The sequence below is a fragment of the Arachis ipaensis genome, chromosome B5 (assembly GCF_059453495.1).
Source record: "Arachis ipaensis isolate K30076 ecotype BB chromosome B5, ASM5945349v1, whole genome shotgun sequence".
Lineage (NCBI taxonomy): Eukaryota > Viridiplantae > Streptophyta > Magnoliopsida > Fabales > Fabaceae > Arachis > Arachis ipaensis.
Window position 1 is genome coordinate 136,637,170 of NC_142440.1, and position 51,312 is coordinate 136,688,481.

The 51,312-nt window shown below is 35.1% G+C and overlaps 1 protein-coding gene and 1 pseudogene across 1 annotated transcript; one reads left to right on the top strand and one right to left on the bottom strand.

Annotated features, from left to right (window-relative positions):
* Positions 1 to 11,794: 11,794 nt before the first annotated feature.
* Positions 11,795 to 12,610, bottom strand: LOC110272110 (hydroxyproline O-galactosyltransferase GALT2 pseudogene; annotated as a pseudogene).
* A 20,138-nt stretch (positions 12,611 to 32,748) lies between these two features.
* On the top strand, positions 32,749 to 33,360 carry LOC148565899 (uncharacterized). Its single transcript, XM_088487287.1, has one exon. It carries the CDS (start codon positions 32,749 to 32,751, stop codon positions 33,358 to 33,360), a length of 612 nt encoding a protein of 203 aa, XP_088343413.1.
* Positions 33,361 to 51,312: the final 17,952 nt, after the last annotated feature.

Here is a 51,312-nt window from a genome sequence, read left to right on the forward strand (position 1 = left end):
TATTGTAGCGGGGAGGGGAGCCTTAATAAACTAGGAGAAATCTATGAAATAAGCTTATGTTGCTTCTGAGATTTATGTTAGCTCTAATATTTTTAGATTGAGTTTCGATTACTAATAAAATCAAAAATAATTTAATAATTTAATAATTTTATTATTGTGCTATTAATATTTGCTCAAGTATGTTAATAATTAAAGATTTTTTTTTTAAATAATACAAGCAAATTAGGTAACTCTTAAATTTAAAAAAGTCTAGACATCAATAATGCAATCTCAGAAATTGAATTGAGTGAACTGAGTACTCCGATCCATAAGACATGTAGCTAACTCAAAAAGAACATAGCACGGCTGAGAAGAACTTATTCCTTAGTAAACATGCATGATGAAGGCGTGAAGCTGCTTATCTCAAAAAGGCATTAATAAAACAATTCATTTTGACTATAACAATCTAAATTTAAGTATGTTCAACAAGTCAAATAATTTCAAAAAAGCTTTCGATGTCATCAGCAATAAAGTACAATGTGAAGCCTCTAAAAAGGTAAAAGCACATTGGTAAGAATCGGATCAAACAGGTCGATTCGACTGAAAAATCGGTTACTAATCGGTCCGGTTAGATATTTTGACCAATAAAAAATAGAATTAGAAAAAAGCAGGTTAAACTGTCTGATTTTGATAAAAATTAGAGAATTGGTGGTTTTTTGTAATCGGCAAGTTCAAAACTCTTTTTTTTTCTTTGCCAAAACGACGTCATTTTGGATTTTTAAGAAAAAAAAAAGAAAAAAAGAAAACACTCGAATTAGTCGAATACTCCAGTCCCCCATTCCCCCTAACCCTAATCCCCTAAACGGCAGTAACCCTCCTTCAAGTCTTCCTCACCTCGTCTGCTCATTACACCGTAGTCTCTCTTCACCCTCACCTGATCTCACCTCACCGCCGGTTCGTGTCGTCTTCTTCGTCTCGCCGCGCCTCCTACGATGTCTCAACCTCACCTCACCGTCGCGTTTTGGGTCGCAAGCCGTCCTCTTCATCGTGGCTCCTTGCTCTGCGGCGTCGTCGTCACCGTTGTCGCGTTCTCTTCGTCCTCTGCGTCCTCTCTCGGACAGGTTGGTGGTCTCCTACTTTCCTCAATCCTCACTTCTCTGCGTTCTACATTATCTCTAATTTTTTAATTATTTTGTTTATGATATATTTATTAATTCTTGATTATGAAATTCTGTTTATTTGTGTTATATTTATGTTATATTTTTAGTCATTCTGATTATGAATTTCTATTTATTTATATTTGTTAATTTTGTTTTAGTTATTTCTGTTTATGTTATATTTGTTGATTCTTGATTATGGATCTATTAAGGTTAATAGCAGATTGATCTCTTTTTTCTAATTATTAGTGTTTATAGTTGTTTTTGTTGATGTTGCTGTGAATTTAGGGTTGCTGAATAGGGAATAGGAAATAGGAAATAGGGAATAGGGAATAGGTGATGTAAATTTGTAATAGCTGTTGTTTTATACTTTTGCTATTCCATATTGTTTTAGAATGACTTCAGCGAACACCATCAGAAACACCATCCTCGCAATAACAAGGATTAACTCCTGATGCATCAATTGGAACCCAAAAAAATAACAATAGAGCAAAAATCGATCTTGTATGGGACCATTGTAAGTAAGTTGTGGAATCTGAAAAAACCATTCTGATGTGTATATATTATGAGAAGCTTATTAGGGGGTGGAGGAATTCATCGGTTTAAGATGTATTTGGCTGGAAAAGGAGGAGATGTTGAGTCATGTTGAAAGGTCCCAGCTGCAGTGAGACACCAATTCGATCAAAGCATTGAAGAACTTCGAAGCAAGAAAAGAAAAACTTAAGAACAATATATAGAAAGTTATAATGCTTGTGATGAAGTCGAAAGAGAATTTGATGAGATCGAACGCAATGAGATGTGACAACAAAAAAAATCAGAGCTCCAGCACCTAGCTCTAGAAAAGGAAAACAAGTCAAAGTATTACAATCTTTTTTTTCCATCAGCAACAATACCCAGAGCTCAATCAACTATAAAAAATGTGCTCCAAAGTTAAGAAATTATGGAGAAGTGTGATATTGCTATTGCGAAATAAATTATAGATGCCTCTGTGCCATTTAATGCGGTTAATTTAGCTTATTATCAGCCAATGATTGATGCTATTACAAGCATGGGTACAGGGTATAAAGGGTCAAATTATCCAAGAGTCCATGGGTATTTGTTGAGCAAATTGGTTGAGGATGTGAGAAAAATGATTGATGGTTTTTATGAGATTTGAAAACAAATTGGATTTACTATCATGACTGATAGATGGACTAATTGTTGTAGGCGTACTTTAATTAATTTTTTGGTTTATTGTCCTAAAAGAACTATTTTTCTAAAGTCAATTGATGCTTCTAATGTCTCGAAAGCTGCTGATGCTTTGTTTAAGTTGTTTAGGGATGTTGTATTGTTTATTGGTACTGATAATGTTGTGCATATTGTAACGGATAATGTTGGAAGGTTGTTGGAGTCTAAGTTTTCTAAATTGTATTGGTCCCTTTGTGCAGCTCATTGTGTTAATATAATATTTCAAGATATTGGGAAGTTACAAGAAGTGAGTGAAACTGTGTCATAAGCTTCATTGATCACCAAGTATATCTATAATCATTGCAATCTGCTGTTCTTGATGAGAAAATTTATAGGTGAGCGAAAAATACTTCGTCCTGCTCCAACTAGGTTTGCCACCAATTTATTGCTATGCAAAGTATTTTAACTCAAAGGGATCCTGAGAGCTATGGTGACCTCTAAAGAATGGACAAGTTCAGCTTACTCCAAAGAAGCCAAAGCTAAAAGATGTGTGGATCAAGTCTTGAATTCTAAATTTTGGAGTCAATGCACTGATATTGTTAAGCTTACTGAGCCACTTATTTGTGTTTTACGTATTGTGAATAGTAAAAACAGAGCTGCAATGAATTTTCTTTATCAAGCTATTTATAAGACTAGAGGATAAATAGTGAAGATGTTTCAAAAAAGAAAGAAGGTTACTGATCCTTATTTGAAGATTTTATATACACGTTGGATTCACAACTTCAAAAAAATCTTCATGCCGCTGATTATTGGTTAAATCCAGCTTTTCGATTTAATGCTGAAGAATTTGAAAAGCACAGGCAAACGACTTCTGACTTGCTAGATGTCATTGAGAAATATGCTTATGGTGATCCAGAATTGAATTCTAAGCTGACAAGTGAGATAAGGATCTTTAAGAATGTTGAACAAAATTTTAGAAGACCGTCTGCAATATGTGAACGCAACACTGTTATGCCAGGTGAATTTCTTCATAAAATTAATCTTTTGTAATGTATTTATGATTTGATATTTATGATTATGATATATTATTTTTTTTATGTTAAGATCAATGGTGAGAATGTTATGGTTGTGGAGCGCCAAACCTGAAAAAGTTGGCGATTCGTATTTTAGGCCAAATTTATAGTTCTTCAGGTTGTGAGCATAATTGGAGTATTTTTTAACACATTCACTCAAAGAAGAGGAATCGGTTAGAGCATAAAAAACTTAATGATCTTAATTATGTTAATTACAACTTAAGTTTACAACAAAAGTACTTTCTTAATTATTTTAAGTTGAAAGCATTATTTTAAAATTTTAATCATCATAAGAGTAACGAAGTATATTGATAACATAGAAATCAAATGAGAAAGCAAGTTTATGATCCAATTTATCTTGATGCATTTGAGAATAATTTAGAATGAATATTAAAAGATTCACCACCATTTTTAACTCCCGAAGAAGTTGATGCTTTACGAAATGATCTTGCAAATATGTCTCTTTAATTACCTTTTAGATGATTTAGTCATTTAGGTATGTTTTCTTTTATTTATTTATGAATTGTGATCAACTATGATTTCAATATACTTTATAAGATGTTTTATATTATTTTTTATTTGGATTTGTGAAACATTATTTATAATGCTAGATCAATTGGATTTGAAAGATAATCAGGATGATGGTAGAGCTAATAATTATGTGAAAAATATAAATCAAATGGAAACCAATCAAGATATAGCTCCACATTTCTCATATGAAGAACAATACCCTAATTTTGAAATCACTCATTAGATATACTTCATGGATTGTTATTCTTATTGTGTCTAATTAAGATATTATTGTAGTAGTACTAACTAATTTTATGTCTATCTTCGTATTAATTATCTTTAGAATTTGAGACTTGATTGTTCTTAAAATATTGGTAAAAATATGTATTTTAAATTTTTAAATTTTTTACTATTTTATATTTTTTTATATACGTAGAATCGATTTTATTAGTTCAACTAGTGATTTATCAGTTAAACCAATAAAGCAGTAACTAATAATCTGACTAATTTAATCACCAATTCAATTCTTACAACTATGAATAAAAGACACCCGTACAAAAAAAAAGTCGCATCACCCTTTACTCATGTATATTTATAGACATACAAGGGCAATGACTAAAAAAATATTTTTAAGAGCTCTTGCAATTTTTTTCATCTCAAGTTTATATAAGCAATTAAAGCTTTAGAACCTCTACAATACAAAAAAAATCCTTCAATTTAAAACCATTAATAATAAAAAGAAATAAAGTTAATTACTAATTCGATATCTAAAAGATTTTACTATTAACAAAAAAATTGCTAAAAAATATTATCAACAAAACAACATTTATATAATTTGAAAATATGACAAAAAAATCAATCAATAATATATTTTTTGTAAGTACCAGAAAAAATTCATATTTAGTAAGCAACTGATCCATTAGATCTACATTTTTGTGGCAAGATTTGAATAAATATTTAAAAGGGTACAAAAAATTCTAACAAAAATTTGATCTCTCTATATATATTTTTTTTAATTTTTAAAAAAATATAGTCATTCACAATAATTTTTTTTAAAATTTACTTGACAAAAGATCACTAAATTTCAAGAATGAAAAAAACTTATTTTTCTAATCATGATTGCAAAAATTTGCTTCAAAATTTGATCTCCAAAATTATTTTTTAAAAATATATATTTAATATGTACTTCCTTTTGTCGTATTTTTAAATCTTTTGGGGGGTTTGTTTGTCGTTAGCATCTTTCGGAGCTCGTTTTGTCAGTAATGCGAACTTTTTAAGTACCATCCTAATAGTTTACATAAAAAAAATATGTATTATTAGAATAAATAATTTTTATTAATCCAGATCATCTATATTGAATCACCAAAATTATATATCATAGTAAACGTACCTATATTCATAAAAGTGATAGAAGAATTGTCTCAGCTTCCTCACAAAAATTTTCTATATCCCTGATAGGGCTGAATTGTAACTCTTCTGATGGAAAAAGGGCGACAGAGATGACTTTGGTATATCGAAAATCGAAACCCTAAAGTCACTATTTATATTTGAGTATGGCACCTGTTGAACCCTAAAACCCAAATAAAAATAGTATCTAAAGACCAAATAAAGATAGTATCTAGTTTTATTCTCATTTAATTACAAATAAAAGTAATTATATATAACTTATTAATTTAACATTTATAACAATAAACAAAATCACCGTTATATAAATCATTTAATTTAAAATAATATAATTTATAATTATAATTAATATATATATTATTTACAAATAATTTAAAAAATTATATAATTTTTCAACATGTATCACTTCAACAATGACCCCTTTTTTTTATCCCTCCATCATTATTGTTCTAGTTTTGGCGACAAAGAATTATATTCTATCCAACCTTTAAAGGATCATCCAAGACATTGTACTTCAGGATGAAGATTTTAGCTATTTGGACATGTAGTTTTTACTATGAATAAATTATTAAAAAATTCACTACAATAATATCGATTATTTTTTAGAGTTATATGTGTAAAAAAAGAATTAAAATTCGTTAAAAAAACAAATGTTGATACTATTTTAACTATGAAAATATGTTAATAAAAATTTTGTCAAAAATAGTATATTTAACGTATAAGTAATTGTGAAAAAAGTTTAAATTTTATTTTGATAAATATTGGCTATCAAAAATAATTTATTAGAAAAATTTGAGAATATATTTTCTGTGATACTTATTAACCGTAAAAAATACTATTTATTTATTTTGATACTTATTGACCATAAAAAATTCTTAACAAAAATTTTTAATAAAAAAACATAAAAAAATTTTAGATATTTACGGTCAAATTATTCATAAAAAAAATATAGAGAATTTGATATTTGTAATATTTGTCAAAAATATATATTAACTTTTATATTTGATTATGACTGTTAAAAAAAATGTTAAAATAATCATCTTTTCTTGTAGTGATTGTTTATTAAAATATTATTATTTAATAAATGAATAAGTATAGCAATATTTATTATTTTCTGTATTTTAGAATTGTGTATGCACGCACTGTACGTGCTTGCGAGTATGACATATGTTGTTTGTCTTTTATATAATTTTTTTTGAAAAAAAAAATAAATCTCTAATTTTTATTGAAAATATAAAAACATTCCTAACTTTTTAAAATACGAGACGTTTAATAATCATTCCATTTAAAATATATAAGAACAAATTAATTTTCCAAAAAAACTGAGATGTCTCACATTTAAAAAAAAAGAGACATTTTTATATTTTTAATTGATCAAAAATTTATTTATCTTCGACATAAAAAATTAGAGACCTATTTATGACGACCTAGCTCTCCCTCACACCAACATTCCAGGTGGTTGGGTCTCTCTCTCTTAAGTAATTTGGTGAATCTGTTTGAACTTTGAGATACTTATGATTCTGTTTGAATTTTGGAGATGTCTGATTTACTATTTTTTTCTTAGTGATTACTGTTTATTCTCTATTATTTAGTTACTAATTATTGATTTTGATATCTATTATTTTGTTATTCTATTTTCTATTATTTAGTTATTGTTAGGGAGCCATTTAAATAAAGACGTTTAAAACGTCTTTTTTTAAAGATATTTTCTATTAGTTAAAATTTAACATATATAATCGATTAAATCGTGTTATTTTTGTCAAAATTAGGTCAGACAAATTAATTTAATAAAAAAATGGTGAATCAAATTTTGAATTAGTTTAAATTAATATTATTATTTATAAAAATAACTACAATACCCTTATTATAAAAAATGACTAAAATACTCTTATTATATATATATATATATTTTGAAAATTATAAATTCTAACCCTATGACGGCCAAAATTCTGAAAATCGGACCGGTCATCAAACCGCTCTAGTCACTGGTTTACTGGTTCAACCGGTCCAACCGGTGGTTTAACCGAAAAAACCGTTTTAGAATAAAATAATAAATAAATTATAAATAAACATCCTAAAATATCTTCCAAATTTAAAATACTACACAAAAAATCATCAACCAAATTCATATGATCTTATCAAAATACAAACTTAAAAGTTAAATAGTAAAAAGAAATATCTAAATATTAAATTTTGACTTTGAGGGTTAACAGGATCACTTAACACCTCAAATTCTAATTTAGAAATATCAGGAAACAAATGATTATCAATTTCAAAAGAATGTTGAGCTAGTTCAGTTAGAAAATGTTGATAATTCTGTGGTATTATGCTAACTGAACATGAACCTGAACCTTGCAAGATGAACTTTTCGGTTTAATCTTAGGCAGCGTTGCGTTCATCTGTTGTAAGAGAGCTCTCTTAGCAACATATTCTTCTTACTGAGCAAGCCATAAACGGGATCTAGTGTTGTTTCCAAGTTGAGGTATCAACATAACAAGTAGTCATTGAATAAGAAAGCATAACATATCACCAACTACCTATACACTTTGACTCTCCTTCCACTACCATCATCATCATTCATCAGTTTATTTATATACGGCATTGGCAGGTAGCTACCCTACTTATTCAGCAACAACCAGCATTTGATTTGATTTCCATTTTTAGAATTCAGCAACAATCATTACAAAACAGCAGCATAACAATAATAGCAGCTTAACAAGTCATTAATCACAAATTCCAAATTCAAAACACTGATCAATGATCACACAATTACAGTGCTATAACAAAACAGCAGCATAACAACAATATCAACTTAACAAGTCACTAATCAGAAATTCCAAATTCAAAACACTCATTAGTGATCGCAGAATCACAGTGCCATAACAAAACAACAGCATAACAACAACAGCAGCATAACAAGGGGAAAAGAACAATGAAAGTCACAAAAGATATCAGCAACCATATTCCTGTTTCATGCATTTAATTACTCATAAACAAAACTCAACTCCACCTGAATTGTTAATTTAACCTTGGTCTTATGGATTCATAAATAGGAATACATTACATTGCTCTTTCTTCTAAAATTCAAGCAAAAGCAAAAAGGAATGGTAAGCATATTAGAAAAAGAAACCCAACTTCTAGGAGCCAGTAACAAAATCATGAAATTTAAACAAGATCAAATTCAGACCAAAACCATAATCAGAAAAATCAATGTCTAATCTTATTATTTATAAACATTCAAAAAGGATGGACACTCACAAATTTAGCATGATTTTGAAGTAGAACAAGAAATAGAATGAGGGCATTTGAAATCAGTGGTAACATGATAGCAAGACATGACAGAGGTAGCAACAAAGGTAGCAGCACTAGCGGCCGTCTTCGAGCTCAAACACGACGGAAGAAGCAAAGGCTTCACCCTTTGCGCGCCTCCTCCCGCGACCTCCACCCCTTCTTTCCCCTTCGTAGCTCTCTCTCTCTCTCTCTCTCTCTCTCTCTCTCTCTCTCTCTCTCTCTCTCTCTCTCTCTCTCTCTCTCTCTCTCTCTCTCTCTCTCTCTCTCTCTCTGTGTGTATGTGTGTGTGTGTGTGTGTGTGTGTCTCGTCACTTAACGATGACTACGACGACGACGGACGGCGGCAGTAGCGCGATGAAGCAGACAAAGACGAGGACTGAGACCGAATTGAGGAATAAGCTGCGATTGTTCAAGCAGAGGAGGGTGGAGCATATGCGGCGCAACGCGATGGCAGAGATGAGCTGCGACGACGCTGAAACAGTAGGGACGACGACTGGACCAGATTCGACGGCGGCGGTAGGACGGCAGCGGTGACAAAGCTTTAAGAGGAAAGTGATAAGGCTAGGGTTTGAGAGAGGGAAGCAAATGCATGAGACCAAAAGGCTGGTTCCCTTTTCTTCTAATACCAAAACGGTGACGTTTTTGGCAAAAAAGTAAAAATCGGCCGGGTCTTGGTTCGGTTCGACCGACCGGTCAACAGTTTTAGAACGATTTTTAAATTGCCGGTTTTACCTATTAAACCGAATTAGAACTGTTGGCAGTTCTCGGTTCGATCGGCCGGTCCGGTTTTCAAAACCATGATGACGGCAGAGAAATAAAAGGGCTAAAATTTAATATTCTCAAAATTAATAATAATAATAATAATAATAATAATAATAATAATAATAATAATAATAATAAGAGTATTTTAGTCCATTTTTATAAAAAATAATATTAATTTAGACCAGTTCAAGATTTGATTCACTATTTTTTCGGTCAAATTAATTTATCTGGTCTAATTTTGACAAAAAAATAACACGGTTTAATCGATTATATGTGTTAAATTTTAATTATTAAAAAATATCTTTAAAAAAAGACGTTTTAGACGTCTTTATTTGAGTGACTTTCTTATTGTTATAGATTACTTAGTATTATTGTTATTTTATAATTGATTTAGTTATTTATCTAGTTATTGATTTAGATATTGTTATATTATTTAAGATCTGAGTTATGGATTCTGTAATAGTCTGTTTAATGGAGGTTGATGGTGAAAAAAAAAAAGTGAGTCGACCAGCTAACCTATCAAATGACAATTCACTTTTTAGCGGGATAGAGTAGCAAGTTCACCCCATACCACTTTGGCGAGGCAGACCGGCCTGTCCTGTTTTATAGTGAGTTTTAACAAGGTAAAACGGCCCACTTTGTTACCTTTACTTTTTTTTGTCTATTTTATTATATCACTTTTATGCCATACAGTTATTATTACTTTTAATTTTTAACTAAAAAAGAGAAGTATACATAAAGATGTATAAAAAAGAATTACGTATAAAACACATTTAAAAAAATCCGAATAGACAAAACAAAAAAAAAACACAAAAAGCATATATTAGCCATTGCAAAAAACCGTAAACACATCACTACTAACCCTAAATTATGAGTTATGATAATAACATTATTTCTCAATAACATCATCTATGAGTAGGGAAGAGTTAAAACAGTTCTATCATCTATCATCTATCATCTATCATCAGTTTGAACTTATATTCATTGATTGCCTTTCAATTTGATCATTAAATTCACATTTAGAGAGTTACTCCTAAGTCATACAAGTTAACTGTTTGTTGCTGTGTTGGATTAATGCACTAGCCCTAGTTATGCTACGTAGCTTATTTATTTATAACAAAAGGAGTTTAAAGAACCAGTAAATTTTATAATTTGTAGTCATCAATTAGTCATTATTAATATTTTTAATAATGTGTAATTATATCTAATGGTATAAAATTCACTTTTCTTTTAATAATTAAGTATTAATCAAATTTTAATAAAAATATTGCTCCTTAGTCTTTCTCTCATAACAATCTCACTCTAATTTGCATGTACAAATTTTTCCTTCACAAGGCTACAAAAAGATGCCATTGGTTTCCTAATTCCTAACCGCTTTACTATTATGGTAGCTAGAATTTTTGGCTTAAATTTGAAAAAGATTCATATACAAGCATTGGGCTAGGATACATAGAGACCAATTAAATCCTCGTAATTGCTATTACTATAGATTTTCATTATTTTATCATATAAAGTGTGCTCTTTTAATGAAACTTTCATATTCAAATTAAAATTTAGTGAACCTCCTGACATTTAATTATTTAGTTTCACTAATCATCATCATAATAAGTATGTATTTATTGTGTATACAGAAATTAAACATATTGATGTTCCACTGTACTGCATACTATGACAGGGTCGAAGCATTTAATTGGTTTCATGAGCCTTTTTAGTACTTATTAAGAGCACTATGATGATTTATTGATTTATATGCAAATGATGATTATGTGGATAATATTGGCGACTACTATCTTTTTAATAGGATGCTGGTGACGTTAATAAATTTTATTGATGATGTGAGAGTACAGCATGCATGACATGAGCATTTATCTTGAAAGTAACCAGGTGTTGCAGTCTTGCAGATGCTAATAAATTAAAAGTAAATTTATTTAGTGAAAAAAATTAACTAAATCCAGAAAAGATAAATGACTTTCAAAGAGATTTATTTTTATACTTATCTTTAGATCTTTGAGTTAATAGTCAAAATCGTTTTTGAAAGATATTTTGATCTCCATTTTCGTTTTTGACAGATAAATTTAATCAAAATTGTCCTTGAAAGATTTAAAATTAATCACGTTAGTCTCTCCGTCTATTCTGTCACTAACAACGTTAATTTTACTGACACAGCACGTTAGTTTTTTTTTTTTTTTGTCTTTTTGATCATAGGCTGTTAAGCCCAAAAAACAGAAACAGAACCCTAACTACCCAGAACCTGACCCATCCGTACCCGCCCCGAAAATCCCTCCTCAACGCATCTGTGTAGCTTCGAGCCTCCATTCCCGTCCCGCAGCAACACAACCCCCACAATGGTGGTTCTTCAAGCATTCCTTCATCATCCTCAGTTGGCAAGCCATCACATCTTTGAGCTGTTCTCCAGTGCATTCGATAGTAGGTATTATGCTCGATAACTGGTCATTTGCTCCAGTCCCCTCTTAACCGAGGATTCAGGTGAAGAATCTTCGGAGGATCTTCCCCTTCAACTGACTTTAGTCCTTGTAACTCAACCATGAACTGTGAAACTGCAACCAATCCATCACTTTTCCTCAACTTCCCAAGCTTAGGAACATATTCCTTATGAGCAAAATGGGGTGTCCCCATCACAGTGATTGAGTAACCTGCTACTAGCCCGCAAGGTAGAAACATCAAGCCATCTCTCTTCTGCAATTCATCCCCAATCATTGATATCCAAGAAGGACAGGACTCAGGCTTTCCTTCAATGATAGATTTCTCTCCAGACTCCACGTCATCAGCCGTGTCTAATTCTCCCCAAGCCTTCGGCCCCAATGTCCATGCCTCATCTGTCATTCTCTCAAGCACAGATAAATTGTTTGTCCTATTCATTTGTCGCATGATTCTTCCAGTAATTCGGCTATACTTCTGAGGAACACGCTCCACGGATTCACCACCATGTTCTTCCTCCTTCAGTGAAACCTTGTTGGGTCTCAAGGGAGCATCCTTGTCCGTGCTATCCTCTAGCCTCCGGTGAAGTGAATCTCGATAAATAGAACTAACAAAAGGCTTGCTCAACTCTGAACCTTCTGAGCCACCAACAACAGCGGCACCATCCAATCCATCATAAATCTCATCCCCAATTATCGTTGGCACAATCTTCAGAATTTGAGGAAACTTGCACGAAATGAAAACCAAATATAACACCCAAACAGCAAACAAAAATTGGGACAAGCTAAACCTCCTCGAATTGGAAGGTTCAGTTTTCTGCCTCTTCATAGTCTTCAAAATCAACAAACTAAAGAAAAAACGATACAATCTACACTGCAGCAAGTTATCAACTACAACAAAACCCTACACTGCAGATGTTTTATGCAAATAAAACCATAAAGAACTACATCAACGTGAGGAAGCACGCAAACGAAAACAAAGCTGTAATTTTGAAAGCAAACCCCAAGTCCATGACCAAAAAGACAAAAGAAAAATTAATATGTCATGTCAGCAAAATTAATGTTGTTAGTGACAGAATAGACGGAGGAACTAACGTGATTAATTTTAAATCTTTCGAGGATGATTTTGATTAAATTTATCTTTCGGGGACAAAAATAGAGATCGGGATATCTTTCAGGGATAATTTTGACTATTAACTCTTAGTTCTTTACTAACTTTATATTAATAAACTTTACTGTTAAAGACACTAATAATAACTACAAGGGAGAAAAAAAACTCATTAATAGTACTGAACAATTTAGCTGCAAATTAAAAAATCCGCCACTAATATCATATTTGCAATGAAGTTGGCCGCCACAAAAAATGACTTATTTATTGAATTTAATTTTAATGTATTTTTAGTCTAATTTTTTAAATATGCTTAGTATAGAAAGGTTAGGGGAGGAATTGATGTTGCAAAAAAGTTGGATAGAACTTTTTGTAATAGAGATTGGTGTCTGTCTTTTCCAGAGGTTTATACAGAAATTTTGGGAAGGTTGCACTTAGATCAATGTCCTTTGTTTATTAGGGGTATAAGGCTCAAAGTGACACAAAAGAAGAATAGACCTTTCAAGTTTCAGGTGGCTTGGACTACACACTCGAACTTAAAATCAATAGTACAGCAAGCATGAGAATCGGATTCTCCTGATGTTGTGAGAAGCCTTAAGCGGGTTCAGTAGGAAGCTCATAAATTTAACTAAAAAATCTTCGGTAATATTTTTGTCAAAAAGCGGGATCTGAAGAACCGGATTAACAAAATTCAGAATCTAAGAAAAATTGAAAAGGAGCTGCATGAGGAGTTAAACACTATCCTCCTCTAGGAAGAGCTTATGTGGTATCAAAAATCGAGAGAACAGTGGGTAAAATTTGGTGATCGCAACACTAGTTTCTTTCACTTGTAGACCATTATCAGAAGGAAAAGGAATAAAATTCATGGCCTGATTCTAGAGGATGGTTATGGGTCAATGGAGGAAGCCTCCCTTCAGATGGAAACAAATACATTTTTTCAAAGACTTTTCTGTTCTACAGAAGAAGTTATAATTGATAATTTGAAGGATATTCCTCTCCCTCAACTTAGTCAAAAAGCTTGTGAGAGACTTACATTTCGGTTTCCATGGAGGAGGTAAGGAAAGCGATCATGGAAATGAATTCTTTTAAGGTGCGTGGTCCCGATGGTTTCTAAGCCTTCTTCTTCAAAGAGTATCGGGAGATTATTGGGCTGGATGTTTGTAGAATTGTGAATAAAGCCTTTCTTGGAGATCCCTTACAAGCCACAATTTTTGAGACTTTGTTGGTTTTGATCCCTAAGATGGACAGTCCATTTTGTATGAAGGATTTTCGACGGATAAGACTCTGCAATATAATTTATAAGATCATCACAAAGGTTTTGGTTAATCGCTTCAGGCCAATTCTTTCTGAGATTGTGGGCCCTCTCCAGGATGGTTTCTTCCTGGTAGAAGGACCTTGAAGAATATAATCCATAGCCCAAGAGATTCTTCACTTCATGCGGAAGTCTAAATAAAAAAAAGGAGTGATAGCTTTCAAAATTGACTTGGAGAAAGCTTATGACTGGGTGGATTGGCATTTCCTTCGGCATACTTTACATAATTTTGGTTTTCTTAACAACATTGTCCAGCTGATTATGTCATGTGTGAGTTCTTCTTCTCTATCTATTATATGGAACGGTGACTGGCTGCAAAATTTTACCCCCTAAAGAGGGCTTAGATAGGAGGATCCTTTGTCTCTTTACTTATTTGTGCTCTGTATGGAAAGATTGACTTATCTTATCTCTCATATTATTTCGACTGGTGACTGGATGTCTGTAGCTATTTCTAAGAAAGCGCTAAAAATATCTCATTTGATATTTGCAGATGATCTTCTTTTGTTTTGTAAAGCAACAAAGACCCAAGTTGAGATTGTGATGCAGACACTAGATCTCTTTACTAAGGCTTCTAGTTTGAAAGTGAATATTTCTAATTCTAAGACTGAATGCTCGAAGAACATATCTCAGAAAAGGAGGGAGATGCTTTCGGAGGTTACTAGTATCCGATTTACTTAGGATTTGGCAAAGTATTTGGGAGTGAACATAGGGCATGACAAAGCAAACAGGAAGATGGCCCAGAAGGTGATTGAAAAAGTTAGAAGCCGCTTGGCTTCCTGGAAATGACGTTTGCTTAATAAAGTAGGGTAAAATTGGTTTAATTTAATCAGTTCTTTCATCAATCCCTGTCTATCAAATGTAAGTGTCACTTCTACCAGCTTATGCAAATGAGAAAATAAATTACATGATGAGATAATTTCTTTGAAAAGAGAGTGCGGAAGGGTAGTGACTCTCCTTGATAAACTGGAACCAAATTGCATCTCCCAAAAAGGTAGGTGGATTGGGTATTAGAGACTCCTTTTGTGTGAATTATGCTTTACTTGATATGCTCATGTGGCTGATTTTTTACTGCAAAGACAAGTTATGGGTCCAGCTTCTAATAGGTAAATACATGAAGAACTCGGTGGATCTTATTCCATATAACAATAAGAAAATTTCTAATGTTTGGCGTAGTATTTTAAAAGCTTACTCACAAATTAAGGAAGGGTTTATGTGGTGTTACGGAGATTTTCAACAGTCTTTGTGATATGACCACTGGAGCTCAATTGACAAGATTGGAGGTACTCTTCCTTATGTCCACATTTCAGAGTTACTCTTTACTATTGCGGATGCTTGTGATAATAATTCGTGGAGACTAGATCACTTGACATCACCTATACCAGAAGATGTTAGATATATGATCTAGAGTTTACCCCCACCCAAACATTAATGATGCTCCTGGTTGGTATTGGAATCCAAATAATCATAGGGAGTATAGCACTAATCTGGATATCTCTGACTTGCTCAAAGAAAGTTCCAGTGGAATGATGGAACTGATTGGTCTTGATTGTGAAAATTAAAGATTTCATAGAAGTTTAAGATACTTATTTGGTCGGTGGACAATGAGGTCCTTCCAACTGCTATTTTTGCTTTAGAAGAAGTCTTGTTGATTCTGATGTTTGTCCTAGATGTAACATGACCCAAGAATCAATACTTCATTGCCTTAGGGAGTGTGAGCCTGCCAAAGCAATTTGGAAGCTGTTGGATATGGAGTGTCTTATCCTTCGGAGAGAGGATAATTTTATGAGTGGTTCAGGAATAATATCAAGGGAAAAGAGTTTATCTTTACATCAACAATTTGGTGGATTTGGAGTGATAGATGCCAACATATTTTTGGTGTAGTTGCTAAGCGGTTTGATAGGAGGATGGTGAACCTAGCGAGATCTACGGAAAATGAGATCCAAGGGCAAAGGTTCTCCTCCTACTCGGCTATTCTCTAGAGCAAAGTCTGATTTGGCGACCACCTCCTCAAAAGGTGATAAAAATTAATTGTGATGCTAGTATATATTATGACGATGGGTTTGCAGGTTTTACGTGTCTGTTAAAGAATTATGCTGGTGCTTGGATTCTTAGTTGTTCTGGGACTCTTCCTGTCTGGTCCATAAAAAGGTGCGAGCTCTTCGTGGTTTGGCGTGGCCTTGTCCTGGCTTGGGAGTGTGACTTTCGACAAGTTATTTGTGAAATAAATAATTAGACATCTTCCTTCTTTTGGGTGGTATTTGAAATTCTGATAATGCTTGTGACATCAATTTTGTAAACAAAATTCAGGACCTGCTGACTCGACATTGGAATGTTCAGTTCGATCTTATCAAGCATGATGTTAACAACGTTGCTGATTGGATAGCCAAACCTGGTTCAAGGGATAGTAGAGAGCACTTGGTTTGGTTAGAGCCTGAGGAGACCCTAGACCTTCTCCTCCAAAGAGACGTTGCTAAAGCTTTTTAACTTTTTTTCTCTTTCTCTTGTTGTCTTTTAGTTCTTGTTTAATTTTCCATATATATATATATATATATATTATCACATCATTAAAAATAATTATTTTTTATTATCACTGCGTGAGTAATCATCCAAAAAATAAATATAATTAAATAATTTATTAAAAAATTTTACATTATTGATACACAAAATCAAACTCCTATTAATTAGCAATATATTTTCTCAAGATGCATTTTTTGCAGCAAAGTTATCCCCTTTAGTGACTTGGGATCAAATTAAGGAGAATTGGCAGTAAATTTTCACAATTTAATTTAAAAGTCACTAGAAAAATTTCCTCTATTTCTTTTTAAATAAAATAGATAGATATAACTTATGAGTCTTGAGAGACTAATACATGTAAATGAGTCTTACTTTAAGAGCTAACACTTAAAAAAGTCTCAAAAGGTTTTGAGCTCTATTACCTTAATAGTTAACTTTTGTAGTGATGGTTTACTTTTATTTAGAGTTGGCCAATTGAAAACGGCTACTTGTAAAGAACTTTGACTAATAGAGAATTCTTATCAATAGAAAACTAAGTGAAATAGCGTGAAATAAAGCGGTCGAGACGCTTGCTCTTAAGTGAGATGGTATATGTCATAAATTTTGATAGAGCAAACTTGAAAAAAAAATTCCGTACTGGAGAGGCAATACATTAATCTCGGACTCCTTCACTACAAAAAAAATATTGGGTACCGTCAAATTTATCGGTAGAATAACGAAAATAATTTGCCGGTAAATTAACTACCGTTGGATTTTGTGTCAGACTGTATTTTTTTGTCCGGAGAATTTTTTTGTCCAATAATAAGTTGCGGCAGAATTACTGGCGGAATATGAAGTTTAACTAACGACAATTTGATGCCGCTTACCATAAGAATTTTTTCAGTAGTAACTGTGGCACCAAATGTCGAAACTTCACGCTTGATTATTGTCAAAATTTTCTGACGATAAATGTGACGGTAGCTTTAATTTTTATTTTTTTAAAAAACTGGAAAATCATTACTGTTGAAAAAAATTTGACAGCAAATCCGATGAAAACGTCAATTTTTTCATTTTCAATCTATAATGGATCCTGAAAGTTAATAAATGATAGTCGACTCCCAACAGGTATAGTATAAATTAGTAATTTATCTGATAAAAGTGATTTATAAATAATGTGAAATATCAAACTTACAATATAAAAACAAGAAATAAATGAAGAAATACATAAAATAGAACTAAGACTAGCGTGCATTGTAATTATATGATCTAACTAAAATAAGGTTTAAACATACAACAAGCTAATTAAATTATATTTAGGTTAACCTTATTCAGATTCATCATCTTCTTCCTTTGGTTCGTCATTCTCCTCCTCTTCTGAGGTAATTTCCTGATTCTTCTTCGTGTTAGGTTCTTGTTCAGCATCTTCCATATTACGAACACTAGTTGCATCTAACACCATCTCGTTGTATCTCTCTTAGTTATCCTCCCAATTCATTTCTTCGATTTTTAGTTCTCTAACCACCCGAATTCTCATTGATCAACCCTCACACCTATTGGAATTTGAGGCAAACTGGTTAATTCCCTGCTCATCTACCTCTATGTGTTCCATCCGCATCCAGTACCTATCCTTGAATCCATTGTGGTAGAGATGAAGTGTTATGTCTGAAGGTTCTAACCACTTAGTCAGTTGATACTTATAGCATGGACACCTAGATACCCCTTGAGACTTAAATGGTTCCATATTGAAGACATACACAACAAACTTGTCAACCCCCTCAAAGAACTCAGGTTTTAAACCTTCCGTCCACCATTATCACTATCGTACTTCCACAGATGATGGATGGGAATTATTTTGTAATAAAAATCATAAAATTCAACCAACAACGCAACTTATTAAAATTTTTGAAAATTCGACAGAGTTTTCTCTATAATTAAAATCTCCCACCAAATTCAATTATTATTTTCTCACAAGCCAAACATGTTTTAAAGAATGTAAACGAGAAATTGAAAAAGAAAACAGCTGCAGGCATAAATTAGAACAAACATGTATTCAATAAAATATCAAATCTAAGGTGTTCGCCGTTGTCTAAATGACGCATTTCAATTAAATCCATTACCGGTGGAAAAATTCGCCATAAAATTGGCGCAAATAAAATGAAATTTCACGCCACTTCTTACCATTGGATTTAGTGACGGAATATTGAATTCGATGGTAATTTTTTGAGGGACGAATTTGCATTCATAACTACGGGTGAATCTGACGCTAAATCTGTCGGTAACGTCTGATAATAAATTCGATGATACTCAACGTTTTTCTTATAGTGCTTTGTTATAATAGCTAAATTTTATAGTAATGATTCTCTCAAAATTTTGTAACTCGTTATAAGATTCGTTCCATAAAAAAGACGTCTATGAAAAGTACACTAAAGATGTTCTTGCGAAGGTTGATGATAACAGAAGATCGAAACCCATTCCATAATAGAAAGCTTACATAAGACAACCCATGAAATTATGAACCAATATGGAAATTAAGTAAAAAGAAATGTCATTAAAATTTTTCATATCATGTTTTTGCACGAGCAAATCATATAAATAAATAGATTGGTAATAATACACTACAGGAAAATCACACATTCAGTTATTTTTGAAAAGTGTAGCTAAAAATAAAAAAAAAAATAATACATTTAAAAAAGATTACGCTTATTTGGCCTTAGAGACGTTTTAGTGGGGGTTGCCTATACGGGCATTGCCTATTCTCAAAGGCATCACTTTTTTGTATCAAAAGCTATGCTTTTAGATAATAGAATAAGTTATTCTTTTCATCACTTATGCTTTCTAGAATTCAAAAGAATAGACTACACTTATCTTTGCTATTGTATCACTTTTGAAACGTAACATTAATATATACCTATAGCTATTCTGTATAAGCGTAGCCTTATGTTCCTCACTTTTTTTTAATTTTCGTGTGTATATATATATATATATTCTTTTCTAAAAACTAAGATTTAGTAATATGATTATATCATATATTTTTAATTAAATTAGTCAAATATTATAAATAAAAATAAATACATAAGAATACTATACATAAAATATTCTTTAAATAATTAAAATCATCCTTAAACAAAATATATTTATAATAAATCAAAAATATTGGAATGATCATAATTTTAAATATTCATACATCTCACACTAAAATAAACATACCCATATCAAAATACGTATGAGACCACTTAGATCAGAGTTTACTTCTAATAAATTAAACAACGAAAAATTAAAATATTGTATCCTACATCATAAATATTTTCTAATTAAAGTCATTGTTAATAAACCATATTTAGTATTTTCGAGCCAAAATATAAGAAAACATTAATCAATCATCTTTCAATTTTTAACACTTCATCTTTGCCAATAAACTATCATATATAGCTTCTTAATCTTTATTAACATCTCGAAGATTATCATGTATAATTATATGAAAAAATAATTAAAAAATAATTACATTCATATGTAAGCATGATTATAATTAATTCTTATATAATTAAATTCTTATATAATTAAATTTCAATTAACTAATTAACAAATTGAAATTGCAACTAAGTGATGAATTATAACAAATTAACCACAAATGAAACCAATAGCATAATAGTTAACGGCTTACTATATCAATGTTTGGAACATGAGTTGATCCATGAACGCTATTCACATCAAATGGAGAGCGTTGGATAGTTTGTAACAGTTTTGATTTCTTTTGGCCTCATTCCAGGTTCAGATTTTTAAAGTAGTAATTTAAATACATTCCGTAATCCATGAATCTCTTCCTCGTCGTGTTGTTATTTGGCCTTCATTTTTCCAAGTTCACCCTTCAAACATGTGACTTCCTCTTCCTGGTTGTTCTTTCTCAAATATGGCCTCAAAAGTTTTCTCTTCTGTTTTACCACCAGCTTGCCAATTTTGGAAGTCTTCCTGATTAGACGAAACATTTAAAATAGAATTAGTTACCATATCCTAAATTCATAATATAATTAATAATAGACTAAAGTATATTTTTTGTCCTTAACATTTTCGAAAATTTTCAAAATTACTCCTAACGTTTAATACAGTTTCAATTTTATCGCTACTGTTAAATTTTTGTCAATCAAGAGTTAGTCAAATATTTTTTCCAACTTTACCCTTAATAAACAAATCTGATCCAAATCCCTAATCCATCAAGATCTTCTAACCTACTCCAACCCCTGATACCCACCCCCTCCATCCCCCAACCCTCATTCCCACACACTCTCACCACCATGGCAACACCTCTCTTTTACCTCCTTCCAACTGCCACCACTCACCGTCATCGTCATTCCATCACCATTGCCGATGAAGCAGGAGCAGATTTTATGCCACCTATGTGATGTGTCAGCCCAACCCCTACGCCCTCCCCTTAGCTTTGGATCCCCTCCCCTCTGCCTCTGATTCTCCTTCTCTCAATGACCATACCCCATCCTCTTTCCCCCTTCCACTCTCTATCTCTTTGTCAATTTTGTTTATTTTTTTGAAAAAAAATTTTTGCCGTTGTGGGTGAGAGCAGAGATTTGGGCGAGAGTGAAAATTTGAGTACAGATTTGTTGGAAAGAAAAAAAAAGTTGTTGTTGTTTAGGTGTGTTGTTATTGCTACTGTGATTAGTGAGGTGTATTATTCTTGCTGTTGTTCTCGTTGTGATTAATGGGGTGGATAGCACTGGTAGGGTGTGTTGTTCTTATTATTGATTAGTGGGGTGTGTTGTTTTTGCTGCTATAATAGGGATAAATCTGGTGATGAGTGCGGAATGATACTGTAATGACAATGGTGATTTTGAGGGATGTTGCTGTGGCAATGGTGAGATGAAGGTTTGTATAGGTGGCAGTCACGGGTGCAATGGTGGTGGTGGTGGTGTGAGGTGAAGGGTTAGAGCCTTAGAGGAGTTGGGTTTAGGGTGATTTAGAATTAGGCAGGTTTGAAATTAAAGATAAGTTAGGAATTTAGTGTTTAAGTTAGGATTAGGATTAGATTATAGGATTAAAATTGAAAAAAAAAATTTGACTAACTGTTGATCGTAAAAAATTTGATGGTAGGATAAAATTGAAATTATTTTAAATGCTAGGGACAAAATTGAATTAAATTAAATGTTAGGGATAATTTTAAAAATTTTCGAAAGCGTTAGTGACAAAAAGCATACTTTACCCTTAATAATAATTTAATGAACTCTTACGATTGCATCTTGTGTTTCATGATCAACTTCCTTACTTTTTCGACTTGTTCAAGTAGCAATGAATATTTCAAACCTTTTTGGTTCCTCATCCTTCGCTGCGCGGTACAAAATATGGTTCTAAATAAGTAAAACTAGAACAAGATAAATAAAACTAAACAAATTATTGTACCAATATTCAACAATTATACCAGAGCCATTCGTACTCTTCCAAAATTGATTGACCCTATGCGATGTGGGTTTTTTTCTTTTTTCGTACTCTTAGTTTCATACATTAGGGAAAACATTAAGGAGTAATCAATGATGCCAATTGAAAAAAAATAAGTATTACAAGTTACAAAAAAGATAAAAAAAAATAGCGTGAAATATTACCTTCATCATCATCAATGTCCTCCATCAATGTGGATAATAATTTTCATTAAGTACCAAGCTATCTCCCCATCATCACTTACTTCAGTGCTTAGTCCTTCATTTTCCACATCTATCTCATTTTCTTTTAAAAATTCATCAATAGTTATAGCCCTTAGGATTGCCTTGCTCTTTCCTCTTTCTAATTCATCTTGCTCCAAGATTTTTTCTTCATCTTATGGGATAGTTTTAGAATTAGACAAAGTAGTGTCATCTTGGCTTTTTTGAGTCCTTTTATGTGTGACTTGAATATTCTTCTTCTGTCCTTGGTTGATTGTGAGTTGAATAAAATTTGTACAACTCCGTTCTTGGCTTAAATTTGTTGTTGGTACGATATTATTCTTTTTACAAATTGCGTCGAGCTTCCTTACAAGTTCATTTGCATCCATCTTTTTAGGCTTAGAATTACTCAGGCCTTGTGTTGATGGTTCACCTTACACTCCATGCTTGTTTTCCTCAGCCATAGTTGCAGCCAATATATTCTTTCTTTTTTTTTTCTGGCTGTTGTGTAGGAATATTCTGTTGTACTTCCAAGTTTGTAGGCATGAAATTTGTCATTTTGTTGATTGCATCGAGTTTGCTTTGTAGATGACTAAAATCTAGTTTCCAAATCAAATCCTAACAATCCAAATTTTTTATATTTCTAGAAAGAATTAATAACTAATCTTCCGAAGTTTTGAATATTTTGGATGAGATTACGACTTCTAATAATATGTATAATTGAGATTGGGCCGTAATTATTGCATTTTGGGAGTTGGAATTTGTCCTTACGCCGGGCTTGTATAGAGGAGTTTGGGCGTAAGCCCAAAATGCACCTCTCAGGGGACACAAACTCCGAGCGTGTGGCGTGGGAGTAGGAGGGATGCCTAGAGGATGAAGGAAGAAAAAAATCCAATTTTTTTCAGCAGCAGGAATCAGCAAACAGCTCAATAATATAATATTTTTCAGCAATCTTAGAGTCTAATCTAACTTATTCTAACCTATCCTAACCATCTAAATCCACTAAAATACAAAATTAAACTAATTAAACTCTACTAACTATTTAATTAACTTGATATAACAGAATTTGAAATAAACAGAGTTCAAACAAAAAACCTTGAATACAGAAACAGAAAAAATAGAAAAGAGGTATAGAGGTATAATGGCGGCAAAAGCAGAAGTGACAGGGGCATTGCAACAGTGGCGACATGGACGTTCTGCAGCGACAGCAGCAGAGGAGGTTGACGGATAGGAGAGCTGAGAAGGATAGAGAGAGTGGGAGGGTGAAAGGTTAGAGAGAGAGAGAGAGAGAGAGAGAGAGAGAGAGAGAGAGAGAGAGAGAGAGAGAGAATGAGTGAATTCAAAATGAAGGAGGAGGGATTCACAGTTCTAATTTAGGGCACGGTAACCATCGAATTTACTGGCGAATATTTTCAACGGTCACATGGTACAAATCACCAAAATGCAACGTTCCGTTAAACGTGTCTACCGTCGAATTCTTCTGACAGTAACTCTGACGCTAAAGTTGGCGCCTATTTGTTGTGGTTTTTCGCCAAAAGTTACTAGCGATTTTAACATCGGAAGCGACTATCAGCCGGTAATTATTTGACATGACGAATTCTTCATCAAACCCGTTGCTAAATCCAACTGTAATCCCCGCCACTAGATCTGACGGTTCTCAGCATTTTTTTTGTAGTAACAAGTTCGACGATCAGGAAATTACCTCCAAAGAGGAGGAAGATGATGAACTAGAGGAAGAAGATGATGAATCTGAACAAGATTAAGCTAAATATAGTTTAACTAGCTTGTTGTATGTTTAAATCTTATTTTAGTCATATCATATAATTACAACGCACACTAGCCTTAGTTCTATCTTATGTATTTGTTCATTTCCTTCATGTTTTTATACTCTATGTTTGATCTTTCACATCATATATAAATCACTTTTTTCAGATAAATTACTAATTTATACTTTACTTATTGGGAGTTGACTATATTTATTAACTTTCGGGGTCCATTATAGATTGAAAAATAAAAATAAAAAAATTGACATTTCTTCTCCGACGATAACGATTTTCCAGTTTTTTTTTTTAAATAAAAAATTAAAGCTACCGTAAAAAAAATCCTATAATAATCAAACGCGAAGTTTCAACGTCTGGCGTCACAGTTACCGTCAAAAAAAATCCAACGGTACGCAGCATCAGATTGCCGTTAATCAAACCCTGTACTCCCTCAAAAATTTCGCCGCAACTTACCGTTGGATAAAAAATCCGCTGGTAAATATTTACCAGCAAGCTAAGGTTTATAACAGCGGATACAGTTCGACACAAAAAACCAACAGTATTCAGCGTTTTTCTTGTAGGATATCCTTCCGTCATCTTTACTATTACAAAAATTATTTAGGTGGCACATTTGAGTCGTCATGAGCTGGCACGTTCAATGTCATGCATGCTGTCACTGTCAAATTAGTTAGGGACCTATCTGTCCCTAAATTTAAATTAGTCGGAGATTTATTTATCCCTATTCATTTAGACAAAACACATTGTTTTAAAATCAAATTAATCAAGGACTTATTTGTCAAGAACTAAATTGTCTTAAAAAAAACTTGATGCAATATTTTTTCAAATTAATTTTTTATTATTATGATATTCATTATATTATTGTTATTTTTAATAAATTATTGCATGTACGAATAAATATGAATTCATTAATAAATTATTTAAATTTAAAAATATTATTTATTATAAAATAAAATAAATAATTTTCAGTGTATTTTATAAATATATAAATAAATAATTATTCAATCAAGAACAAAGAATATTAATAAAAATTAAAAACTAATTTAAAAATTAATGAATAAATTAGTTGACATATGTGCCATATATAATAATTATTATAATATTTATATTAGACTTTGATATGCACAGAATTTTTTGAATAATGACAAACTTAATTTATCATTTTTTTAAAACTGAATTAATAGTTGTGTTTGATATTTCTGCATTAAAAACACGAATAACTGACTACTAGTATTAAATGAGATAAAGTATATTGATGAATTTAAAGTATTAATAATAAATCACAAGGTTAGAAATAAATGAATATTGAATAATATATAAAAAATAAAATAAATTAATGGTAGAGATAACAGAGGATCGAATTGTTCCAAAACATTAAGGGACGAAAATTTGATTGAACTTCTGTTTTTTTTTCATTTAGAGATGATTTATTCTTCGAAGTAATAATCAAAGACTAAAACCCAATTTTAGTTAACAGTTTAATTAAATTTTTTTAAAAAAAAAACTTAAATAACAAATGATTATATCAAAAATAGTTTATAAATAAATTGTTTTGTATTTGAGTTTTTAGTTCTAAAAGTGTTTATTTTAAAAGAAATGTGATAAAAAAAATTTATTATGAAAAAAATCATTTTTTTTAACTTTTCTATAAACTCCTAAATAATTTTTTAAAAAGCTACAATTTAATTTTAAAAATTATATCAGATATTAATATTACTACTTTTCATAAATCAAAAACTCAAAAAAATTACTTTTAAAGTTTTCGAAACAGAACTAAATTGATAGTGCTCACTCTAACTTTACATTAATGGGCTAAATTAATATTGACTTGTTAGACTTTTTCATATGAATATATATCACTTCACTACCTGAATCTTGGGGTGTCAAAATTATTTAGAAAAACAAAAGCTGGTACAATACCAGATGATAGACTACATACATGTCATCAATACGATAATTAATGACATCCTCTTTTAATTTTACTGAAACTTTCATATTCAAATCTTTATCTACTATCCGATTCATTTATATTCTCTACCAGCACTTGATTGCTGCGCTAAAGCATTTAATTGCCTTTTGTTTTCTTCCCTGTTTACACGTTAATTTCTCTGCAAGTGATTGTGGGGGTTGAGCTTTATAACTAGCTAGAAAGAAGCTAGCTAGCTGTTTAATTTCATTCTATGGTAGTCATTTACCATTGTGCCATCATCATGAAAATCAATGTTTGTTCATGAGGGGAAAAATTTGCATAAATCAACAGCCGCGGATTTAAGTTTTGGTGATATTTAAAAAAATTCCTACTAAATTTATTAGGTCGGATTAGTTGAGATTTTGTAGTAATTAATAAGACATAGTATTATAGTAAATTGATTGCTTTTACTAAATAAATATAATAATGTTTTTTTGTTTATGCAAAATTCCTAATTAATAAGCTCTACACCTCTAATAAGTCTAATTAACCCTACTCCAATTATGGTGGTATTAGTATCATTATTCACTTTGCTAAATAAAGCAAACCAATTTCATTAAAGTGTGGATATCATTGCTAAACTCGTGAATTTATTATTATCATTATTATTTTTAAAACTTTATGATGATAGAATTGGATCCTATGTGTTTGTAATTAACAACTTGGGTATGTCTGATTTCAAGTTACTCATTTCATTAATTAGGTTATATCTTGTGGTGTGCGCTTGCTACGCTTGGGGTTTTTATTATTATCTTTGATATGTAGCGACATGCATTCTGCAAATGTGGATCATTGCTGTCTTAATATAGTATACTGGGAGAATTAGCACTAGGTACTAGCTTCTAGGCATGAGGTAGAAAATTAATAAGCTTAGAGACTTAGAGTGTATTTCTAATAATGAGTGCTTTAAAGTTATTGAAATGATCAATTCCTAATAATTAAATTACATTTATAAATTTTTAAAATTTATTCACTATACAAACTATGTACTGGCCTTTTTTTTACATGAAAAACTTATATTACCACTTTTAGTAATTGATAAATATTTTTAAAACACTTGTTAATTGATAAACTTATATTACCTTTTTGTTTTTCCATGTATTGAAAGAGTTCAAGTTTGACTTTTTGATGAGAATCATTCATTCTCTGTCTCTCTTTCCCCCTCCTCTTTTTCCGTCTTTGTCTGAGTTAATTAAGACATTTAAATATTTATTTAAAGGCAACATTTAAAATTTGATACCACTATTATTGGTTATTGATTTTAGATTTCAGATAGGGTTTGTTTATTTATTTTGTGTTTTAAAGACAATCGTTAAATTTACAAATTAAAATAATAAAAAATTTAAATTTTTAATATATTTATATTATATTTATTAAATAAAAATATTTAAAATTTTTTACAAATAATAAATTTATTATGTATCTTTTACACACATATTAGCTAAATCTTTTTTCTATATGATATATACCCAAAAGTTATTAGATCAGATGTGACCTTAGAATTATTAATGAAAGAAGAGAATTATACATTATGAATAATCCAAAGAGTACAAGCTTATGAATGAACTTCTGTAAAAGTATTTTTATTTAGAATTAACTATCAATTTAGTATTCGAAAGATTTAGATACCAACAAAAAAATTGTTGAAAAATATTATCTACAAAGTAGTTTCTAAATAATTTTAAAATATGACAAAAATAATTAATAAATATAATATTATTTATATGAAAAAAAATTTATATTTAGTAAACGACTTATATATTTGATCTTTAAATTTTTCTTTTTATTTTTAAAAAATATGGGATCATTCACAATAATTTAAAATAAAAATTTACTTGACATAAATTTATCAGTTAAGAATGAAAAGATCTTATTTTTCTAATAATAATTATAAAAATTTGCATCAAAATATGATTTCTAAAGTATTGTTTTATAGTATATATTTAATATCTAATTTTTGTCGTATTTTTAAATCTTTTAGGAACTTATTTATCGTTAGCATTTTTTGAAATTTTTTTTGTCAATGATGTAACTTTTCGAGGACTATTTTAATAGTTTACTCTACTCTTTAATAGTAATTAAATATTATTTTATAAAAAAAATAACTAACCCTTTATAAATAATATAATAATTTTTATAAAAAATGTTATGATTATTTTTTTAAATTTTTTATGACATTTTCCAACTCAAAAGATTGATAATTAATTTATTACAAATATAAATTATATTTAAAAATTTATATTGTTGGCTAATAAATTATTAACTAAATAAAGTAAAATTTAAATTCTTAATACTTATTTAACTAGATAAATGAATTTATTACTTAATTAACCTAAGTCAAATATGCATAGATAGCATTACTAGTGTTATGACAACCATATGTTAATTAAATAAATGCTTTCTACACGCATTGCCTTTTTCTTTTCATTTTCAAATTTTTTATTAATGACTAATGAGTAATTCTGAACTCTCGTCACACATTAACTAGGGTCGCAAGTGAAATAATGACTCAGCGTGACATCATATTCTGAAATCTAATGCATTACAAAACGTATTAACTATAAAATTATTCAAATATTTCTAGGTGCTCGCCTAAATACTTAAGGACCACGTTTCAAAAGCGAGGTGTTAATCATAAAAAATGTGAACTTTTATCAAAGGCCACACTTTGAGTAAAGTAAATAGACCAAACTTTTCGGGTGTTGCCATTACGACGACTCATTTTATAGATGATGATAGATTTAAATGGTAAGATACGTGTATTGCCTACATTTTGATCTTCGTAGCCCAAAAATAAAATACTCTTTTAGGGATGGCAAAACTCCTCGTAACACGGAGATCTCTGTGAAAACTGTTTGGAATAGAGATTCGACTGTGGAAAATTTTTTCCGTAGGAATGGAGATGGAGGATACGAAATTCTCCCGATGCAGGCGCGGGGACCCGAACGAGAATTCCCGCCCCATTCCCGCTAATCCCCGAAATTCTAAATTTGCTTAATTGTCGTTAATAGTTTATTTTTTATATATGTTTTTTAGTTATTTCACATGTCATACATATAGAGAGAGAAAATTTCCTAATCCTTATTTGCATAATCCTTCTTTAGTTCATAGATCTCTAACGTCATCCATACTCCATCCAACCTCTCTATAGCCACCCCTTGCCACTCTCCCGTCTCACCGCATTGTCACTCTTCACTGTTCCATCATCCTCACCGTGTCATTCTCTATATTATTCGTAGCGTTCCTTTCTGCAATTCTGTCGTCGTATCCATTCTCTTTTCTGATGCAATGTCCCCTACCTCGTCCACTGCTCTGTAATCTGGGTCGTCATGACGTCTCTCACCGCGTCATTTTGAAAGTCACCATCTTAACGTTTGGACTTTTTATATAAAATCTTGTTGTTTTTGTATAGGATACTTTCAGCTCTATTTTAGAAATTAATAATTAGTCAAAACTATTAGAGAGATGGAGAATGGGGTCTTGCGAAAAATAGGGTCCTGTGAGGAATGGAGATGGGAGCAATATTCTCCTACGGCAAAAAATAAAGACGAAGATGAAAAGTAAATTTGGGGGCGAAGATGGGGAGTAGGGAGTAGGGAGACCTCCCCCGCCCCGTTGACATCCCTATACCCTTTAAATGTGAAATAATCTATTAATATAATTTTATTTGCATAATTTAAAACTGATAGTAAATATTGTTACGAGTTTAATTTTAATAAATAATTAAAATATTTTATACAATTATATCATTATTATAACTATTTTTTTTAATAATCATTCACGTAAACAATAAAAAAATAATTATTTTTATTAATATAATATTATATAATTAAATACTATTATAAATAAAACGATTTTACATTAACATTATATCAAAATTAAATTTATATTGTTACTTCTTTGACAACAGAAGACCTCTCCATTCGCCTTTCTTCATCGAGGGCACAGATTAGGAGTAGCTCCTCCCTCTGATCCGACGGCGCCACTTTTTTCTTCTCAAAATATAATCTCATCTACGCCGCCAACAACATCACCACCACTCTTTTCTTTTCTCTGCCCTTCTTCGTGAAGTAGCGCATATATATATATACTCTTTGGAGCCAATTAAGGTTTCAAAATTGTACCTTAATATATATATATATATATATATATATATATATATATATATATATATATATATATATATATATATATATATATATATATATATATATAAAATAACTAAATTTTTATACTTTTGATAAATATTAATTTTTGATGAATGATTATTTATACAAATAAAAATATGAAAAAAATAATTCAGTATATTATATATATTCAAATTAATTTTTTTCTTAAGATAATAATTAATAATAAAAACCATAAATTCCACTGAATTTAAAATATTAAGTTATACTTTTACACTGAAGTTGCAATTCTTTTGTTGCATTATTCAACTTTACAGATAATATTATATGTTTTCATAATCATATATTTAAAATCAAATTCTAACGATCGTAAAGTATATTTGCGATAGATATAATAAAGAAAAGTAACGAAAATAATTTTATGGTTTTACAAAAAATAATATACATTAATGTTTTGAAATTATTATTTAAGAGGACATTTCATTTTTATTAGTTTTCTTTATATATATATATACTCTTAAGAAAAAAGGGTATTTTGGTCATAATAAAATAAATGGATTAAACTGTACCTTATCTTACTTCTATAAGAGAAGGGTTAGAAATGAGAAAATTCTGGAAGTTAATTAATATTACATATTTAATATTACCACTTAATATTTTGTTTATATTCTAGTAAAAAAATATAGCCAGACTCAAAATAAATAGAAATTTGTTCAAGAGATTTAATTACTATACCTATCCGACCTCATAGAGGTCGGACGCGACGACGACAATTTAACTCTACTTATTCGAATAAGTAACTAATTCCTAAGATATCTCTTACTTATTTAGAAGGGAAATCTCAACAACTTCCTTAGAAAAGGAGAATAGTTATCCACCATTAAAAGTGGAACTACTTTAAAAGATGGTTATCAATTCTATTATAAATACACTGACACCCTCAGGTATATTCAGAATCTAATCTACTAAATACCTGCCTAAAACCCTTGCTAACTTAAGTATCGGAGTCCCTTGCAGGTACCACCCTCCACCTCCTCACGAGGAACTCGGACGACGACATCTTGACACAGTAGACGTCAGACGTTGCCCCAAAGGAGTCTGGACCTCACGTTCAAGTCCAAAAGCAACCTAGTTTCAGATAACCCACGGAACATTAGCGTCGTTGCCGGAGACCTAGAAATCTACACTCAACCATGGAGGACAATTAGTTTGAAGACAGACACACAGTGTCTGAATCATAACCGAAACCTCGTTATGATGACTGAGCACTCATAATACCTCCACGACATGATATAACAAGTAAGCCTAGTGGAGAGAGAACATCAAGAAATCTACAACCCCGGAAAATCTATTCAGAAGTACATCCATCCGAAAATGAGGACCTTCTGCACCCAACCGAAATTTGACATCACGGTCGCGACTAGAGCAACTCAAACAAAAGATAGAGCGATAAAGAGAAGCCAAAAGAGACCTATGAAAGGAAGTACGACATCAAAGGGAACTAGAAGAAAAACTTCTGAAATTGGAAGCTGATCTATGACATTGGAGTAATCATGCAGATCGAGAAAAAAATTCTTTGGGTGGGGAAGATCCGTTCAAGAAGAGATCATGCAGGCTAAAGTTCCCAAGAACTTTAAAAGCCCCAACATGGACTTCTACGATGAAAAGGCGATCCAAGACAACACCTCAATAACTTCAAAAGTAGGATATAGTTGGTCGACACGTCCGATGTGACTCATTGTAAGGCTTTTTCGACGGCGTTGACCAAAGCAGCAATGAAGTGGTTTGATACCCTACCACCCAGGTCGGTGACTTGTTTTAACGATCTGGAAAGAGAGTTTCTCACCCGATTTTCAATTCAAAAGGATAAACTCAAGTATGCTCCAAGTCTCTTAGGGGTTAAATAAGAAGTCGGAGAGACTCTTTGAGCTTATATGGAAAGATCCAACAAAGCTTTCTTGGAAATACAAAATTTACCTCCAGAAGCATTAATAATAGGGTTAGTTAATGGCCTCAGAGAATGGTCATTTTTCCAATCCATATCAAAATGACATCCAACTTCTTTGTATAAAGTACAAGAACAAGCAGAAAAGTGCGTTAACATGGAAAAAAATTTCCGACTTAGAGAGACAGTTCCAAGGCAAAACCCTCCCTACCAAGCTCAGGATAAAGATAAGGAAGTAGAAAAAAGAGGAATACAGCTCGGAGAAGTCTCGAAGATATCATAACTACACCCCCTATCCAAGTTTCTCTTGTCGACATCTACATGGAATCTACCACACTGAAAAACTTCCACCTTCTCATCCTATTAGGCACAAAAAAGCTGGAAATCAGACAGAATATTGCGAGTATCACAAACTATATAGGCATTCTACTAATGATTACTATGATCTGAAAAATGTTATAGAGAAGCTGGTCAGAGAAGGGCAGTTAGAGAGATATCTTGTCAAAAGGTCGGACAATCCAGGAAAAAGGAAGAGAGGTGATGAAGACGGGGGACGATGAGATAAGCGACCTCAAACCCCTAATAGGAACATACATATGATAAATGGAGGATTTACAGGAGGGGGAGTAACTAAGTCTTCTCGCAAAAGACATCTCAAGGACGTCTACCAAGTCAGTGGAGACTGCGACGTTCCCGACTTGTCCACAATTTCATTTACTAAAGAAGACGCTCAAGGCATGACACCTAGTCATGACCATCCCGTTGTGATCACTATGATACTTGCCAATGCAAACCTCCACAGAACTCTGATAGATCAGGGGAGCTCGGCCGATATATTATTGAAATCTGCTTTTAACAAGCTCAGATTAGAAGAAAAAGAGCTAAGAGCTTATCCAGACAACCTCTTTGAGTTTGGCGACATACCCATCCGACCTCTCGGTTTCATCCCGTTGCATACCACTTTTGGTAACGGCATGAAATCCAGAACCTTGAGCATTGACTACATTGTGGTCGATGTGGCATCGGCCTACAATACCTTGATAGGTCGGACAACCTTAAACCGACTAGTTGCATTCGTTTCCACTCCTCATCTCTGCGTGAAATTTCTGACTTCAAAAGGAATTGCCACTATAAGAGGAGATCAAAAGTTGGCAAGAAGATATTATAATGAAAGCTTGAATCTGCGGGGAAGAATAAAGGGTAAATAAGTCAACACTATTGAGCTTGGCGGTGTCCGAGCAGGAGAAGAACTACGACCGCAACCTGGTGAAAAAATTGAAAAGGTTCAAATCGAAGACCAGGCAGAGAAAACAACAAGTATAAGAGCCAACCTCGGCAAAGAATTAAAAGCAGATCTCATTAAGCTCTTACAACAAAACTCCGACCTCTTCTTCTGGAAAGCCTCCGATATGCCCAAAATACACCTCGACCTTATGTGTCACAAGCTTAGTGTTTACCCAGGATCATGAACTGTTCAACAAAAATGATGAAAGCTCAACCCGGAAAGAGCACAAGTCGTAGAAGAACAAGTGCAACCCTATTAGAAGTCGGGTTCATAAGGGAGGTAAAATACCCTTTGTAGCTGGCTAATGTGGTACTCGTGAAAAAACAAAACGGGAAGTGGAAGATATGTATTGATTATACCGACCTCAATAAAGCCTACTATAAAGATCCATACCTATTTCCGAGCATTGATACCTTAGTGGATTAAGCTTCAGAGTATAGAAACTTGTCTTTTATGAATGCATACTCGGGATATAGCCAAATTTCAATGTATAAGTCAGACCAGGAGAAGACCTCTTACAACACTCCAAAAGCTAACTATTGTTATGTGATCATATCTTTTGGATTAAAAAATGCTGGAGCCACCTATCAACAGCTAATGAATAAGGTGTTTTCATCTCACCTTGGTAAGTTAATGGAGGTCTACGCCGATTACATGCTCATTAAAATAAGAGAAGACATTAATCTCTTGTCTGACTTAGCTGAAGTGTTTAACACAGTAAGAAAACATGGGATGAGACTAAATTCCTCAAAGTGCACTTTTACAGTGGAAGCCGGGAAGTTCTTAGACTTCATGCTCACTCAAAGGGGCATTGAAGTCAATCCGGATAAATGTAAAGCAATATTGGAGATGAAAAGTTTGATTTGTCTCAAAGAAGTCTAATAATTGAATGGAAGGTTAGCAGCCTTATCCATATTCTCAGCAGGATCAGGCCTGAAGTCTCTACCCATGTTCTCAATACTCAAAAAAGGAAGCCGACTTGAATGGACTCAGTAATGTGAACAAGCTTTTCAAGACTTCAAAAATTTTCTGAGTCAACCACCAATCCTCACCTGACTTGTTCAAGGGGAAGATCTCATATTATACTTGGCAGTTGCGAGTAGGGCCATAGCCTCGGCTCTTGTTCGACAAGATGAAAATGGATAGTAACCAATTATCTTTGTTAGCAAGGACGTACAAGGGGTAGAACTAAACTATCAAAAGTTAGAGAAGTTTGCATATGCCCTTGTTATCACTTTCAGAAGGCTCTGACCTTATTTCCAAGCTCATACCATAAAAGTATGAAGTAATCAACCTATAAAACATATCTTACAAAAGATGGATACTGCAGATCGGATGCTACAATAGGCAATAGAACTATCCGAGATTTACTTAACGTATGAAACTCGGACAACAATAAAATTCCAATATTTAGCTGACTTTGTGGCTGGGTATACTGAAACTTAGGAAAGTCCTACAGTCTGGAACTTATATGTAGATGGATCATCCAATAAAGCTGGAACTGGAGCAGGAGTTATTTTGGAGAATGAAGAAGGAACTCGGATAGAATTTTCATTGAAATTCGAGTTTCCAGCTTCCAATAATCAAGCTGAGTATGAAGCTTTACTCCCTGGCTTGAAGCTGGCCAAAGAAGTCAGGACAATAAAGTTAATTATGTTTAGTCATTCTCAAGTAATAGCCTCTCAAGTTAATGGGGCTTATCAAGCTAAAGATCCCAACATGAATAAATACTTAGAAGAAACATAGAAATAATTAGCTCAATTTTCGGAAGCAAAAATTCGACATATAGCTCAAGAATCCAATATCAAAGCTGATGTCCTCTCCAAATTAGCCAGCACCAAGCTAGGGGGCAACACTAGAAGCTTGATCCAGAAAACTCTCCACACACCATCAGTGGCCAAGAAAGTTGACAAGTCGGATACAATGGCTATCTCCAATCTAAGATTAGGTTGGATGACCCCCATTATCGAATATCTTAAATTCGATATCATCCCTAAAGAAGAAAGGGAAGCAAGGAGGCTCTTAAGGGAAGCACAAAACTACACCTTGGTTCACAACGTTCACTATAGAAGAAGAATGTATACACCTCTACTAAAGTGCACCCCAACCTCCAAGACTAATGAAGTCTTAAAAGAAGTCCATAGCGGCATATGCAGAAACCACCTAGGAGCACGAACACTAACTAAGAAAGTGATCCAAGCTGGCTTCTTTTGGCTGACCTTATAAAGGGAAGCTGCTGACTTTGTAAAGAAATATCCACCTTTTCAGAAGCATGCTAACTTCCATGTGGCTCCTCCAGAAGAGCTCATTTGCATCACCTCACCTTCGGTCCGTTCCCACAGGCACCCGGACAAGTAAAGTACCTTATAGTGGATATTGATTATTTTACTAAGTGGATTAAGGCAGAACCTTAAGCAACCATCATAGCTCAAAGAAGTCGAAAATTTCTCTATAAAAACATTTTTACCCAGTTTGGAGTCCCACACTCCATTACCATGGACAACGAAACTCAATTTACCGACTCAGCCTTCAGAAGCTTGGTGGCAAGCCTCAAGATTAAGTACTAGTTCACGTTGGTAAAACACCCCAAGCCAATGGACAAGCAGAAGCTATGAATAAAGTCATTTTGGCTGGGTTAAAATGACGATTACAAGACACAAAGAGAGCATGGGCAGACGAGCTTCCTCAAGTTCTGTGGGCATATCGGACAACCCTCCACTCAACAACTGGAGAATCTCCTTTCCAACTTGATTACGGCATAGAAGCCATGATACCTATAGAAGTCAATGAAGAATCTCCAAGGGTTAAATTCTAGGACGAAGTAAGAAACACCCGACCTCAAAAGGAAGAACTTAATCTCCTCCCAGAAGTCCGAGAACAAGCTCGGGTAAAAGAGGAAGCATTGAAACAAATATTGGCCTTAAGGTACAACAAGAAAGTCATCAAAAGAAGCTTCGCCACAAATGACCTCATATTAAAGAAAGCTGGCTGCAAACTGGAAGAGACCTTACAAGATCATTGAAGTCTTAGAAAAGTGTTATTATAAAGTGTCTGACTTGAAGAGAAATGAGCTCCCAAGGTCATGGCATGCATGTAACCTAAAAAGATACAATAGTTAGGAAGTGCACCTTGCTCCCTGGTACACTTTTTTTTTTTCGATTTCATGATTTTTTTTTTCCGAGAAGGGTTTTCCTGGAGGGGGTTTAACGAGGCACCATAGTAAAGGCTAAAGGTTAATGAAAAACTCTTTGTAGCAACAAAACTTATGTAAATAATTTTTTCTTGATGATAATTTATTTTTTCATTAAGTTTTCCATTCAAACGCACTAATTTAAACTAAAAAAAACTGCGAAAATCATTGTCTGACCTAGGTGGTCGACAAGATGAAGCGACGAGGTACAAATTAGTGTAAGAAGTTATATAAGCAGATCATGGTCTGACCTCATTGACACCTAAAGAGTTAGGCCAAAAACGAAATGTAAAAGTAACTTGTTAAAACCGATTACTTAAAGTCGGAGCATAATTAATTAAGGAAAAATAATATGGACCTTACAAATGAAAGGTTCAAAATAACGGCCGACCTATTTTTTAACCGACATCTTCCGTGAAACAGCAAAAAAAATAATCAAAGTGACTTAACGAAAATTTTTACTAAGTCATGAAAGGCTAAACAAAATAGTTGTGCTAACTAATAAAGGATGATTGAAGAAACATCCATTCATGCAAAAAGCCAGCACATATCCAAGTAAAGAAAGATTTTTTAAGTAGTAAAAACGTTCAAACTAGCAGCTATTACAAAATTGAATTGTTCATAAAGACCCATAAGTCGGGCCATCCAATACTTTGAAACTAAACTAAGATGGAAGGATTTGTTCACTAGAAGTCATGTTAGAAGTGTCTTCGGGCTGTGCGGAGGAGGTCGGGAGAATTTATGGCTGAGAAGTAGCAGGCTCATCGTCCTTACGAGTCGGAAAGCTCTGAGAAGCTCCCTCAACTCGGACTTCCAAAGTCTTTGGGTCGGGCATAAGAATGTCCTCCTCATCATCAAGTGCAGGGACGTTCTTCCCATCAGCCACGACGCTGTTAGGACTAATAAGAGAGAGGTCCACCTTGGGAGCTATAACTCAGAACTGGGTTTTCAAATTCTCAACCAACTCGTCCATTCCATGAGCTATAGTATCCTCCAAATCTACATATTTCTCCCTTGACTTGGTGACCTTATCCACCAAATCCAGTTTTTCCCCGAAGACTTGGTATAACTCTTCTCAGCTTTCTTTTTTAAGCCCTCCACTATGGCACAGGCGGCTTCAGACTACTTTACCCTCTCCTGAGCTTTAAAAAGGTCAGATATCAGGACCTCCTTCTCCCTTTCTAACTCCAACATAGACGCCTGCAAAGATGCCACCTCAGCCTTCAAGTCAGACAGAGATCGCTGGATAGCACCTAGGGGAGTCTCCTCAAGCTGCTTCAGTAAAGCAGAACACACTCCCACCGTCTTAATCCTGCCCCGAGCTAAGACTTGAAGGTGGTGTTTCACATAAACATCATCCATACTAATAAAATTATGTGGAAAGATGTGTTTTTCGCAAAATGTCACTGCGTCAAAGCCTTGTTTGTAAATATCTGCTGATTCAGCAGTCTTGTGCTTTTTGGGCTTCGGCTCAGGATTGGGAGGCGAAAGGGGAATTGTTTGATTACCAGAATGGGAAGGAGGATGGGTCGGGTCAGTAATAATCTTTATCAATGTTGAGGCACCTAAGTCCGACTTAGAGGGAGAAGGGAGATCACCAGATCCACCGGCCTCTTTCAGCTGTATATTTTGGGCAACGACATTCTTTCTAGCAGAACGAAGAGTTTTCATAGTAGCTGACTTAGGAGCCATCTTTTCGGTACAACATCAAAGTCGGGTTACGTCAAGTCACCAAAACAATCAACAAAATCATCTCTTTAAAATGAAAAATAATGCAACCTAGCTCAAACTGGATTTGGCTTGGAGTTTCTAAGTATTTCTTGGTGTCCAGATTAGGAGCTTAGCCCCAACACTCCTGGAATAGAGCGACTACACTCTCCTCAACCTCATCTAAGTTGTCCAAACCATAATTAATAACTCCAGGGTATTCCTCCCAGTACAAACTAGAAAGGGGTTCATCCCTCTCATCAAGAAAGAAAAGTCAGACACCATCGACAGCTTGGACTTTAAAGAAGTAGTTTTTAAAATTATGAAAAGATTCATCAAAAATTGCAAAGACTTTTCTCCCTTGAACAGCTCAGAAGGAGACTCAGCCTTGCTTTTTGGAGCTAAAAAGTTTGGTAAGAACAAAAAGATAAAAGAAAACCCTAGAAAAAGGAGGGATCTCAAGTTCACGACAAAGAAGGTGGTAAATTTTCAAGAAACACTAAGAGTTAGGATAAAGTTGGGAATGAGCAACATTACAGAACTTAAGAATCTCAATTTCAAAGTTGGTAAAAGGAAGGCTAATTTCCAACTTAGTGAAAAACACTCATACACATACATAAAATAGCGCTCCAACTTCTCAAGTTGAGGAAAACAAATCCTCTCTTCAGGAGCAGCAACTACAATTTCATACTTCCTCTCATCCTCCCGGTTTACACACAACTTATGGTGCCTATGAAAGGTCTCAGCATACTCATTATCAATAACAGAAATGACAAAAAGAACAGATACATCTACCCAAGTTAAGTCGGACGGGACCTTAGATGACATGTTGAGAATTACTGATCGAGACATAAAAGTTATACCTACAATACAATAAAAGAAGATCATCACTACAAGTCGGTAGGTCAGCCATTACAGCGTAAGCATTTACACAAAATCAAAAAAGGTTGGGTCGTCATCAACTAAGAATGTTACAATTCTTACAAACCTTTGTATTCTAAACAAACATACAGATACGAAAATAGTGTCATCTTCAATGAAAAACATGCAACCATTTGGGGGCAACATAAAGTAAAACCTCACTCAGTTTTTCAGTGGCAACACAAAAGTTCAAAAAAGAAGCAATTTCTCAAATGAATATGACACAGAACCATCAAATGAACAAAGAATAATTACCAAATCAACAAAAATGAATTCAAAACCAAAAGCACATATCCAGCCAAGAACAAAAGTGCATAAGATAAATGGGAAAGGCGAAAACCAACCTTGAGTGAAAAATGAAACGAAGCACACACAAGCAGCATAACACGAACGTTCCTCTCAAAAGCACGAGCAAAGCCTTCTAGGCCTCAAGATAAAGAAATCTTGAACGCAAGAGTGGTTGCACGAAAGAAGTTGAAAAGATTGAAAGAGGAAAAAATGTTGAGTGCAAATATTTCAGAAAAGAAGCAAAAAAGAAGAAAGAGAAATGAGTTTGGGTATTTATAAGATACCAGTGACAAAAAAGTAATTTTGCGACCCTCATTTATAGCGTATAGTTACCAAAGCAGAACTACGAAAAGACGTAACATCTCGAATTTCAAAATACGTCGAGTATCTGACCTAGCCCCAAGGAAGACAGTTTGTCCGAGCTTATGTTTTAATTTGCCGAAGACCAGTCTGATCTACAAATGCTCGAGTCCGACGTCGTAAAGCTCAGAAACAAGTAGGGACACTGTTCATACCCTGGCCCAAAAATATACCGAGGCCCAAAATGAATAGAAGTCCACTCAAGATATCCAACTAGTACACTTACATGAGGTCGAGCGCGACAACGGTAGTTCAGTTCTACTTATTTGAATAAGTAACACTACAAGAAAATAAGCTTTCTGCCACGCTTTAAAAGCCTGCCGAAAAGTGTAAAAAAGCGTATCGATAGCTTTTCGCCACGCTTTTTGAGCTTTCGGCACGCTTTTGAAAGGGTCACATCTACTAGCGTGCCGGTTGCTTTATCGCCACGCTTTTGTGGGTGTATCGGCACGCTTTTTTTGTTGGCATGCTTTCATCTCTTGCCACGCTTAAAAAGCGTGGCCATAGGTCTTAACCTATAAATACGCTTAAAAAGCGTACCGAAAAGTGCACATATCGCCACGTTTTTAAAAACGTCCCAGAATGTTTGTTTTGGGTACTCTTTAAAAACGTGCCGATAGGAAAAGATATGGCTACACTTTTTAAAGCGTGGCGATAGCCAGTTATACGGCCACACTTTAAAAGTGTGGCAATAGCCTTATAAAATTTTAAAAAAAATCCTTTTTCTTATTTTTACCTGCAAAATATAAATTTTCAATCCTTTTTTATTACCAAACCTACAAATATAGTATACAATTTTTAGTGCAATATAAATCAAACAATAATTAGTGACATAATTTTTGCGATAATTGTTTTATACATTAAAAAACTAATACTCAAATACAAAATAAATCTCGAGTTCAAATTCCAAAACTAAAAATTGAAAAAAAAAATACAGAAACAATACAACTTAAGCTCAGTCTCATTACAATTAGTAGCAAGGTTTTCAACTTCAGCCAGAATCCTGCAAAACCATTCAATTATACTGCATAAATATAAGCTCAGTCTCATTAATTACGAGTAAATTTTCCAACACAAGCTCCTGAGCTAATGAGCATTCACTTAAACAAAGAGAGAACAGAGATATAGTTCTTTGTTCATCTTTTAATGCATGCATATATACATTCATTTTCTACTTGAAACCAATTCTGGAACAAGAAAGATGATCATTCCCATTCAATAAAGTGAATTTACTTGCCAAGCATACTAGAGAGTAATTTAACATGAGAAAAAAGGGATCAACCAGTATGCTTCAAATAATAAATGTATTAAAAGCAGTTCGTAAACTAATGTGACCAAAAAGATATATATCAAGTTTGAAAAAAAAGTGTTAAGACATACTTGGCAAAGTCCTCTAGCTTCTTGCTGAGACCAAAATGATCATAACCATGGCTGCATCAACAAATATCAAAGAAAATTTAAGCAAAACAAGTCAAAGTTTCACAATGTTTGTGATTCAAAGGGGACTAGCTAGAGAAGAATCCACATATATACTCTCCGGGCACTTCTCCAGTCAAGTATGGTGGGATCTTGGATTGGTCCAAGAGACCCTCTGGCAAGAAGATCCTTCTGTCAGGACCTGTCACCAAATGGAAGCAATGATCAGAAACTAGTTTTCTTCCTGAATTGTACAATTAGGGTATATAGAAAAAACTTTGTTAGTTCATTACAAGAACTTAATTAGGACTAATTAGGAGATTATAGGCTATAGCAATAAGTTACCCTCCTCTTACTACTAAGTCAAACTTTGTTAGTTCCTTCTCTTCCTTTCTCTGTTACCATATTTCAACAAATTACATTGTCAAAAGAACACAACCATGTCTATATTCTATGGACTTGTTAGCTACTTTGGTTCTCTCAGTTTATTTGCATATTCTATACTGAATTTCCGCTAAAAAAAATACTTATAATTTAATAAAAAGTAGTTCATGTAGAAGTTTTTCTAGTAACTAGATTAAATATGGTAAAGAATCAAAGAAAGAAAGGATGTGAAGATAGGAGCAACCACTTACCATACCACTTAGTGGTTCATCATTGGCAGGAGTGATAGCAACAGCAGCTTTCTTTGAAGGAGGAGGTAGTGCTGCCTTCTTCTTACCAAAGAGAGCTGTTCATACCCTGGGTCGAGCTACCCGACCTGGGATGATTGGCGACAAAGCGACCGACCTCTTCAGGTCAGGCTACCCGACCTCTTCTCAAAGAGGTCGGCCAAATCAACAGGAGAGCCCAATAAAGGGCCCAAATAGAGGAACACGACCCAAATCCACAGGCCGTCCAAGCCTATAGAGATAAGGGCGGTTCCCTTGAAGATAAGCTTACCTCAACTCAAAAGATAAAGATAAGATAAGATAACTAACTTATCTTATCTAGAAAGGTCACTCTACAACCACTATAAATACACTGGAGCACCCAGGTATAACTCATACTCCGATTCTACATAAAACCTGTTTAATACCCATGCTAACTTAAGCATCGGAGTCTCTTGCAGGTACCCCCCATCCTCCGGTGACCAAGGATCAGAAGTGTAGCCAGTCCAACAAGTCGGACACAACAGCTCCGGCTGCCACCAGCCAGCCGGACACGTCGTCTCCGACCAGTACTGAAGATCTCATCCGAGATCGACCTACAGTTTCAGGTAACCCTCGGAACATTGGCGCCGTTGCCGGGGAACCTGGAAGTCATCCCAACACCATGGTGGACGGCCATGACAACGACCACGATTCAGATCTAGAAAACAGAACGCCGCACAAGAACGCGGACACTATGCTGAAGGATACTCCGGAATCCAACGGGGATAAAAACTCATCAAATCCCGGGGTAATAGAAGCACTTCAAGATCGCTTAAAGCAACTTGAAAAAGAAACCCAACAACAACGAGAGGTTGGGAAGGATCTTCAAAAAAGGGTACGGCGACGTCGAGAACTGGAAGACAAGCTACTGCAATTAAAAGCCAATCTCAAAGCAAAAGTTCCTCGGACCACTCCTGAGGAAGATTCACGCAAAGAACAAGATCCATTCACCAGGGAAATCATGAAAACCAAAATTCCAAAAGACTTCAAACTCCCGGATATGATTTTGTATGATGGTACCACAGATCCCAACCATCATCTCAGCAATTTCAGAAGCAGAATGTACCTCACCGATGCCTCAGATGCCGTTCGCTGCAAAGCTTTTCCAACAACTCTCACGAAGACAGCAATCAGATGGTTCGACAACTTACCCCCAAACTCCAACTCAAACTTTGACGACCTGGCCAAAAAATTCCTAGCCAGATTCTCCATCCAGAAAGATAAGGCCAAACACGCCCCCAGTTTACTAGGGATCAAGCAAGGCGATCGGGAGAGCCTCTACAACTACATGGAAAGATTCAACAAAACATGCATGGACATACAAAGCTTGCCAACAGAGCCCGCCATCATGGGACTCATCAACGGCCTACGAGAAGGACCTTTTAGCCAATCTATATCAAAGAAGTACCCTACCTCCTTAGACGAAGTGCAGGAGCGAGCAGAAAAATACATCAACATGGAAGAAAACGCTCGGTTGGGAGAAACCTCCAAATCCGGGGTCCCCAACCGAGATAAAGATAAAGAGTCCAAAAGGAAAGAAGATCGACAAGGGGAGAAAATAAAAAAATACCACAATTACACCCCTCTCAAGGTATCCTTAGTCGACGTATACAAAGAAGTCTGCCATACAGAGAAAATACCCCCAGCTCGGCCACTCAAAGGCAAAAGAGGGGGAGGAAACCGGAATGAATATTGTGAATATCATCGAATGCGAGGGAACTCCACCAACGAGTGCTTCGATTTAAAGAACATCATAGAAAAATTGGTGAGAGAAGGAAAACTAGATCGGTTTCTGGCCACCTGAGATGATGATCAAAGAAAGAGACGAAGGGACGAAGATATCGGACGAACCGCACGATCACCTCGTACACCAGAAAGACATGTCCACATGATACACGGCGGATTCGCAGGGGGAGGAATCTCCAAATCATCTCGCAAAAGATATCTCAAAGAAGTATATCATGTCGAGGGAAAGGAGGAAGCACCCGACATCCCTGCAATCACATTCACTAAAGAGGACGCATCCGGTATCATCTCGGGACACGACGATCCCATGGTCATCACCATCATACTGGTAAACGCCAATCTGCACCGTACATTAATAGACCAAGGGAGCTCCGCCGATATCTTATTCAAAGCTGCCTTCGATAAGCTCGGCCTAGAAGACAAAGAACTTAAGGCATACCCGAACAATCTGTTCGGACTCGGAGATACCCCGGTACAACCACTGGGATACATATCACTACATACAACCTTCGGAAAGGGGAACCAATCCAGGACACTCAAAATAGACTACATTGTGGTCAACGTGAGTTCAGCCTACAATGCTCTAATAGGTCGGACAACACTAAATCAACTCGGCGCAATAGTCTCGACTCCACATCTATGCATGAAATTCCCAACTACGGAGGGGATAGCCATAATAAAAGCAGATCAAAAGATGGCACATCGCTGTTATAACGAAAGTCTAAACCTCAGAGGCAGAGGAGAAGAGTTTCATGCAATTGAGCTTGGCGGAGTTCAGAGACGAGAAGAACTCCGTCCGCAGCCAGAAGGTGAGATAGAGAAGGTTCAGATCGGAGACACCTCGGGCAAAACAACTAATATCGGCACGATCCTGAAAGGAGACTCAAAAGAATTACAGGTACAATTCTTACGAGACAATGTCGATCTCTTTGCGTGGAAAGCCGCAGACATGCCAGGCAGAGACCCCAAACTAATGTGCCACAAGTTAGCAATCTATCCATAATCTCGGCCAGTACAGCAGATACGAAGAAAACTTGGGCTAGAGCAATCCCAAGCTGTGGAAGAACAGGTACAAGCATTACTGGAGGTAGGATTCATAAGAGAAGTCAAGTACCCATTATGGCTAGCCAACGTCGTCTTGGTGAGAAAATCAAATGGGAAGTGGCGAATGTGCACCGATTACACCAATCTCAACAAAGCCTACCCAAAAGATCCTTACCCACTCCCAAGTATCGACGCTTTGGTAGACGTTTCCTCCGGATATAGATACCTCTCGTTTATGGACGCATACTCGGGATACAACCAAATCCCCATGTATCCACCAGACCAAGAAAAGACTTCGTTTTTGACGCCAAAAGCAAATTATTGCTACATTGTAATGCTTTTCGGTCTGAAGAATGCGGGAGCTACTTATCAAAGGCTAATGAATAAAGTCTTCTCAGATCACATCGAAAAAATCATGGAAGTCTATGTGGACAACATGTTAATAAAGACACAAAGCGAAGAGACATTATTGTCCGACCTGGCTCAAGTGTTCGACACTATAAGGAAGCACGACATGCGACTCAATCCTGCGAAATGCACCTTTGCAGTAGAAGCAGGCAAATTCTTAGGTTTCATGCTCACACAAAGAGGTATTGAAGCAAATCTGGATAAATGTCAAGCCATACTCAACATGAAGAGCCCAACCTGTGTCAAAGAAGTGCAGCAACTCAACGGGAGATTGGCCGCCCTATCCAGGTTCTTAGCAGGATCAGCGATAAGATCTCTCCCCTTTTATGCTACTTTGAGGAAGGGAAAGTAGTTCGAATGGACAACAGAATGTGAACAAGCCTTCCAAAACTTCAAGGAATTCTTAGGACGGCCACCTATCCTATCTCGACCACGAGAAGGAGAACCGCTCATATTATATCTCGCAGTGGGAAGCCAGGCGATAGCCTCAGCACTAGTCAGAGAAGACGAAAGTGGGCAACAACCCGTCTACTTCATTAGTAAAGCGCTACAGGGATCCGAGTTGAACTACCAGAAAATAGAAAAGTTTGCCTACACCCTCATTCTAACGTCTCGACGACTTCGCCCATACTTCCAGTCTCACACCATTAGGGTTCGAACCAACTAGCCCATAAAAGGAATATTGCAGAAAACAGATCTGGCAGGCAGAATTTTACAATGGGCAGTCGAGTTATCCGAGTTCGACCTCCAATATGAAGCTCAGACGGCCATCAAATCACAATATCTGGCTGACTTCATCGCAGAATTCACAGATGCCCTGGAAATTCTCACAGAATGGAATCTCTATGTGGACAGTTCTTCAAATAAGACTGGAAGCGGCGCAGGTGTGATAATAGAAAGCAACCAAGGAACCCAAGTTGAGCTCTCCCTCAAGTTCGGGTTCCCGGCTTCAAATAACCAGGCAGAATATGAAGCATTATTAGCTGATTTGAAGCTGGCTAAAGATGTTGGAACTGAAAAACTCAACATCTACAGTGATTCACAAGTAGTCACCTCACAGATAATGGGGAGCTACCAAGCCAAAGATCACACCATGAAAAAGTATTTGGATAAAACCAAAGAACAGCTCGGACTCCTCGGGGAATATAAGATCTGCCACATACCCCGCGAACAAAATGCCCGAGCTGATGCACTCTCGAAACTAGCCATCACCAAACCAGGGGGCAACAATAGAAGCCTCATCCAGGAAATGCTACAGAACCCGTCAATCTCGGAAGAAGAAAAGATCCTAGCCATAACAGATCGGGATCAAGGATGGATGACTCCCATAATTAACTACCTCAAAGCAGAAACACTCCCCACGGATGAAAAAGAGGCGAAGAGGTTAAAACGGGAGGCTCAGTACTACACCATCATAAACAACACCCTATATAAAAGAGGGATCTCAATACCACTACTAAAATGTGTGCCGACCTCCAACACAAGGGAAGTTTTAGAAGAAGTACACAGTGGTATCTGTGGCAATCATCTCGGGGCACAAGCTCTCACCAAAAAGGTACTGCGGGCAGGATTCTACTGGCCAACCCTACAGAAAGAGGCTATAGAATTTGTAAAGACATGTCCACCATGTCAGAAATATGCCAACTTTCACATCGCCCCGCCAGAAGAGCTCATCAATGTAACCTCACCCTGGCCATTTGCAAAATAGGGACTTGATCTTCTCGGACCCTTTCCCCAGGGATCAGGACAAGTAAAATACCTCATAGTCGGAGTAGACTATTTTACAAAATGGATTGAAGCAGAGCCCTTAGCCAACGCCACCGCTCAAAGAAGCCGGAAATTCATATACAGGAACATTGTCACGAGGTTCGGGGTTCCATACTCCATCACCACAGACAATGGCACTCAATTCATAGACGCAGACTTCAGGAGACTAGTAGCCGACTTGAATATAAAGCACCAGTTCACCTCCATCGAACACCCTCAAACCAATGGACAGGCCGAAGCCGCCAACAAAGTCATATTGGCTGGGTTGAAACGGAGACTACAAGATGCAAAGGGAGCTTGGGCCGAAGAACTTCCACAAGTCCTATGGGCATATCGAATAACGCCACACTCCACCACAAATGAATTACCCTTTCGACTAGCATATGAAGTGGAGGTAATGATCCCAGTAGAGATCGAGGAAGGGTCATCCAGAGTAGTCCACTACAATGAAGAAGCCAACTCTCAACTTCAGAGGGAAGAACTCGACCTACTACCTGAAATCCAAGAAAAAGCTCGGATCAGGGAAGAAGCACTAAAACGTCGGATGGCTTCCAGATATAATCAAAAGGTAGTGCCGAGAAGTTTCGTAGAGAATAATCTCATCTTAATCCGAAATGATATTGGAACAACTCGACCAGGAGAAGAAAAGTTGGCAGCAAACTGGAGAGGACCCTACCGAGTTGTAGAAGTACTCGGGAAGGGCTACTACAGACTGTCCGAACTCGACGGACGAGAGCTTCCCAGATCATTGCACGCCTGCAACCTAAGAAGGTACTACAGTTAGAAAAAGTAAAAAATCTCATTATTGGATGCACTCTTTTTCCTGAAAAGGTTTTTTAATGAGGCACCAAGTGAGACTCAGACACTATCCGACTTATAGGGATGAAAAATTCCCGCATGTATATATTTGCACTTTCTTTTGAATAAAATATATTTTTAAATATTCTACAAACGTCCAAGACGCATTAATCTGAAGCATTCATCGTCCGATTATAAAGCAACAGATCGGCATAAAGTGAAAAACAATTTCACTGCACGATCACGATAAAGACAATCGTCTGATAAAGGTGAAAACGCGATTCACCTAAAAGACGATCTAAAGATAGCAACCACCTTCTACAAATCGGCAAAGATGAACACAGAATAATGTAAGAAGTTATCGAAAGTGATCCGAAAAAGAACCTGACGAGGTCTTATGGATTGCTAAATAATAACTTAAAGACTGGCCGACGTTGAGAAGTCGGACCAAGTCAACCCAAGTTATAAGTAAACCCTGGAAAGAGGTCTGGCCAACCCTATTAAAGAGGATTACTTTAACTTAGAAGGGCCCGACATAACAAAGTCGGCCCAAAATGAAAAAGTTATAAAAGTAATCCCTGAAAGAGACCTGACAAAGGTCCAAAAAAGAGGATTACAAAAATAACTTAGAAGAGGACGACGTAAATAAGTCGGCCTCCTACAGAACAAGTTATAAAAGTAATCCCTGAAAGAGACCTGACAAAGGTCCAAGAAAGAGGATTACAAAAATAACTTAGAAGAGGACGACATAAAAAAGTCGGCCTCCTACAAAACAAGTTATAAAAGTAATCCCTGAAAGAGACCTGACAAAGGTCCAAGAAAGAGGATTACAAAAATAACTTAGAAGAGATTGACCTAACGAAGTCGGTCTCCTAAAACAAAAGTTATAGTAGTAATCCCTGAAAGAGACCTGACAAAGGTCCAAGAAAGAGGATTACAAAAAATAACTTAGAAAAGATCGACCTAACGAAGTCGGCCTCCTACAAAAACTAAGTTATAAAAAGTGATCCCTGAAAGAGACCAGACAAAGGTCCAAGAAAGAGGATTACAGAAATAACTGGAAAGAGGACCAACGTAAAGAAATCGATTATGAAATGCTAAAAATACAAGCAAGAGCGAGAAAACCGAAAAAGCAAGTTGGACCCACAACCTCAAAGGATCCAAGCTACAAACAATAAAGTACAAGGCAATCCAAAGAGGTCAAGCCGCAAGATTCCAACACTCTCAGAAAATAGAAAGAGATACCAAGTCAAGCGCAAAAAAGCATGATATAATCTACAAAGTTATAAAGCTTCAAAGGCCACCAAAATTTACCTAAAAAGGCTAGCAAGCTACTTTTGTTTTTCAAAGTAAAAGTTGCTAGGCAAGCAACTAGAAAATGTCAGCAATTAACAAAACAAAGTTTAAGAGCCCACAAGTCGGGTCAGCTGCATAAATATCCAGAGAGAGATTAGCAAACATCAGGAGCCTTCTTGGCAGCATTAGGACAAGGAGAAGGAGGGCGAGTTTGAATAGGCACAGCATCTACAGTTCCATCCTCCTGGTTCAGAATCTGGCAATCTGGATCAGACACAACCGGAGGAGCAGAGGAGGTCGACACCTTGGCAGAGGACACAGGGGGGATCAACATCATCATCACCCTCATCATCAGGGACAATCTTGCCATCCCTGACAACGTTATCCAGGCTGAAGAGGGCAAGGTCGGCCTCGGGAGTAATGACCCGAACTTACTCCTTCAGGTTCTCGTAAGCAGCAGTCACGCTGCCAACGAGATGACCTTGAAGCTCAGAATAATCTTCTCGGGCACTCTCCAGCTCCCCCCTCAGACGCATCACCTCCCGATAAGACGTAACGTAACTATCCTTATGCATCATTGCCGTATCCTCGGCTAGCCTCACAGAAGCTGCCAGAGAAAGGGAACTCGCCATTTCGTTCTCTAGATCCTTCTCCAACTTGGCCACCTTTAACTCGAGCTCCTCCTTCAGCCCCTTTATCCAGTCGAACTCTCGCTTCGCCTCCTCCATAAATTCTTTGGTGGCATGGAGAGGAAGATTCTGAGCAGTTCGGTACAGAGCAGCCCCCATATACGCCATCTTAACACTGTTTCGGGTCATAAATTCCAAGTGATGAAGGATGGACACATCGTCCATGGAAAGAACACCATAGGGACCGATTTGCTGATCCACAAATTCAATTGCATTAAAATCGGGAGCATCAAGGTTGAAAGGCTCAGCTGTTTTTTGTTTCTTATTGGGAGGAGCGCCAGAAGGAGTGGCAGAAATTGGGTAAGGATCAGCCAGACGAACTCGGGGAGTGGGGATCACCTTTCTCGCCCCAGGAGAACTCGGCATGGACGGCCTCACACGCACTTGGGAAGATCCCTCCCCAGCCGCTTTGGCCGAGATGTTTTTGGCAACAGTCGCCTTCTGTGCTCTTTTAAAAGCCTTCATAGACTCATTATTCTTCATTGCCTCTGCAAATAAAACACAACAGTAAGAAATTAAGCTGCAAGTCGGAAAGGCATTTACAAGCAATATAAAAAGATAATAAAGGGAACGCAAAATACCCAGCTCAGTTTGAAGAAGAGAGGGATTGGTTAAAAATTTCTTTGTATCAAGATAGGGAGGTTGACCCCAATGTTCTTCCAAGACAGTCACAAAAGCCCGCTCAGCCTCATCCAACATTTCCCACGTGTATCTAGACACTCTCACATCTTTTTGCCATTCCAAGGGAAAGGCGGGCTCATCATTTTCATCCAGAAAAAAGGGCCGAGCTCTTTCAACAGCTCGGACCTTGAAAAAGTAGTTTTTAAAATCACGAAACGATTCGTCAAACATGGAAAAGACCTTCTTTCCCTGGGAAGATCGAAAGGAGACCCAAGCTGCCTTCTTTTTTACCACTCCAGGCTTCGTCAAGACAAATAGATAGAAAAAGAGAGATTGCGAGGCAGGAATACCAAAACCATGACACAACAATTGAAAAATTTTTATGAAACCCCAGGAATTAGGGTGAAGTTGAGAGGGAGCAACATTACAGGACCATAATAGGTCGGTCTCAAAATCAGTAAAAGGAAGGGTGATACCCAGCTGACCAAAGAAGAAGTCATAAGCATAGAAAAAAGGGCGATCTCTAACAACCCGAGTAGAGAAACAAACTCTCTCTTCAGAAGAGGGAGGGACAAGTTCATAATTCTTCTCATCACCAGGATTACTACAAACCCTATGAAACTGCCTAAGCTGCGCGCAAAACTCGGAATCAACCAAAGAGACACACATAAGAACCATTGAGTCCACCCAATTGGCCATGCCCTCGGGAACCTGGGAAGACATCTCTACAACGTTATTGCGAGAAGACATGAGGCCAACTAAATCCTACAATAAGAAAATAAGATTGGATTACTAAAAAACATCTTGGACGAGGGGCAAAACAACTTGACAGACGAACAAACAGAAAAGAAAAACTCCAAGACTCAAACCAAAGTCCTGGGGCATCCTTTGGAGGCAGAGCAAGGTTTCAGGAAAAAGCTACAGCTTACGTC

What these genes read in the sequence shown, in the direction of transcription:
- LOC148565899 (XM_088487287.1), top strand. Translation starts at nt 32,749, where the DNA reads ATGATAAATGGAGGATTTACAGGAGGGGGAGTAACTAAGTCTTCTCGC.